The following is a 71,569-nucleotide window of genomic DNA, read 5'->3' as shown; positions in this document are numbered from 1 at the left end:
TGGGCAAACACCAGGAAGCCCAGCCTTTGTGCCTACTTCTCAGTCAGTAAGGTCGGCGTGCTGGAAGCTGCTCCCCATGGCAGAGGATGAGGGCTGAGCGGGCCAGCTGTGCAGAGCTTCCGTACACTGTGCAAAAGCCCCAAAAGTCCCTTGCACGTGTTTCTTAATGAAATGAGTAGCTTCACGGCCAGCAGTGCGGTGTCTTCCAACCTCTCACAGACCGAGCCTCCTGCAGCTCCCTTATGTGGACCCTCGGTCACAGTGAGCTCGCCCAGCTAGCCCAGGTTACTGTCCCCTTCCTAGGATCCTTAACTTTATCACACACACAGTCACATCGACCATGCAAGGTGATGTATTCACTGGTTCTGGGGTCAGGGTATGGCTGTCACCGGGTGCGACGCTCTGCTGACCACATCTCCCAGTGACTGTGCCCCTCCATGGCAAGCCAAGAAGACCACCACATCTGGGTCCTGCCCCTCCCTTCACGAGAGCGCTTTGTCACTGGTGCAGCCGAGCAGCAGCCCTCTGGGCTAGCAGAGAAGTCTGCTATGGCCAGCCAAATTGTGTGCCTTCCTCTGTGTGCCCCATACGGGGAGCTTTCTTTGGGGGACCCAGACTCTTTTGCACACACTCCCAGCCTCAGCCTGCACCACACTCCAGGCCCTGAGGCTGCCCCTGCGTGGTCAGCCCCAGTCCTCCCCCAGGTCCGACCTCGAAGCCCGAGCTCTGGCACCCCGTCCCAGCCCACACCAGCTGGCTCACGCCTTGGGCCGGGGACCGTGTGGACCGGCTGTGCTGGCTTCTCTCAGCTCTGCCCACCAAGCGGCTGCTGCTCCCTCCTCCAGCCTCTGCAGCCCCTTCTGCCTGGCTGACCTCCCGGCTGGAGGGGGGCTCCCCAGGGTGAGGGTGCCTGTCTTCCTGCGGCTGTCTCCCCAGGGTGGGGGCAGGGGCAGGTCCTGGCCTGACGTCCTTGCTCTTTCCCTTTTCTCCTGCCTGGTTTTGTGAACGCTTCCCGTGGAGTTCCAGTGGCACAAGTTCTTCTGCCAAAGCTGAGCAGGTCTCCTGTGAGGACTGCGCCACACACAGATGCACTTTGACGTGTCCGTGGGTGCGGGTGGGCTCCGTGTGTTTGTTTCACCGTCTCGACGCCCCTCCTCACACTGGTGACTTATCTTCTGCTGAGCTGTACCTTTTAGCAGCATCAGCATGGCTTGTCCCCTGTGATAGCTGTTGCCACGTGTTTTTGGTGGCTGTCCGTCCTAGCATTTCAAGCACCTCAATGCCATTTTGTTCTTGAGAAACGCCTTGTCTACACCCTATAGTTCTGACATAGACTAAACCTCCTCTTCAGCAGGAGAATTATCGGTCACACTTACTGTGACTGTCGCTAAGTGTGGCTTCATGAAACAAAGCGTCCTTTCCCTGTGGCTTCCTGGACTTGCCCTGTTCTGTCCCTTCCTTTCCTCCTTGATCCTTTGGCGTCCCTCTGTCCTCTGGTTATTCTACTGGTGATCACTGTCAAGTCTGAAACTTAGACATGTTCGCTTACAGAGTTAATCAGTACCTCTTGCTCTGAATAAAAAGAGACCCTTCACATATTTATCTTCTCTACATCCATACAGTATACCACCCCACCCTAACTTCCAGGAATTTTAGTTTTATAATATTAGTTTTAAATTTGTTCAAAAATATTTTCCCCTATTTTTGTGAGTCTACCTTTGCGACTGCATTAATACTTAAACCCATCCTAATAGGTGATTATTTGCATTCAGATAAACCCTTTGCTGGTCTCTGCCTGTTAATCCAACATCGTATCTTACCTTCCTTGGATTCCTGCTTCTAAATGGGTAAAGTCTCCTACCCTCGTGGTGTCACAGGGAAAGGATGGGCCACATGTTTGGAATTCCCAGAGCCTTTTCCCCTCAAGACGCTAGCGGGGCTGTAGCACCGCACAGGCTCCGTGAGCCCCTCCACGGGGCCGAGCTCTCCTTTGTGGCCGGTTGTGTGACCACAGTGTTTCTGGTCAGGCTGCTTAGCGTGCTGACTCTCCCTTCCGTTCTACTCACAAGAAGGATTCATAAATCCCACAAGCTCCTTAAAAGGCAAGTTGGTAGCCATGACTCCTTGTACCAGATAAGTAACAAGTAGAAGAATATTACTTCTCGGGGCACCCGAAAGGCTGTGGATAAGCAAGGAGTGACTGGAGTAGAGATGGAGTTGAAATATGCTCAGAAGAGTTGACTTAAAGGAAGCCCATCTGGAAATTCCCCTACTTTATGGTAAAAGGTTTGAGAACACCCGAATAGATATGCAGGCAGATAAGTATGTAACCTTTAATGATCTCTGGGCCAAAAAGAAAGACCTTGACAAAAGCCAAAGTCTCTTCCAAGTAAAACAGCAGCAGAGAACACACAACCCTCCAGCGTCCAAAGGGCCAGCCAGCTTGGCCCAGGAACAAAGGTTTCACATCAAGGGGACTGGGGACCACACACATGTTCTCTTATCTGCCAGTTGGCTCTGCTCTTATCTCTGAGCTGCTGTTTCTCGGGGAGCAAGCAGCACTGCTTTCCTACATGCAAATGTGTCAGCCCTGCTGGGTGGAGGAAGGAGCCCTCCTAAATTCGGTGCAGGTGGCTTCGGCTTAGCAAGACTCCAAAAGAGATGCCAGCGTGCCGCGGTGGTGGGGGTGCTTGGAAGCGAGGCAGTGGTGCCTGCGGAGGATGGACGGACCCAGAGGGAGGACCGGCCTCTGTGGGGCCCACCAGAGGGTGCCAGAGAGGAAGAAAGAGGAAAAAGCCTAAAGCAATGTTGTCCCTTTTCATCTTCAGTATCGTATTTCATACGTTGAAAAGAAAGTATGAGAGTTCCATGTCTACATCATAAGGTCCAGCCCAACGCTGACCCAGGACTGCCACCTCCCCTTCGCCTGCGTCTGCCCATCTCCATCCTGCCCCGGCCACTGTCCCAAGTCTGCCTTCCATATTCACTGCAGTTTTCTTTCTTATGTTTTCATATTGTTTCATTTTTCTTATTTTCAAATTTCTGGAAGTGATTCTGTTGCTACCCCTCTGAGCCCTGTGGGCTGTGGCTGCCAGTCGCTGACTTCACGGCTTGTCCACCACCCATCAGATGAGTCCCATGGTTTTGCTGCTCAGAGGCTTTTCTCACAAGTGCTGCCTGGAGCACCATGCAGAACACCTCCACGCAGGTGCATGCAGGGGCGACGGGATCCATGACAACACTTCACTTCTTACCTTTGAACCCATTTAACTCTCACCAGCCTGTCCACCTGGTCCTGTTGAGTCATAACGCTTACTACTAGTGGGTTTCTAAATCTTTGCCCACCGAATGGGCGTAAAATGGTATTTAATTCTGGTGCCAATTTGCATTTCTCTGATCCTGAAAGTAGAGAATTATTCATCAAAACTGTGTCCTACTCATGAAAGGCAGGTTGTGAGAGGCCTAGGATGATGGTCACAGGCTGTATGAGGCCAGGTGGAATGTGGACAGGTCGCGTGAGGTCCAGGCAGATCAGGAGACAGGCCATGTGACGCCAGCCAACCAGCTGCAGGAGGCAGAGGGAGGGGTCTTTTGGGTCAAGATGAAGGAAGCTGAGGAAAGTGGCAGGTTAGCTGGCTTGAAGACCAGGACCCAGCCATGTAATGATAGAGGGCCTGTGCACAGACCACAGAAGGTGAAGGCAGTGGTGGGGGCAGTGAGACAGATCCAGTCAGTGTATGCCAGGTTGGGACACTAGACAGAGCTGAGTTGAGAGAGGCCTCAAGGCAGTCTTAGGGTCAGGTTCCTGGGGGTCAGCAGGGGTGGTGAGTCATTTACCTGGAAGCAGGAAGAGCCCCTCCCAGGACCTGGGACCACCGTTCTGCAGCTGAGGCCTTATCGGGTACACAGGGCCCCAGCCCCAGGGTAACTGCTCCACAAGGAGATAGTCAGCTCTCCCTCCTCCAAGCTGGTCTCAGGGCAAAGCTGGGGACTGCAGGCTGAGCAGGGTTTGCACGTCACCATTAACGTCTAGAAAGGGGGATGAGTCTCCCCAGGGCGTGCTTGACCTCTGTGTTCCTCAGAGAGCACATTCGGGGGTTCAGGGTGGGGCTCTGCGCCGTGCAGAGCACTCCTGGCACTTTGCTTCTCTTGGGGTCGCCGCTGGAGGCCAGGCTGATGCAGGTGCAGAGCACGGCCGAGTAGTGCATGGGGACCACCAGGGGGTGGGTGGAACAGGTGGAGAACGCCTGCTGCCTGCCTGCGGCCGAGCGGATGTGCAGGGCGCTGGCGGTGATGCAGCCGCAGGACGCCAGGGTGAGCAGGCAGCTCGCGACTCTGTAGAAGGCGTCGGCCATGACACTGTTCATAAGTGTGGGGCTGCAGGAGAGCAGCAGGAGCAGGGGATCTCGCAGAAGAAGTGCGTGAGGACGTCGGGGCCTCAGACGGACAGCCGCGCCATCAGCCCGGTGTGCACAGAGGCACTGAGGGCGCAGACGACCCACGTGCCGTGGCCAGCGTCCGGCACAGCTGCGGGCTCACCCTGGAGCCGTGGTGCAGTGGGTGGCAGGCGGCCACAAAGCGGTCATAGGCCATGGCCGACAGCAGCAGCAGCTCGGAAGTCGTGGACCAGACCAGGAAGAAGAGCTGAGTCACGCAGCCCGGGAAGGAGATGGTGTCTTCCTCGGAAGCTAGGCTCGCCTGTGCCTTGGGCAGCACAGACGAGATGCAGACAAAGTCCATGGTGGCCAGATTGCACAGGAAAAAGTACATGGGGCAGCGGAGGCTGGCACTGTAGCCGACCACAGTGATGGTCACAGCGTTGCCCGCGAGCGCCACGGCATACAGGGAAAAGCAGCCGAAAAGGAGCAGCCGCAGCCCTGGATGCACCGAGAAGCCCTGAAGCACAAGCTCTGTCACCAGCGTCTGACTGGACTCTGCGGCCTGGCTGGGAGCAGCTCCCAGGCCCTTCTCCATGTGTGCACAGCCCTCAGACAAGAGATTATGTGAAGCTGGCATCAGACTTCTCCCAGGTGACCTAGTGGAACACAGCCTGCTCTTGGATGGGGAAGGAGGGACCCGACTCCACACGGGAGCCCGAGTTTTTCCTTCCCCTCCACCCCAGCACTCTACTGAAAGCCACGTATCTTCATTTACTTCTTTTATTTCCCACCTTGAGAAGCTCTACCCTCTAGATGTGTGCTGTGGGGACCAGCCCCATCCTTGCCTTCCCTACAGGTGAGCCACGTGGAGCCAGCTCCAGTTACCATGGCGACGTGGCTGTGCCTCTCCCCCACCCAAAGTGCTCCCCCCTCCAGCCCCATCTCTGGTGGACACACTGCTCCTTTTCAGCTGTTCCAAGTGGGCCCCATTCTCCTCTCCCCTCCAATGTGTGCGATTCCTTGTGGCTGGTCGTTCGGCACCTTTTCTGCACCCACTCTCCCTGTGCTCCAGGGTTACTCCTGTGGTTGATACTGCCCTCTGCCTGACATCACTCATATCTACCACTCCAGAGACCCCCTCCAAACCCCAGACCTGTGAACCCCAAGCTCTGCCTCGAGCTACAGTCCTTTCAAACTCAACACCCAAACCTGAACCATAGGCCCTTGCCCCAAACCTGTCTGTCTTGTGGTTTTTACATCAGCACAGGGTAACTCACCCACCCTCCCAGTCACCCAGCTACCCAGAGTCCTGAGTTTAGGCTCTGTGGCTGTGGGGCCTCCCTGGGCCAAGTCAAGCTTTAGCTCCTGGCCATAGGAGGCTGTGAGAATACATTTGTTCAGTGAACCAGCGATGGTCTTCTTACCTTTCATCCACTGGTCCCCGAGGCCTGCTGGCAAAGCTGTCTGCACAGTGCTCACAGACGTTCCCGCCTCCCATCCTCAGTTATGTATTTACCTCAAGCTTTTGTCACCTCCTGGATGGCCAGTTTTCTCCTCCCATATGCTCCCCACTGATGCCACGGTGATGCCCTAGGGAGAAAACCTGATCCTGGCGCTTCATTGCCCTCCCTGAAGCTGGCTGATATGTACCAGAGCCCCGAAGTGAGGCTGGTGCTCATCGTCTAGAGACAGCCCCAGGGGCCCCCTCGCAGGGTTTCTCATGAGTCATCGGGACCCCGCTAATCCAGGCCCCTGGGACCCTGGCATGTGCTGGCTCTTCACTTGGCTCCTTCCATGGAAATGCCTTTTGGTTTCCACCTCATCCACTGCTCAAGGCAAAAGGGGAGCTCAGCCTTCAAGGTGTATCACAGCAGGACCCGCTCGGGGAAGCCCACCTCCTCCCCACTTGCCGCACAGGAGTTTTGCTGCTCAGTTTCCATCACAGCCCTTGAAATGCTCCAGTGTGCTTCCACGGACTGACTCTCTTCTCGAAAGGATTCTCCACAGTAGGGGCCACAGCCTGTTTTTCTTCCTACCTCAGTGCCGACCTGAGTTCAACCAACAAAGAGTGCTTCTCACTCAAGGTTTGAATAATGAATGAACGAGTGACTTTCCTGACCAGCCTGGGCTCTTCACTGACCCCAAATGCCATCCTTACTAGTCAGGGGATTTAACTAGAGAGTTTCAACCAAGGGCGTCAGGAGCTATGAAATCATTGGAACCGATGGAGGCAGATCCCTGGCACCTCTGGAGACCACACCATGGTGGCTTCAACGCAGAAGGCAGGGTTCTGCCGCTGCTGCCACCTCACTGCCACGCCCCGCCCCCTCTGCGCTGAAGGTGCGTGGATGCCGGCTCTGGCCCACGCAGGCAGTATGCCCATCTGACCGTGCTTCCTTGCCGTCACAGAAGTAGAAAGATGCTTCCATCTTGTCACTACTGGGAACTCTCACAGCAGCACCTCTCACCAGCAAAATCTAAGTCACAACAAGAACCCTAACCAAAGGAAATCTAGGAACACCAGTGTCTGCATCACAGTCCATGGGGTGCAGGCACAGAAGTGGGCGGGCAGGTTCTGCCTCCAGCAGCGACAGCGCAGTGGTCACACTGGCCATTCTGCAGCTAACAATCATAATCCTTAGTCAAAATGTTCAAACAGCCATTTGAAGGCACCGAAGAGCACTTAAACGGAGGCGGATGTCAGGCAGGGGTCTGCCTTGGGAGGGGGTCTTTCTGGACATTTTTGTTTTACAGCTTCTCACCTGAGGCTACTCCCAAGCCCGTAAAGATGTGGGTCCTGTAGAAGGCAAGCTGAAGTCTGAGCTGCACAGGGACCTCAGGAACCCCAACCTGGCTGGAAATGAGGTGAGAAGTCTGGAAAGGAGGGAGCCACAAAGTGTAGTGCCCCAAATCTGCACATAAAGATCCTGGCCCTGAAATGTGTGTGTGTGTGTGTGTAAGACTCCAGGAAAGCAACAGCTGGGAAACAGAAAGAAGGGAACAGAGACTCCAGCTGCAGCCGAGAGCAGAACGAGCATGGGTTTCATTCCAACCAAGTGTGTAGAACAAGAGTCAGCCATCGGAACTCATGGTCTCTACAATGTACTGTCCATGACATCGAATACACTGAAAATAATACTGCTACATGCTGGGGGGAAAAACCAAACCAGGAAAATGTAGTCTATACACAAGTTAAAAGTAATCAATATAAACTGACCCCAGGATTTTGCACTTAGTTGATAAGAACTTTAAAACTGCTTTTATAAGTATATACAATGACTAAAGAAAAATATAATTGTAATGAATGAAGAGATACATTAACTAAGATGCCAGTTTCCCTTTAGGTGATCTACAGGTTTAACATAATCTCAATCATAATCTCGGCAGCCTTTTTTTAAACAGAAATTGACAAGCTAATTCTAAAATTTATATGGAAACAAAAAGGACATAGAACAGCCAAAATAGTCTTGAAAAGACCAGATTTGGAGGACTTACACTTTCTAACCTCAGCACTTAACAAGCTACTCTCATTAAAATAGTTTGACTTTCGCATTAGGATAGACAAATCAATGAAACAAATCAATAGAATGAGTATCAAAAAGTAGACACACACACATACGTGCAGTCAAATGATGTTTTAATTAGTTGCTAAAGGTGTAATGGCAAAAGGAAAGGCTTTTCAACAAATGATGCTGGGAGTACTGGAATTGCAAATTAAAAAGACAGACAGCAACTCCTCCTTACACTGTACACAACAGTGGATCCAAGATTACTCACAGGCCTAAGAAAAGGCAAAATTATAAAGTTTTCATACGTAAACCTTGGATAAAAGTTTTGCCGCCTGGGACTAGGCAAAATGTCTCACACAAGACACAGAAAACACTAACAATAAACAGTTCATTGATAAACTGGACTTCATCAGAGTCAACGCCTTCTGCTCATCAAAAAGCACTACTAAAAAGTGTAGAGAAAACCACAGCTGGAAGGAAACATATAGCCGACTTAAAACTTCTGTGTAGACTATTGAAACCTCCTACAACTGAAAAATAAAGTCACAAGCTCAATACACAAAACAAGACATGTGGATGGCGGATGGTACCTAAACGTGTTCTCAACAGCATCAGTCATCAGGGGAATGCAAATTAAAGTCACAGTGCGATTCAGAGACCCCCAACACGGACGAAGGCTGGTGAGGACCCGAAACGATCAGGATTCGTGTTGCTAGGAACGATGTAACATTATACATCACTTTGGGAAACAGTTTCTCAGGAACTAAATGTACACGAACCTTATGCCACAGTGATGTTGTTCCCAGGTATCTACCAGAGAAAAATGAAAAGCTATGCGCTTGAGAACTTTTGATTGAGAATATTCAAGACACCTTTATTCATAATAGCCCAAATCTGGAACATCAACAAGAAAATGAATTGACAAACCGAGGTATATTTGTAAATTTGAACATTGCCACAGAAAGGATTGAACTAAATACACAACACTGTTGAATCTCAAAACCAAAGGGAACGAAGCACAGGCTGGTCTCAAAGAAAATATAATATGTAACTCTATTTGTAAGACATTCTAGAACAGGCAAAGTTGATCTATGACAGAAAAAATGAGGTCTGTGCTTGCCCTTGAGGGCCTGGATGGGGCTGACCACGAAGGAGCAGTGCAGAACTCCTGGGTCAAGGAAAGTCCTGCGTTTGACAGAGTTGGGTTACGTAGCACAAGCAATCGTCAAAACAGTGAAAAGGTTAATGTGGACGCATGCATTTCACTCTATGTAAATTTGCCTTAACAACTGCAAAGAAAGTCTAAATTCAGTTATTACCTTTGCTTTGAACAATGACATAGGTTATCCACCCTGAAACTACTTTCTGTGTGTCCCAGGCCTCAGCAAATGTGTAAGTCTATTGAGTGTGACGGGAGCCACTGTTGGGAAAAGTCGTCCATCTGGGAAGGGGAAGACTAGGAGGCCTTGAGCATGTGCTGTTAGAGTTGGAAACATCACAGTGAACTCATGTTTAAGAAGTAGCTCTTTGACGTATAATTTGAGAAGTTTTCACCTGTGTTTATACCTGTGAAACCATCACCACTGTCATGTGAATTCACATTTTACTGGATAGACAAGTATAGGAGTAAGTGTGACTGTTTATATGTGACACCCACACACACCTTTCTACCTGCGTCCACTGAGAAAACTTGAGACAAGCGCAGCAGAGGAGCCGTGAGCACCCAAACATCTGTTCCTAAAGAACAGTCCCCAGTTAAAGGGCCAGGGCCGATTCCAGGACTAGGGCGAAGAAAGTACAAGATGGGCTCAGCATAGCTTTTTTGGGGGCCAAAAACTAGGCAACTGCTTAAGGAATTGCTCACAATATATCACAAGAAGGCAGAACCAGCCTGGCAGGGTTCCAGCTGATAAAATATGAGCCAATTTGAGAATGATAGTAAAGGACTAAACTCCACTGAGTGAATTCCATGAATCTGTATCTGCATTAATAAAGTTGGGGCAAGAGAAATGCAGCTAGTGTGTATCAGGGGAAAGGGACACACGCATCACCAGTCACTGCTGAAAATCGGTGGGTGAGGAAAAGCTGGCCCAGACAAAGGGCTTTTGCAAAGTCTCTAAGTCTTCCGCATGGATTACTTGCTAATTGCAAAGGGAAAAACAGTGACTTTCCTCTGATTATCTGCACCGAGTGGTCATGGCTGAGTCCGCTGATGTGGGGGAAGCTTCCAGCCCTGATGCGTACTAAGGAGTGTGTCCCAGTTTTCTCTAGGGTCGCTGTGGAAGCTGCATCACAGGTTGTAAGGGATCTACCGGGAACTTCACCCCAGTGGACACTGGCCACCCCTGCCTGAACCTGGCCTGTGAGGCTGCCTTGCTCTGGTCGACCCACCTGCTGAAATCCATGTGTTCTCTGTGTGATACTTCATATACCCTGTAGGGAAGATTAGAATGGCTCTTTTAAAAAAAATTCAATAATCGGTCAGATTCCTGTCCACTGGCCTGAACAAAGACTACTTTGATGCCTTTCTTGCCTGCTGGCCCGAGGGGTAAGTATTGTATCCCTTTATTTCAGATATGGGAACTGACATCCAGAGGGGATAAGTCATGTGCTCCCCCCACCACAGCACACGCAGGACCAGGCAAAGCGTTCTCTGGCTCCACACTGAGGGCCCTTCCCACGCCCCCAGGCTGTTCTCCGGGAGCAGGGCCAGGGCTCTGAAATGCCCATTCAGAGAAGGGCAAAGTTGGGCTTGTGAGGCTGCCCCACGTAAGAGAGGATGCTGAAGGTCCAGAAATGAAGAGACAAGAAGGGGCAGGGCACAGCCATTCAAGGAGTGCTACAGCAATTAACACAACATGGTGAAAAATTCAACCCCCAGCAGGCCTTGAGGCTCAGGATGGTGGGAGATTTGACTTCCAGCAGATCTCGAGCTTCATTACACGCCCACTGTAATATAAGCATGGTGAATAACACGCCCACAGGCACCATGGCAGTCCCAAGGCTAGTGCAAAAGGTCAAAGAGTGGGAAATGGCCAACCTTCTGGGAACCCCAGCCCCCTCCCCAGACCGCTTAGACTGGTCCTTCCACTTATTTGCATATGAAGCTTCTAAAGCCCATAAAAAAGGGCAACACTGCCCCTCAGGGCCACCCCTCGCTCTCTCCACCCCGCACCACCATTTGGAGCCGGCCCGCACTCTGTTCTTGGGGTGTGCACCTACTTTTAATCTGAGCACCCACCCCCACACCTCGTGGCCTTTCTCTTGCCTTTCAGTGTATCTCTCTGAATAAATCTACCTTCACTCAACTGTGGCTCGCTCTTGAATTCTTTCCTGAGCGAAGCCAAGGACCCACACTTGGCAGGGCACGTCCCAGAGACTCAACCAAAGCCTGGGACATGGCCCTTCTCATGCCCCACGTCCGTTTTTCCTGCATCAATGAGGCAGTGTTTTCATGAGGGCTTGGAGTAGCCTCACAACAGCCCACAGGCAGTGAGAAGGAAAATGATTTTGGCAGGCCCGACTTCCACACCCGTGAGAGCTGAGATCCAGCCAGAATTTGCTGCCTTCGAGCTGCGTTGTGTCCCAGGCTGAGATGCCTCCAGGACATCATCAGCCCCAGTGTGGAAGCTCCATGCCCCACTCTACAACCATGGCCCTATTAGCACACGTCTAGCCCCTCTGAACTTTCTCTCTTGACTGATTTTAAGGTCAAAGGGCAGCGATACTTTATTTAGGTGGCTTTCAGTCATCCAAGTGCTGACTCTGCTGCAGGGGCTTGGCCAGCACTGGTGTGACTGGGTCAATATTTTCCCCTAATTGGGAGGCCTCAAATTCTGGTCTGTTGATGCAGGGGCAGGGGCTGCTGTCTGTGACAGTTTCTCATGGTTCTCTCTGGAGGCTGTGGCTGAATGAGAGGACGCCGAAGGCTTGTCTAGTCATGGATTTGGATGTTAGATTCTTCAAAGTTTCTTTGTTTCATTTCAAAAGCAGTATTATCAGCAAAGCAGGCAAGTGAGAAAATCAGGTTTTGGACATAGGGTGAAAATAACATATACAAATAAATTCACTAGTCATGAAGATAAAGATTGACTTATGCTTTTTACATAATGAACATAACACCAGACTTTTCCAATGTATCTGAAGGAGAATTAATAAACCGGCACACTTAGGCTAACAGATTGCTTATTCTCACGCTTGCCCTTAAAACGGTGGTCAACTAACCTGACTGACGGTTGCTACTCACAGATCCAGGCCCACTGTTAAAATAAAGCTATTAATTTTACTGTTTCTATTTTATTCCAATAATCAAAAGTAATAATCATGCTTGGTCTCTGAATCGTTCTCCAGGGAGAAGGTCATGGGACTGTAACCTTACAAAATTGCCTGAATTACCAAGACCCTGCCTTGGGCGCTTGTAAGATAAAGAGTGACAACCACTGGCCGCTACAGAATCGGCCACCTGGAGACACCGTGACGCCACTCTGAGTCTTAGAAGAAGAAAATAATTCTGTTGATGATTGTGGATGCTTTACTGTTTGAGCTGTGGCTACATAGCCACCCTGCCCCATCCCCAAGGTGGGCTCACAGTCTTGAAGGCACTAGCCAGCCATCAGTCCCCTCTGCCTGGCAAAGCAGTAAAGCTGCCTCTTTCTTCTAAGCTCCAAGATCTTATCTCTGACTTTCAGCTCCTCTCATCAGGCACGGGGGCTGATCTTTCTGCAACATATCCTTATCTTTGATTAATCACTTCCAAAAACACTTGAAGAAGTAGTAACTCATTTAGAATGTGGTTCCATAACTCCACACTATGTTTCAAGAACTGTGGCAAAACTCCATTTTCATTGTGAAATAAATATTTGTTCTCCTAACGATTCAGAGGGTGGAATGGCTGTGCTTAACTCACCTTTGTCTGCTCACAGCAGCCTTGGTGGATACTTGGAAGGCAGCTTGAGACAAAAGAAGCACTGCAGTGACCACAGATGCCCTCTGCCCTGCATGAGGTGAGTCTCCTGACTACACCTCTGGGCTGAGGTTCAACTGACCTTCAAGTAAACCTCTGTGCTTCCAAGATCAAGGGCAGGTGTTCGTCCTGGGGACGCTAGGGAGGCAAACTCAAAGAGAAAGCCCTCAGGGACAATTAAATGTGGCTCAAGGGCTCATGGACAAAGCTTCCTACCAATTACATGTTGCAGAGATACTCAAGCAACAAGAGCTTCCCACCGTAAGGGCAAGGTCAGCCATTCCCTGAAGACCGTCTCTCCAGCAGCACCCCCACCACCACATTCTCCTTCAATGCAAAGCCATTACAGCCTCACACCTGTGTGGAAGTTTTCCTATGTTCAGACCAATTCAATTGAGGTTCTTTTGTCTTAATTATGCTAATCTACTGATCAAATAATCTACAAATAATCTACTAATCTACTAATCTAATCTACTAATAATACATCATATTAAACTTATTCGTGATAATATGGATCTTTTCCTAAAGTATTTTTGTATCCTTTTACATGTATTATTACTTTTTCCACATTTGAGCAAGTTAATAAGTTGCTTAAATTTCCTATAAAACGTTCCTTTTACACTTCCATTTTATCTTCTAGTTTTGAAAATCTGTAGATAAGATTTGCTGTTTATCCTTACTGGATTTTAGCCCAAATCCCATAATTGTCTTCAATATGTTTGTGTTTCAGCCAAATGTGCATATTATTCAGCATTCTTTCCTGTTTGGTGAGGATTTTAAACCAACCTTCTTGAGATATACAGTTGATTCTTGAACAACGCAGGGACAATTCTATGCCCGGCACCAGTTTCAGCACCACGGCCAGCACAGCTCTCAGCACCACCGCCAGTACCAAAGGCCACCACCACATCCATGGCTACTCTGCAGGGGGTCCTGAGTAAATCGTTGGTGACTAATTGACTCGTCTTCAAAGAATGACGCCTGTAGCATCTTATGCTGACCTTGCAAGTCCTGCCCTTTCATATCTGTTCAAGTTGTCTGACACCTCTTGAGGAATTGCTTTGGTCACCGAGCAGAAGTTCTCCTGTGGATCTTGCTGTCAACTCCCTGTCTGCAGTGTTTGGGAGCCTTCATCTTGGGGAGGCAGGCCCATTCCCTTTGTTAGATTTTTCTCTTCTCCTTTGTCAATTATCTTTGTCTCACAGATAATCTCCCTGACTTGGTAACAACTAGAGTATTTCCCCTCTGATCTAGGCACGTCTCAAAAGCTGTGAACTTGATTCTGTGTACACTTTTTGGGATTAAGAATTATTTTCTTTGGCCTTTAAGATCTCCATTTGTCCTCTTTGTTTTTTCCTGATACCTCCTCAGACCTCTGACAGCCATTTCTAAAGCAAAGTCTGTCTCCTGGATTATAGTTCTCAGAGAATAAGTTCCCACAACTACCTTGAGCTCAGGTACAGTTAAAGTTGGAATAAAAAAAAAACAATTTGGGGAAGCCAATAGTGTTACTACCCCTGTTTGGCACTTAGAATCTAGAGTGCAAAGAGTCACTCAAGACATCTCTTCTTATTTGGCTACCGTGGAGCTGACATTGCAAACCAGCCTCCTCTGCCTCTTAAAGAGCCTGTTTCCATGGATAGAGAATCCTGCTGCTACAGGCATGAGGTCATGCACCAAACCTGCTTGCAGCCTTCTTTTGTTACGGAAATGACAGGCCAGCCAAGAAACAAGCACCACTTGGAGGGTTGGAGTACTCAGATGTATTACGCCGCTGGCAGGCTCAGACAGGGCTTCTGCTCCAAAGCTCTGAGCACCTCCAAGACGTGAGCATGAGGTTTTATAGGGTAAAGTACAAGCTTGGGGTATTCGGCCAATAGGCATGGAACAGCTTCAGCAGCATCATTATCACAAAAGTGGAGGCAGGGAGGCAGCAAACCAACATTCCAAAGCCAGATATAGCTCTTTGAAAATCCAGCTGGCTAGCAAAAAACAAACATGAACAGGGAATCAGGAAACCAACACTAATTAACTTAGATTTACGAGTTAGCCCTGTAGAACTCAGATCAGTGATCCAAGACTTGTTACACTTGGATTTTGTGAGTTAGCTTGTTAGCCCAGCCCGGCTTTTCCTTCACACTTTGTTTCTCTTGCAGTGACTTTTTGTTTTTATTGAGGTATAACTGACATACAACATTATATTAGTTTCAAGTATGCAACATAATGATTCGATATTTGTATATATTGTGAAACGATCACCACAATTAGTCTCCTAAGCATCCATTACCACACACAGTTACACAGGGTTTTTTTCTTGTGATGAGAACTTCTAAGGTTTTCCTCTATTAGCAACTTTAAAATATGCAGGACAGTATTATTAGTTCTAGTCGCCATGCTGTATGTTGCATCCCCATGGTTTATTTATCTTATAACAGGGAGTCTGAACCTTGTGGCCACTTTCAGCCATCTTGCCCACCTGCCACACCCCACCTCTGGTCGCCTGATTTCTAAACAATCAATCTTTCTACAGGAGGTATAGAACTGCACCCAAATCCAAGCTTCTGTACATCTTCAGGACAATTCTCATGTCTTGGAAATTAGGGTGAGAAAATGAGGGTGTGGCCAGAGATTCAGGAAAGCCTGAATCTGGCCCCAGGTGCTCACCATCTCTCCCCATGATCTTGCAAGAGAACCGTGCATGGGACCCATGAAACTCATAATAAAGTAGCACTTTGTTAGTTGGTGAAAGGTGGACTGCGGGCTTCCTTTCTCCTCATCGGTAAAGCCGTATATGAGGCCAGCTCCATTTCCTCTCCCTGGTAGTTCTCTCATGAAATATGGATATTTTAAAATAAAAAGGTATAGTGTAAGGGACCAGTAATTAGGTCTTAAAATTATACTGTCAGTGCCTGACATTAAGTTTCTGATTGCTGAGGGATCAATGTCAAAGACATCTATCTTGAATAAACACATGGCCAACTACACACCTACATAAAGAGCCAGGCATCACACTCGCGAAGTTACCCTGTGGACCTAGGTAACTATTCACTTGAGTGACCTGCTTTTCCCTTCTTGTACTTTAATTCTCACTCTTATATTTTAAATTCACCAATAAAGAGTGAACCTGTGAAACACATCACCCTCCCAGCCCCTATAAAGGCAGAACCCAAGATATGTGCCTATGAACTACCTATGAACTCACTACAGTCCAGACTTGCTGTGCACTTCTGGGATCTGAGAGTAATAAACCTTGTTTTCTCGAAGTTCTCTAATGGTATTGTGGAGGTGCATCTTGGATCATAGTAAGAAGCACAAGGGCTGGTCCAGCCACAACATTGGCCCTGGTCAGGGAAATGCCTTGTGGGTCTGCCACAATTAGTACGTGCCCAGGTGAGTGCCCCAGGCACTCCTAGCTGACAGAGTCACTATCCATAGACTGAGACTGACACAAAACAAAGGGTATTGATGGATTCTCTGATAGACTGCTCCCTCCAGCCTCAGTTCCTCCAGCATCAGCCGCACCCAAGAAGCTATGTGGAACACGGTGAAAATGAATAATGCATGTGTAATTAGAATCCCAAAAGAAGAGGAGAGGAAAACAGAGGGGGAATGGGACATAAGCAAAGACATAATCAAGAATTTTTCAAGACCAAGGAAAACATCAATTAAAGAAACTAGATTTCTTTTGGGGATGAGATTTCTGGAATGATGATGTTAGGAAAATTTAATTGGTGGAAGTTAGAAAAACAAACATTTAAAGTCTCTGGAAATTGTCTTAAGGGCACATGGAAATGGAGAAAAATTTACTCAGGAAAATCAATTAAATCTTGATAAGAACAGTGAAAGTGTGTGGCATTTGAGTCATGACCCTCTCCCCTCCCCAACGAGCTCAGTGTGATGGAAGGTCTACTCTGGGCAGGTATGGCCAAGAACATGGGCTTCCTCTCCCCCTACATCCAGCTCACCCTCCTATAGCCATGGATTTATCCAAGGAAGAGAAACCCTTTATCATTTTCCATCCTCCTCCAGCTCTATGTTGCAGAAGCTCTATTCCAAGCAGGCACAGATGAGCAGACTAACCAGCCTCTATTCACAGCCCCCTTCCACAGAGAGGAAGCTCTAGTCATGCTATAGCAGGGCAGAAGTACTAGTGCCCAATTGCTTCCAGACCAGCTCACTCATAGGGTAGGAGTTCCATGCTAGGAAAAGCCAGAAAAAGAAAACAAAAACAAAAAAACAGGGGCTACCATTCCTACCCAGTGCCACTTATAGAGAAGGGGTGTCACTCCAGAAGACATGAGCCACTGTATCCACTCCTAGCTCCAGTGCACTGGTGCAGATTCTGCCCAGGGGACAGAGTAGGACAAGAACGGAAAGCTCCATAGCTCTCCATAAGGCAACTGATTCTGTTTGGAAAAGATTGTGGAAAAGTTCATGCCTAAGGATATTGTCAAAAATAATGGAGATTTTAATGGTGGGCAATTAAAAGGAGGCTGTTAGGTCCTGGCACTAGTAGCAGCAAGCAAAATGGGAGATCAGCCAGAAATCTAATAGGGGAAGCCAGGCAAAGAGACAGATAACAAGAGCTGCACTGGGGTTAGAGCAAGCCTCGAAGACTGACAGCCTTATTCCTTTGCAAAGAAAGGGGCCTGACTTAAATTGAATCATACTGGTATTGTCAACAACAGTAGAGCACAATGAGTACAGAGTTTCAGTTTGGAAAAAACAAAAATTATGGAGATGGAGTGTGGAGATAGTTGCACAACAATGTGAGTGTACTTAATGCCACTGCGTTGCATGCTTAAAAATTGTTAAAATAGAAACTTTTATGTAATGTGTATTTTACCTCAATAACAAGTAACAACAGAGCAATCACTCATCAACTAGGTGAGGCTAAGAGCTGGGTGTGACACCGGTAAAGGCAGATCAGCCAGGAGAGCAACCAAAGAGCATCCAGCTAAAACCAGAATTACACCTGGTGGGCAGGAGGCCGTGTACAGGCCTGAGCCTTATGCCCTCCAAGGACTGACATCAGAGGCCACATGGTGTAGGTGAGACAGATCTTCCTAAACTAGCATATACAAGTCATCAAACAGCAGGCAAAGGAAAACAACAGCCCCAGGGAGGGGTCAGGATCCAGAGTCACTACAACATACTATGAGAAATGTCATTTTCAACAAAAATGTTTGAGATGTGAAAGAAATAGAACTCTTGACCCATACACGGAAAAACAAGAACATGTTAGAAACTGACTGTGGGATCTAGCTTGGCAGACAAAGACTTCAAAGCAACAGCTATAAATACATTCAAAGAACTAAGGGAAACCATGTTGGAATAAAGGAGGCTTGACAATGTCACATCAGACACAGAATATAAATAGGAAGATAGAAATTATTTTTAAAATAATCAAATGGAAATATTTTAGTTAAAAAGTACAATAACTGAAATATAAAATGCACAAGAAATGACTCAACAATGGATATGAGCTGGCAGCAGAAGCAATTTGTGAACTGGCAGATAGACTGATTCAGGTTATGCAATCTGGAGCAGAGAGTAAAAAGAATGACAAAAAGTGAACAGAGCCACAGGGGAACATGGAACAGCCCTTAGCACGCCAGGATGTCCATAATAGGAATACCAGAAGAAGAAGAGGGAGAGAGAGGCCATACAAATATTTTGAAGAACCAATTCCAAAACAACTCAAATTTGATTAAAAAATGAAAACCATTCATCTACATATCTGAGAAGCTCAACAAAATCCAAGTAGGATAAGCATGAAGAGAGCTATACCCAGATGCCTCGTAGTCAAACTACTGAAAGCCAAAAACACAGAGAAAATCTTGGGAGAAGCAAGACAAAAACAGCTCATCATGCAGGAGGCACCACAGTAAGATCAACAGCTGACATTTTACCAGAAACAACAGATGCCAGAATACAGTGAGGAGATGTTTTGAAGGTACTGGGGGAAAAACCCAAAAAAAACCCTGTCAACTAAAATACTATACCCACCAAAACTATCTTTCAGAACTGAAGGAGAAATAAAAATATTCCTGGGTAAACTAAAACAGAGAATTCAATGCTGGCAAATTTGCCTTGCAGGAAATACTAAAGGAAGTTGATCAGGCTGAAAGCTAGCGATACTAAATCCACACACAAAGGGAAATTACTGGTAAAGGTAACTAGGTAGGCAGTTGCAAAAGACCATATAGGTGCATGTTTCTTTTCCTTTTTCTCTTAACTGATTTTAAAAGCAGTAGCATAAAACAGGTAAATACTTCTATTGTTAGGCACGCAATATATTTGACAGTAACAGCACAAAGCGGTGTGTGACAACACACCTGCACTGCAGTCAGAAAGTGAAACCAGATGGTAATTCAGATCCACAGGAGGAACTGAGGAGAGTCAGAAATGATAAACACCACAGCTAATATTTTAAAGATCTATAAATATGTACTTGCTTCCTTTTCTCTCCACAGATTCTTTAAAAACATAAAATTATATAAAATAAATATGACAATGTATGGTTGAGGTTTTAAAACAAAAGGATGTATTAGGTATAAGAATAAAGAAGAAAAAGGAGAAAGTATATATATATAAAAGTAAAGTTTCTGTATCTCACTGTAATTGTCAGTATATATGACGTAGATTCTGATAAGATGCATGTTATAAGCTCTAAAGCAGTCACCAAGAAAGTAACCACAAAATTAAGTAAAAAACATTAAAGGAATTAAAATACTACACTAGGAAACGTTCACTTCATGAAAAGGGGTGATGAAGGAGGGATAAAGGAGTGAAGAGCAATTCCATGAAACATACAGAAAACACAACACAAAACAGCAGATAAAAACCCAACCACGTCTATAGCAACATTAAATCTGAATGGATTAAACAAAATAATCAAAAGGCAGAGGCAGTCAGACTAGATTAAAAACAGTAACAGCAATCGATTTCAGCATCAAACACAAATGCATCAGGAGTGGGATTGCTGATCAGGTGGTAAGTCTACTTTTGGTCTTTTGAGGAATTCTTCTGTAGAGCACAGGGAACTATATTCTATGTCTTGTAATAACCTTTAGTGAAAAAGAATATGAAAATGAATATCTGTTTGTACATGCATGACTGGGACATTGTGCTGCATACCAGAAACAGACACACTGTAACTGGCTGTGCTTCAATTTTTAAAAATGTAACAAAACCAAAAATAAACAAATGGGACTATATCAACTAAAAAGTTCTGGACAGCAAATGAAACCATCAACAAAATGAAAACCTATGGAGTGGGAGAAAATATGTGCAAGTCATATATCTGATAAGGGGTTAATCCCCAAAACATATAAAGAACTCATATGATTCAAAAGCAAAAAAAAAAAATCTGATTGAAAAATGGGCAGAAGAACTGAACAGACATTTTCCCAGAAATAAACATCCAAATGCTCAACAGGCACATGAGAAGGTGATCAACATCACCAGTCACCAGAGAAACACAGGTCAAAGCCACAGTGAGATGGCAGCTCACACCTGTTGGCTTGACTATTATCAAAAAGACAAGCGGTCACAACTGTTGGTGATGACGAGGAGAAAAAGGACCCTTGTGCACTCTTGGTGGGAATGTAAATTGGTGCATCTACTATGGGAAACAGTACGGAGGGTCCTCAAAAAATTATAACTGGAACTACAATAAGATCCAATAACCACACTACTGGGTATATATCCAAAGAAAATAAAGTTAGTATTTCAGAGAGACAGTGGCATTCCCTTGTCCATTGCAGCCTTGTTGACCATAGCCAAGATACAGAAGCAACCTGAGTATCCACCAGTGGATGATGGATAAAGGAAATGTGAGGAATTTCTATGATATATAAAATGATACATACAACATAATTATTCATACATAATCGAATATTATTCAGCCATAAAAAAGAAGGAAATCCTGCCACTTGTGACAACATAGATGGACCGTAACGGTATTATTCTAAGTGAAATAAGTCAGAGAGAGAACAAATACTGCATGATCTCGCTTACACGTGGGACCTAAAAATACCTGAACTCATGGAAACAGAGAACAGGTTGGTGTTTGCTAGAAGCAGGGAGTGTAGGCAGGGGGAATGAGCAAAGGTGGTCAAATGGTACAAACTTCCAGTCGTAGGATGAGTGCGTTCTGCGGATGTAAAGTATAGCATGGTGACTATAGTTAACAACACTGTGTTGTGTATTTGAAGGCTTCTGAGACAGTGGGTCTTAAGGGTTCTCACTAAAAGAAAAAAATTATAACTATGACGTGATGGATGTTAATTAAACTTATTGTGATAATCATTTCACAACATATAGACATCAAATCATTATGTGGTACACCTTTAACTAACAGAATGTCATACAATTGTATCTCAATAAAACTGGAGAAATTTCTAAAAACTTAATGTAGAAACAGAAAAAAGACTCCAAGATCCAACAACTTATATGCTGTCTAGGAAACAAACTTCAGATTCAAAGATGCAAACAGGTTGAAAATAAAAGGATGGGAAAATAATACACCATCCAAATAGCCACCAAAGGAGAGCTCGAGGGCTTACACTTGTACCAGAAAGCACAGACGTAAGACAGGAAGTTACCGGAAACAAACGGGGACCTCTTATGATAAGAAAGGGGACAATTTATCAGGAAAACTTAACAATTATAAACATAAATGTACCTAACCAGACACCTTCAAAATACATGAAAAAAACAAAAGACAGAATTGAAGTAATAAGAAAGCCAACAAATGATTTTATAATGACTTGATGCAGGAGAATAAATTTGAACTCCTTCCTCACACCAAATACAGAAATTGACCTAAATGAAAGAGCTAAAACTATAAAACTCTTAGAATGAGGAGGCAGAGGAGGAGTAGAAGCCATAGGAATAAGCCTCCGTGGCCTTGGCACAGGAAGTGGTGCAGAGACCATTCAGCGGAAGAAGGAGGGTGTTTTCTACAGGTGATGCCGGAACAACCGGCCATCTTGTCTGCCCCCCCGCCTCATTCATCTAGTTAATTCTCCAAATCTCAGTGCAAACGCCTCCCCCACAGAGAGGACCTCCAGTCCTCCTCCTAATGTAACTCAGATCCGCTAACTTGTTGCCACATCCCCACTTTGCTTGTTTCCTTTCATACCAGTCACCTCATCTTGTAGTCATGTCTGTGTGACATTTCTTTTACATCAATGCCCAACTATAATGCAAGCTTCAAAGACTGTTCTGCTCAGCTCTGTGCACCCAGCACCAAGCACAGCGCCTGAAATGCACATACACACCACACCTGCACACACCACACACATGTGCACATGCCACACACATGCATACACACCACACACACGCACCTGAGGTCTTGGTCCTTCTTTGGGTGGGGAGCATGAGGACTGGGGGGACAGCCATGGCAACAAGGTGTTTCAGCCTCTGAAACCCAGGGAAGAACCTCCAACTGAACTAAATTCACTTAATGGGAATGGCAGAGCAGATGTCTTTCAATGATGACATGGTTACAGTAGACACAGCAACGCGTATCTCATTAGAATCTGTTACCTAGAATTTTGCCAGTTTTCACTGCTCCATGCCCAGCAACTGGAATAGTCCACCTAGCCCATGATATCAATATGTGTGTGCACACACAATGGAATACACAAGCATACGGACTCACACAGAGGCACATGCTCACCCACACATGACGGCACACATGTCCTTGCACACACGTGCATTACAGCACACAACATGCCACTTGGACCAGTGACCAATAAACTGTGTAATGAGAGGGGAGTGGGAGCTCTGGCCTAAGCACAGCCTGGCCCCTTCATAACCACCCACCTCACACAGTGAGAATTCCTACATCTTCCTTGCAACATCCTTTTATACCACTTCTTCCATAAGAAGAAGAAGGAGGAGGAGGAAAAGGAGGAGGAGGAGGAGGAAGAGGCGAAGGAGGAGGAGGAGGAGGAGAAGGAGGAGAAGGAGGAGGAGGAAGAGGAGAAGGAGGAGGAAGAGGAGAAGGAGGAAGAGGAGAAGAAGGAAGAGGAAGAGGAGAAGGAGGAGGAGGAGGAGGAAGAGGAGAAGGAGGAGGAGGAGAAGGAGGAGAAGGAGGAGAAGGAGGAGGAGGAGGAGGAAGAGGAGAAGGAGGAGGAGGAGAAGGAGGAGAAGGAGGAGAAGGAGGAGAAGGAGGAGAAGGAGGAGGAAGAGGAAGAGGCGAAGGAGGAGGAGAAGGAGGAGAAGGAGGAGAAGGAGGAGGAAGAGAAGGAGGAGGAAGAGGAGAAGGAGGAAGAGGAGAAGAAGGAGGAGGAGAAGGAGGAGAAGGAGGAGGAGGAAGAGGAGAAGGAGGAGGAAGAGGAGAAGGAGGAAGAGGAGAAGAAGGAAGAGGAAGAGGAGGAGAAGGAGGAGGAAGAGGAGAAGGAGGAGGAAGAGGAGAAGAGGAGGAGGAGGAGGAAGAGGAGAAGGAGGAGGAGGAGGAGAAGGAGGAGAAGGAGGAGGAAGAGGAAGAAGAGAAGGAGGAGAAGGAGGAGAATAGAAGGGATTTAGCTGAATTATCAGTTTTTGAGCCATTTTGTCCCTATTTAACTTGGGGGGGAAACCTCAAAGGAAATCCTTTCAAAACTGAAGTTAAAAGTATCAGGAGATGTGCTGACCGTGGACACATGTGTCAGGGAACAGCGGAGGTGCTGCTGGCACCTTCCCCTGTTACTGGTCGGATCACTACCATGTAGGAGATTTCAGGACACCGAAACGTGTCGGGGTTCACTTTTTCTCAGCAATGACCTTCAGTTCATTGAGACTGGTGAGCTATGCAAACATAAATCTGACATGAAAACTCAAAAAGGAAAAAATGAAAGTAAACCACCCTCCAGAAACTCGATAGTGCATGTAGGACGTCTGGAATAATGACTGAATAAGTTCCCAAGGTTCCGTCAGGTCACGACACGTTTGAAAAATAATGCCATGTTCATATCAAAACAAAAAATTGTTACATCGTAATTATGCCTTGACCAAAGAGTGAAGTATTTTATTTTTTATCCAAAGACTCCAAGTAAAAGCATCATCACCTTCTTTGAAAAAAAGGTATTAATCCGAAAAGGGAGTTTGAGCTGGAGTCCGCCCTTCCTGGGGTTACCACTCAAAGCCCACTTTCGCTGCCGGATGACACTTACACCAAGTGCCTACCATGTGCTAATGGCTACGTGTATCACAGCGCCTAATTCTCCCAGCAGCTCCCTGAGGGGGGCAGCATGCTCAGCATGACTCCACCATGAAGTGACTCCTCTTACGTATGCTTATATGCCCAAAGAAGAGAAATGATCTTCCTAAAGTCACGACTAGTGAGCAGTAGAAACGAGAGCTGGGCCTGGTCTCCTGGCTCCAAAGTTCACACGGGAAGACAGCATCCTTTTCTGTCACCCTTCTGGATCTGCCATTTAAACTCAGTGTGATGGACTTGGGTGCCTTGTAATGTAGCTGCAGAGAAATGCAGGCAGCCCTGGGTTCTTGAGGAGGCAGAGGACCCACCTAACCCCAAGAGGGAAAAAGAAACCGGGCGGGGTTTGGGTGGAATGAGCACGGCTTTCCTGACGGCTCTAAGCCCAGAGCATTCAGGCTGGCTGCAGGGCTGTGTCTGAGCGAGCGTTGTGCACAGCGCGGGAGACGGGCCGAGACCAGGAGAGCACAAATGGGAGGCAGGGTCATGAAGGGGGCAGCGGGCAGGAGCCGCCTGGAGCAGGACGCAGACGTGAGGAGGGGGTGTTTGGGCCCCTCGGTTGGAACAGTTTGCTCCCCCGAGTGCCTGACGAGGACTAAGTGGACAAATGTTTCACTGATTCCATTAACTGGCTGACTTTTTTAGTGAAACAACAATGAAGACGCTATAAATACCCCTATGGGTACTAAGAAATAGACTTACCCAGAGGCTTAAACAACAAAAAATTGACAATATACATGAAAAAGGGTTTCCAAGGCCCTGGACACCAGCCAGTAAAGGACAGTGAGACCGGGAGGCGGAGGGTGAGGGCGGAGCCCCGTGGCTGCCCCAGCTCGATGCCTGCAGGCCTCCAGGCTGAAACATAGGAGAAGGAACGTCAGTATTTGAACAGAACGAAAATGAAAATACAACATATCAAAACTCGTGGAATGTTGATGAAAGAGAATTTATGAGAAATTTACGGTATTAAAAGAGTATTACTAAAGGATAATTTAAAAATCTCAACTTGAGGACCACAGCCTCTGCCTAAAGAACCCGGTGAGTAAAAAGGCAAAGTGAGCCAGGAAAGGCGACAAAGAGCAGAGCAGAGACCAGAGCTGGAAGAGCGACCGAGGACCGGGCAAAACCAAAGCTGCTTGTCTGAGAGGACCGCCCCCCACAGGTGACCAGGAAGAAGGCAGGAGACACTGACAACAGCGCCGGGGAGAAGAGAGGTGACGCCACCTCAGATCCTGCTGACGCCGACATGGTGAGTGAATGTGACAGGCAATTTCACGCCAAGGATTCAGCAATTAGGTGAAACGACAAAATTCCTCAAAAGACACAAGCGACCAAATCCCAAACAAGATGAAACAGGTAAACTGAACTGGCCTGTATTTAATGATGAAATTGGATCTGTAGTTTAAAACCTTCCCACAAAGAAAACTCCAGGCCAGGATGACTTCACTGGTGCATCCAACCAGTTTAAGGAGAAAACACACTAATTCCACATAAACTCTTTCATAAAATTTAAGAGGAGTGAATATCTCCCAACTAATTTTATGAGGCCAACATAACCGTGATAAAAAACAAAGCCATTACTAGAAAAGTAAACCGCAGAGCAGTCCCTCTTGAAGAGAGGGAAACCCTAAACCCAGTTTTCATAAACTGAACGTAGTAACAGGATAAACACGATGACCGGGGGGGTTTATCCCAGGAATGGAAGATTAGTTTAACATTTGAAAATCAATAAGCTTATTTCATACTAAAAACATCAATAAAGACAAAATATGATCATCTAAACACAGAGGAAGGATTTGACAACACTCAACATCCATTGCCAGTAAGAGCTCAGCAAACTAGGGAACAGGGGACACCCTCAGCCACTTCAGGGTACCTCTGAAACGCAGCAGCTCCCGTCCCACTTAGCGTGAAACGCCCGGTGGTTGCCTAAGAGCTAGGAAGGGCCAACAGAGCCCTTCTCACCGTTTGTGTCCCTCGTTGTCCTAGGGACCTCGGCCAGGATGGCAGGGCGAGAGGGAGACGCAGACCCACCTGGAGAGCAGGGAGCAGGCCTGTCCTCACGTGGAACGTCCTGTGGGAACGATGACAGCGGAGACCAGGAGAAGCGAGCTCAGCGAAGCGGCAGATGAGGTCAGTTCACATAGACCGGCGGCATTTCCACAACCAGCAACAAGCAACTGGAAAGTGAAATTTAAAAAGCAGTGTCATTTACAACAGCATCAAAAACACATAACGTGATAACCATTGCTGCAACAGCAATCACACTGCACTACACAAATGCGTCAGAGTAACATTGCACACCTTAAATGCACACGCTGTCACATGCCGAATGTACTCAGTGAAAGTTTTTAAGAATACGAAACACCAGCTTAGGGATATTTCTGACAAAAGCTGTAAAACCACTAAAACCTACAAAATACTGTGAAAAGATTAAAGAACATCTAAATAAATGGAGAGGTGCATTGTGTTCATGTGTCAGGAGACTCAGTGTTGTCAAGACACCAATTCTCCCCAAGTCAGTTTATAGACTCAGTGCGATTCTGATGAACCCAGCAAGCTTTTTGGTAGAAACTGACCAACTGATTGTAAAATTCATGTGAAAAAGTCCACTACTGTGCTCAATTTGCCGACCAAATTGTAACCATCTGAGTATCCAAAAGTCAATTCTGGTTGATCGGAACAAGCTGAGTCTGTGGAAATACTGACTGACCCAGCATTTCATTTGTCAGGAGGCTCAAAAAGGAAAACATTATACTAGGTGCACAGAGGATAATTACAGTAGAAACGGCGACACAAGTGAGACGTGATAAATTAGCCTCATTTCATAAGGATTTTCATAAAATGGGTTTCTATTCATAAATGTATTAAGAAGAGAGACCCCATGAGTTAGAGTGGCCCCCTCACCTGCTTATGTTAGCAGTGATGCAAGACATCAGCCGGCCCTGGTAGGAGCGAGACACGCCAGACCCACACAACATCACACAGGACAGAGGGACACTCCAGGACCCCCATAGCATCACTCAGAATGGCGGGACATGCCAGGACCCATGTAACATCACAGAACACGCAGCGGTGCATGTGGACAGCACTACATGGGGTGGTCACGAGACACAAAACACATCACGCCCAGGGAAGTCAGGGAGCCCAAGCCAGAGTGAGATCGGGAAGCCTTGGTGCCGAGAGGCCTCCTGCCGTCGGAAGCTCCCGGTGCTGCCACCAGGCTGAGTCTCTGGGAATCGAGCGGGACAGCTCGGACCTGTGGTCTTCTAATCTCAGATGGTACCCCTTCCCTTTCAGGCCTAGTCAATGAGTGAAGCCCAGGAAAATAGGAAATAAAAGTCAAAAAGATGAAAACACGGCCAAACCTATGACCTGAAGGACTTTGCAGTTGGCCCAGGTGTGGTGTGACATGTTCTTCACCACTGTGACCATTTGGCCAAGTCCGATGACCCACAGGGTTTGAGGCATTTAAAAGAGTAGACATTTAAATAAACCTATATTTGTGATTTAGCTCAATGGGATTTGATTGAGTCTAAGAAAAGTTTTCATGTTTAAGAGAATTGAATGTACAAAATGTATGTTTTACTAGTTGTGTAAGCAATGCTTAAGGGCTTAGTAAATCTTTTAAGATTAAAAAGTCAGGTATTAAATAAAGTACAGTGACTTTCACTACCTACAGAGCCCTGTGGACAGAGCTCAGGGCGGTTTCTCAGGGTGTGCGTCCAGTGAGCCCTGAAGGGCCCCTCCCGGGAGATCTCCCTGGGTTTCCAAAGATCAGACCTATTGTCTCCTTTACTCAAATAATGAGTTACTACTTTGCAATGAAAAGAGAATGAACCATTGGATCAGGGGCAGCACAGATGGACCTCAGAAACGTTACACAGCAAGGAAGTCAGACACCAAGTGTGCCGCTTTGTGATGCCACGTACATGCAGCTCAAGAACAGGCAAAGCCGAGCCGTGTTTCAGGAATCAAGAGCTGCTTACACGTGGGGTGAGAAAGTTGACAGGAAGATGGCAGAGGGAGGTGTTGGGTGATCAAAGTGCCCTTTGTACTGGAGTGGGTGTGGTCGTGTGGAGACACGTGTGCCCAGAAGTACGTATAAAGTGCTGGGCTCTCTGGATAAGACTTCTGTTCCAACTTATGGCATGTAAAACACCATTCAATAAAATAATGTAAAAAAACAGAAAACACTGGCTACACCTCAAAAGAGAAGCAGTAAACTGAAGACAGTTCAGAGGTTAGTGTCCAAACTGAAAAAAACGAAAGACAGCAGGATGGAAACAGTGAGATGACCATGAAATTAAGTGTGGGACATAATCCAACAGGCATCCAAAAAGGATAATGGAGGAAGGGTAATACTTGAAGAGTTAAGATTAGGAAATTTCAAAGCTTGTCAAAAATGCAGATCATGGAGGCACCGCCGACGTCCTAGTGAAACAGCGGCAGCGCGGAGGAAGTCCGAGGGCCAGCTGTAAGACAAAAGGCTTGCTATCTTTTAAGGAAATGAAATAATGAAGCATACTTATTGATTTAAATGAAAGCAAAAGAGACAAAAAAGGAAGTTAGAGAGTGCATTGTAAACCATCAGGATAAACACATCGCAATTCTATAAATACAAACACACTAAATGCAAGAGCCTACGTCTCTGTATTAAGAAAAATCAGCTGTGTGATGGTAATAGGAGACATAAATGTAAGGACTACAAAAAGGAAGGGAACGTTATGCTACATAAATTTAACCCAAAGAAAGCTGGTGGGCTACACTCAAAACTTCAGACTTTAGGGCAAGAATCATTATATGAGACAAAGAAAAAATTAATCATGACAAAAGGCTTGATCCACCAGGAAAATGAAACCATTTTCAATTTGAACATGCTTGATAACATAACCTCAAAATATACAAATTAAAAAGATATAATTTACAACAGAAATAATGAATCAACAGTAATAGTGAGAGATTTGTAACACGTTCTCAGCAGCTAGCAAAAGAAACAGATTAAAAAAACAAACTATCTAGAGAAGATTTGAACGTCAAAATTTTAAGTGAACATACGTGTTGTAAAAAGAACAGTACAACCCTCAACTATAGAGTACACATAGTTTTCAAGTGTGCGGGATTTATCAAAGTTGACCAGATGTTGAGTTATCAAACAAATCCAACATCCTTCAGAATACTGACAACACAAAACATAGTGTCTCTAATCACATTGGAATATAGCTGGAATCAGTACAAAAAGAGAACTGAAAATCTCCACCAGTTTGGAAATTGAAGAAAACACATATGAATAATCCACAGATCAAATAAGAAATCTCCATGAGAATCAGAAAATGCTTGGAACTAAATTATACTGTAAATGACCTGAGTTATAATTAAATTATAAGATGAAGTGAACTTCAATGAAATTTTCATCAAAATTAGTGGGAAGCAGCTAAAACCATGTTTAAGGTGGAAACTTAAAACCATTAACGCACATATTAGGAAAAAAGAGAAGGCAGAAAATCAGTGATCAAAAGAACACAACAAGCTATAAAAAGAAGAGCAGATTAAACACAAAAAAGGTAGAGAAGGAAAATAACATACATAAAAGAAGAAATTAATGAAATTTAAAAACATGAAAAGAAAAGATCAACAAAGTCAAACTCTGGTTCTCTGTTAAGACTAATCTGGGGGGTGGGAGACAGAGAGAGAGAGAGATTACCTGTCTGCTCTAAGGCTTCCTCTCCTTCAGGATGATGACGCTGACGGCCCAGAGGGTTCTCCTCTTTGACCCCCAAGGCCCTCAAGACTGAGCACTCAGTATACAAGTGACAGATGATTCTCTATCTCGTGTGTGTAGGGGAACTTTCACTGTTGACACTTCACCCTGTTCCTCATAGTCAAGAGTCTGGCATGTAGAGACATTTGTGCAGGAGCTCAGGGACACATAGGCTGACAGAAATGAGGTCATCATTTGGGGAACAGGATCAGAGAGATGCCTTTACAATTCAGGTACAGATTTTGATACAATTGAACATTATGCTTCTTTTCAAGGAAGCTGATCTCTTGCAATCCCATGGACTCAAGAAGACTGGGAAAGCCATGAAGAGGGTCCCAGGGACCCCTTTCCCAGAGGAATGCTGCCAGTCAGAAGGGCAGCCTAGTTCACAGGTGACATGACCTTGCGTGACCCTCACGAGATCTGTTGTTTCTGCCCTTGTGGCATGTTTAGTGAAGCTACATAACCTGTCTTGTTTTGATTATTTTCAACTAAAACTCCAGTTTTCCCAAGCCCAAACTGAAGAAACTGCTTGGAACATGCTGAGAAGAAACATGGGGACCCTCTTTAGGTGACCCCCCTCACTGGAGCTGCAAATTTGCCTGAACAAATTATGTCTCAGGTGGGGCTGGGTGAAGCAATGCTTTACAGTTGCTAGTGCTGGAAAGATGGGTCTGTTCACGGTGGGGCTTGAAGACTGGCCGGGAAACCACTGAAATGTCTAGGCAGCAGCAGAAATTGAACCACAGCTACCCAAGTGCTAGGTGAGTGCCAGGGACAGGACGGCAAGCTCCGAAAAGTTGCCTTCAACTACTTATTTCTTTTCCCTCTTTCTTGTTAAAAACAACCTTAGTGAGTATAATTTATTTACCACAAAAGCACCCATTTTAAGTGTCTGATTCCACAATTTCAAACAAGCCCCACCTTAGAGAGATCTGCGCTGGGCCGCCCCTCCAGGCGGGAGCTGAGGGGCAGAGCGTGGGTCGCGGCCTCAGCGGCAGGAGAGCAGCCTCCTGAGCGCAGCTTTGACCTCTGTGTTTCTCAGCGAGTAGATGAGGGGGTTCAAGGATGGCGCCACAAACGTGTAGGTCACCGACACCAGCTTGTCCTTGTCCAGCGAGTAGCTGGACGTGGGGCGGATGTAGGTGTGGATGATGGTGGAGTAGTATGTGGAGACAACCAGGGGGTGGGCGGAGCAGGTGGAGAAGGCCCGCCGCCTGCCCGCGGCCGAGCGGATGCGCAGGATGCAGGCGATGATGCAGCTGTAGGAGAGCAGGATCACGGAGAAGTTCCCTACGGCCAGGACCACATCTGCTGTGAAGGCCATGGCCTCGTTCAGGCCGGTGGGGGCGCAGGAGAGCTTCAGCAGAGGTGGGATCTCGCAGAAGTGCTCGACCACGTTGGAGTGGCAGAAGGGCAGGCTCAGGGTGAGGCCCGTGTTCACACTGGTGTTGGTCAGGCTGACCACCCACACTGCCGCCACCAGGAGCGCACACGCCCGGGGGCCCATCAGGGCACCGTAGTGCAGGGGCCGGCAGATGGCCATGTAGCGGTCATAGGCCATGGCGGAGAAGAGCAGCAGCTCGGCCCCCATGGACCACGTGAAGAAGAAGAGTTGGGCCATGCAGCCCCTGTAGGAGATGGTCTTGCTGGCCACCATGCCGGCCGGCAGCTTAGGTAGGATCGTGGAGGTGCAGAGAATGTCCACCACGGCCAGGTTGAACAGGAAGAAGTACATGGGTGTGTGCAGGGCTGGGCTGGAGTTGATGAGCACCACGATGAGCAGGCTTCCCAAGAGGGCCGCTGTGTACAGGAGAAGGAAGGCGGGGAAGAACAGCGTTCGCAGCCCAGGTGTTTCTGAGAGCCCCTGAATGAGGAACTCAGTGACCAGAGTCTCGTTCATCACAGCCCCAGTGGGGACCAGGCCAGGTCCCTCCAGGAGCACAGGGGCGGCTCTGACACTGGCTGTAGAGAAAGAGGGCTCACGGTTTGAACTTGTTCTGAACACTGCCTCTTGCAAACATGTGTGTGACCCACTAGAAAGAATTTCAAATGCTATTTCGGTGATAAAAATGGGGCTTTGTGCCCCTGATAATTTTGGACACCTGGGAAATTGCCATGAGCTGCTGCCTGGAGATGTGGAGGAGCTCCAAGTCCCACCCCGTCTCTGCCAGTGACTGCGATGGCCACTCAGAGGTCTCCAGACTGAGTCCTGGTCAGTGTGCATAGCATGTCCTTCCCCAGCCCTCCTGGAGCACCGAGCACACGTCGGGTGGGGTTGGGGTGGGCTTCCTGGGAGCCCCAGGAAGGAAGGTCCTGAGCTCTGTCTCCTATTTGAAAATCTGTGTTTACAGCTCACTCACACACTCCGACAGTGTCAGGGATCAGAGGAGGAACCAGGGGAAAAGGTAACATACTAAATGCGAAAGAACCTGTTTCCAAAATCTCAGTGTCTCCTCCTACACTGACCATATCCTGCCAGCACTGACTGAGGTGAGCCAAGGGTCCTCACACCCCTGGTCTCTGGACAGCCAGGGGCCAGGATGGGACTGAACCCTGACTCAGCTTCAGATCCTGCTGCTGCCTGCCTCCAACACAGCCCACAACAGGGCCCCCCCATCCTGCTGCTGCCTGCCCCCCCACAGCCCACAGCAGGGCCCCCCAATCCTGCTGCTGCCTGCACCCCAGCACAGCCCACAGCAAGCCCTCAAAATCTGGGACAAATCACCACAAAACTCTTCAGCTGAATCAAAAAGACCCCCCCAAGACAAACCTGAAATAGGGGTACTCGGGCTCAAGCATGCCAGCTTCCAGATAGAGATGCAAGTGCGCATGTCTGGGCTTGTTACAAACTGTGACCCTGTGTGGGGCACTGTGCTGATTTCCATGAATGCTTCCTGAAAGCATTTCACCACTTAGATCATAGCACCTTAATTAACCAAGAAGATTGTCGCATGTCTGCATAAAGCTGGGGGCCAGCAAACTACTTCATGATGTTGACTTAGACCTGGTCTCTGTGCCCAGAGCCTTTAGAAGCAGCATCTCAGACATTAGGACTTTGACTAAATATTACAGAGACGTGTTCCTGTGAAGGGTGCTCCATGACTGACACCCAGACCACCAACTGGAATGTGCTCACTGGTGTGGAAAGTGCTGACACTTTTCAACCAACAGTCTCTTACACTGGGAGAGAAACAGAGAGACACAGAGACACACAAAGAGAGATGGAGACAGTGATTTCATAGCACATTTTGTGCACATTACTCATTTTCCATTTTTAAATATAACTACAGAACTTCCATTCTTAAACATGACAGCCAAAGTGGGTTCATGGCTCTTAGTCACAGGGCAGAATATAATCATCTACTCAAATCTAAGTATTGTTTTCATACATAAAACACACACAGTACACAGAACGCACATTCAGTTATAGCAGGTGCTTACAAAAGATGGAAAACTCTGTCTGGAATTCCTGGTATCTTCTCAAGAAACTTCCTTCTCAGTCCAAAGGAAAAACTCTGGAGAATTATCAGCAGCCATTAGGATATAGTGTTGATTTTTTTTGAAGTATAGTGAGTGCACCTACTGTCGAGAGGAGGTCAGCCGGAGACCCATGACCAGGGCCAGAGAAGCTCTATACCACCTGAAGTCAGCAGAGACACGGCTCACAGTTGGTGCTCAGGGCCCTCAGGGACCAATTAGCACAGAACCTGCTCTCCCTAATTAAGCAGAACCAGCCCATGAGTTCAGGACTCTCTGGAGAAGATGACCAGAATCTAGGGGACAGATTTAAACACGACCAAGTAAGAACTGAGGACGTCCTTGGCACCTGCTGGAATAGGGGCTGGTGCTTAGAAGTGACCGCCATGGACTGGCTGACCAGCAGCAGCAGCACAGACCACTGCGGGATGTGCAGAGCTGACATGTAAGACAATGAGGTTGTCATGGCACCCAGCCAGTGAACAAACTCACCCATCATCTCTGCTCAGGGCAGACACTGCCTTTCCTTCCCAAAAGGAAGCACACACAAGTCAAGGGTAACCCCTATTAGTTGGTCGTTGGCCAAAGGCTGTTACTGGACATCACCAGATTTCAGCACCTTGGAGTGCTAATGGCCTGGTGTCCGTGGCCCCTGGCAACATCGCTCTCTTTCACTGTTACCTTCCTCACACAGCAAGCAAGTGCAGACTTCATCCGATCATCACAACTCCTCTTAACAAGTGCTTAACAAATGGGGAGAAATGGAAGTCACCCTGCCCTGGGCAAACCACACACCCAGGCCAGTGCTAACCAATGGCTGCAGGCTGCCCCGCTCCTGGAAAGCATTAATCTTACAGCTGGGGACTTTTCAGTCCTCTGGGACATTAAATGTGGAATCAATGTGGGCTGGTCGCCAGGTCTTCTGAGAACCATCCTGCTGATCTTGCCTGGACATCTTCCATTCCTGGTCAGGGCACCTACCAGTTTGCGTCTAAGCAAGGGTCCACTCACCCTGACTCAGCATAGGGGTTTTATGTCTTAATCCTCCACCCCTTGTTGTCAGAAAAGGGGTCAGCTTCTCACTTGGGGTGCTTATTGAGAGTTGAGATGGAGCCAGGTGTTTTCACCCACTTTATTTAGGAAATTGATAAATGTAAGTATATATACTTTGTTTGCACAACAAAGGTTTTTTAGGGTGTACAACATGATGATTTGATATATGCACACACTGTAAAATAGTTACCACAAGAAAGTTGAAAAACACATTCTTCGTCTCACAAAGTTACTTTTTATTGGTGAGAATGCTTAATACTTACTCTCTTAGCAAATACCAAGCACACAATACAGTGTCATTAACTCCAGTCTCCAGGCAGTGTCTTCCATCCTCAGAATCTACTCACCTTGTAACTGTGTGTTTGTACCCTTAGATCAGCATCTCTCGATTTCCCACACCCCAAGCTCCTGGCAGGCACCATTCCGCTCTGTTTCTGTGTGATGAAACATCTGTTTAGATGCCACGTATTAGTCATAATGTGCAGTGCTGGCCATTTTTGTCTGGCGTATCTCACTTGTCATGTGTTCTCCAGGTTCACCTGTGCTGCAGCAAATGCCAGGGTGATTTTTGTAGAGCTGATTAATGGAGTCTTTACTGCTTTCTCGATACAAGATCATGCCATCTGCAAACATAGCCGGTTTTACTTTTTCCTTTCCAATTTAGTTGCCTTTTCTTTCTTTTTCTTGCCTGCTTGCCCTGGCTAGGACCTGCAGTACTGTGTTGAATAGAAGTGGTGAGAGTGGGCATCCTTGTCTTGTTCCTCTCTTAGAGGAAACGCTTTCAGCTCATCACCACTGAGGGTGATGCTACCTGCGGGCTTGTCATGTGTGGTGCTCATGTGGAGGTGCCTCTCCTCTGTATCTAACAGCTGAGAGCTTTCACTGTGAAAGGATACTTTATTTTGTCACATTCTTTTCTGCATCTATTGAGATGGTCATATGGTTTTATCCTTTATTCTGTTAACATGGTATGCCACATTGACTGATTTGTATGTGTTGGACTAGCCTTGCATCAAAGGATAAATATCACTTGATCATGGTGTATGAACCTTTTAATGTGCTGTCAAGTTTGGTTTATTAGTATTTTGTTGAGATTTTTGCCTTTAGGTTCATCAAGGATATTAGCCTGGAATTTTCTTTCTTTCTCTTTTAACATTTTTTATTGAGTTATAGTCATTTTACAATGTTGTGTCAAATTCCAGTGTAGAGCACAATTTTTCAGTTATACATGAACATATATATATTCGTTGTCACATTTTTTTTCACTGTGAGCTACCATAAGATCTTGTATCTATTTCCCTGTGCTATACAGTTTAATCTTGTTTATCTATTCTACATTTTGAAATCCCAGTCTGTCCCTTCCCACCCCCTGCCCCCCTGGCAACCACAAGTTTGTATTCTGTGTCAATGAGTCTGTTTCTGTTTTGTATTTATGTTCTTTTTTTTTTTTTTAATTCCACATATGAGTGATCTCATATGGTATTTTTCTTTCTCTTTCTGGCTTACTTCACTTAGAATGACATTCTCCAGGAACATCCATGTTGCTGCAAATGGAGTTATGTTGTCCTTTTATGGCTGAATAGTATTCCATTGTATAAATATACCACAACATACCTTGGACCCAGCAATTCCACTCCTAGTTATTCAGTCAAGAGAAACAAAAACAAGTCGAAAACACACTTGTACACAAATCTTCATACAAGCTCTATTCCTAATAGCCAAAGTTATAAATGATGTTACTGAAGCACATGCAAAGGAATGAAATTGGATGACTCTCAAAAAGTTAACTCAAAGTAGGCTGAAGATTTACATGTAAGACCTGAACCATAAAACTGCTAGATGGAACACAGGAAACACGCTCCTGGACATAGGTCTTGGCAATGAGTTTTGGATATGACACCTAAAGCACAACAAAAAAATCAAAAACAAACAAGCTGGACTACATCAAACTAAAGTCAAATCATATATCTGATAATGAGTTAATGTCCAAAGTATATAAAGAACTCATACAATTCAATAGCCAACCAACAAACAATCCAGTTAAAAAATGGTTAAAGGATCTCAAAAGACATTTTTCCAAAGATATTCAAATGGACAACAGGTATGTGAAAAGGTGCTCAATGCTACTGATCATCAGAGAAGTCAAAATCAAAACCACAGTAAGTTACCATCTCATACCGGTTAGAATGGCCATCATCAAAAAGATAAGAAAGGACAAATGCTGCTGAGGATGTAGAGAAAAGGAAATCCAGGTGCACTGTTGGTGGAAATATAAACTGACGCAGCCACTGTGGGAAACAGTACGCAGGCTCCTCAAAAAATTAAAAACAGCAATATGACCCAGCAATCCCACTGCTAGGTATTTATCCACAGGAAATAAGATCACCATGGCAAAGAGACATCTGCACCCCCATGTTTGCTGTGGCATTATTTACAATAGTCAAGACATGGAAACTACTGTAGTGTTCATGAATGAATAAAGAAAACGTGATGTATACATTATCCAACCCTAAAATAGAAGAAATCCTACCACTTGCAACAGCATGGTTGGACCTTGAGGACATTATGCTAAGTGAAATAAGTCAGACAAAGATACATACTGTATGATCTTAATTAAATGTGGAATGTTAGAAAGAAAGAAGAAAGAAAGGAAAGAAAGAAAGAAGAAAAGAAAGGAAGGAAGGAAGGAAAAGGAAGGAAGGAAGGAAGGAAGGAAGGAAGGAAGGAAGGAAGGAAGGAAGGAAGGAAGGAAGGAACCCAAACTCAGAAAAAGAGATCAGATTTTAGGTTACCAGAGCCAGAGGGTTGGGGAATAGGAAGAAGTGGTCAAAAGTGACAAACTTCCAGTTATAAGATGATTAGTCCTGGGGATGTAACCTACAATGTGGTAACTACAGTTAACACTGGTGTGTGGTAGATTTGAAAGATGCTAAGAGAGTGGATCCTTAAAGTTTTCATTCCAAGGAAAATTTTTTTCTTAATTTTTTGTATTTTCTGTATCTGTATGAAATGATGGATAGTAACTAAACTTACTATGGTAATTAATTCACAAATTGTGTAAGCCAAGTCATTATTCTGTACACCTTAAACTTGAACAGTGCTATGTGTCAATTATATCTCAATAAAACTGAAAGAAAAAATTAATAAACACACCCTTAAATCAGCGGTGGCTCTTGCACATGGATGAGGCTGAGGGGCTGCAGGTGGTGCCTTTTACCTCTGAGCAAGGCCCTTGGAGGACCTCCAGGCCAATCAGGGGCTTCTCTGTCAGCTCAGTGCCAGGGAAGCAGTTACAGCACCAGGTCTGAGGTTCAGAGGTGAGGCCCTAACTGCAGCTCTACACCTGGACATCACTGGCAGACACTGAGGATAGCCGCGTTTATCACGGGCGTAAAGAAGACCAGGGCCTGGATGAGCCGGGAAGAGCAGCAGCACCTGGAGGCCAGCACAGAGGGTGAGGCAGACATAACGAGGAGATTGAGAAGGAAATGGGCCCCTAAAAATAACAGTGCAGTACTTTGTGCGAAGAACCCAAAACAACTCTTTCCTGCCATGGCAAAGTCTCTTGGTTAAAGGATGAATGTGCTCTTTCTTGAAGGGGAAAAATAAACAAAAGCACACCTCCTTCTGCAGGTCATTAGGTAGAAGGCTGGACTTCGCCGTCTGTCACCGTCTCTGTAGTGCCAGGGCCCGGGACACTTGCAGACCAGGTGAGGAGTGAGGAGCAGCAAACCCTGTGCTTTCCCGGACCTCACACCTACAGGGCTCTGGTGGGAGAGTCTGGATCTGGGAGATGTGGTCCAGACCAGGATATTGGGAGACCCCCCAGGCAGAATGTACCAGGCCATGTGCACCCTGGGCGAGTCTGACTCTGGGAAGACCCCACACCTGGACCCCCAGCTCGGATCAGGAAGAGGCCAGCAGTATCTCACAGGTAAAGTGCCAGGTGCCAGGTGCTGGGGAAACTGGTCAGCCGGGTGCCGTTGGAGGGAGTCAGGTGGGCTCTGCCAGGCTTCCTGCTCTGCCTCCTCACCCCTGCTGGCTCTCCCCTTCTCCCCAACCCCCCACAGCCCTGACGGCCTGCACCCTTGTGAGCTGGAAGACTTAGTCAAGAGCCACCTGGAACCCTGGGTGTGCCCCCAGGACAGCATGTGTTAAGTCTATCACATTAATTACCTTGCTCTTCGTCCCTTACAACAGATTTCAATGTCCTATTTTGAAATCAACTGGTTAGCCCATAGCCCACCTGAGCCATTCCCTTCTTCACCGGATGCAGGAAAACACCTTCCTGAGGGGCCTTGTTCTGCAGAGAGTAGACGAGGGCGTCGGTGTGGGGCTGGCCGCTGCGCACAGCAGGGCCGCCACCCCGCCAGTTTCCACGGAGGAGCGGGAGCCGGGAGGGTGTGTGTAGAAGACGGCGGAGTGGCGCAAGGAGACCGCCGGGGGTGGGCACGGCAGGTGGACGGCGGAGCAGGTGGAGGAGGCCCGCCGCCTGCCCGTGGCCGCGCAGATGAGCAGGATGCTGGCGGTGCTGCAGCCGCAGGAAGCCAAGGTGAGCAGGAGGCTGACCACCCCGAAGTCCCTACCCTCCATGGCGATCGACCATAATGTTGTTCCGGGTGCGGGGCTGCAGGAGGGCAGCGGCGGGGAGGGGCTTCACGGAGGAAGTGCTGGATCTGACGGAGCTGCAGGACGTCAGCCTCATCACCAGGCCTGCGTGCGCAGACGCGCTGCCGCACTGACCGCCCACACGCCGCCCGCCAGCAGGCCGCAGCCAGGCCAGCTCAGCAGCGAGCCGCGGTGCAGCGGGCGGCAGAGGCCTCGTGGCCGTCACAGGCCGTGGCCGTGAGCAGCAGCAGCTCGGCCCCCAGAAGCCAGGTCAGGAAGAAGAGCGGGTCATGCAGCCCCCGCAGGAGATGGTGCCACCCTTGACCACCAGGGTCTCCAGCAACATGGGGAGGACAGTAGATGTGCAGACTATGTCTACAACTGCTGTGTGAGAAAGAAGTACACTGGGGTCTGGAGGCCTGGGTGCAGGCTGGTGGCCGTGACGATGAGGGTGTCCCTGCAAGAGCCCCAGGCAGAGGAGGAGGAATAAGGCCCCCGAGTGCCCGCTTCTCCGAGAAACTGCAGGGCACACTCCTCCAGGGCTGTGTGGTTGTTTGTGGCCATCTGGGAGTGAGCCCCTGCAGCCCCTGGGATGCAGCCCCTGGGACAATGTGGGTACACGGAGGCATAGGATGGTGGGGCACGCTGTGCGAATGTTTGCTGTCGTCAACTTTGCTGCAGAGAGCACATAATTAAGATATCAGCAAAGGTCTCTGCACCCAGGGAGACATTCTGAGAAATACTCCACCCTGGACCCCCTGGTGGCCCCTGGAAGCCCCCGAAACACCCCGTCCCCGTGACAGCCGGCATCATGCCGAGTCACACCGAAGTGCAGCGTGAGTCTTCCTCACTTTGAGTTTGAGGGTTTTCTATAGAATCCAGAGACGAGGAAGCTCGCTGTTGCATGTGTGCTGGGCCTGCCACAGTGTGAGGAAGGCCCCCCGCAGCAAGGTGGACCCAGGATCCAGGTTCCCAAAAGGAAAACCCAGTCAGCGGGGGTCAAGCCTCAAGAACAAGAGGGAAATTTTGCCCACGGCAGCTGCAGAGTGTGCACTCAGCGGGGAGTGCATGGTCTTGGAGGGGAGTGAGTGACAAGGCACAGCCTGGACGTGGCTGGGGGAAGGTCACCCTCAGCTGTCAGAGTCAGCTGTGGACTGACCTGGCCAAGCCCTTTAGTTGAAACCACAGTTGCCCAGCTCTGCCTGGGTCACTCCAGGCTGCGCCCTGGGGGAGGGCAGACCCGTGAGACAGAGGAGGGTGGGTCATCTGGGCTCCTGGTCCTAACCCCACCCCTTGCTCCCGGCTGAATGGGAAGCTCTTCCCGCACTGAGGATCAGGCTGGGCCGGGGGCCGGGATACAGGGAAGGAGGCACACACCCAGCTCAGCGTGGCCCCACAACACCCAGCCTATACACCCATCCACCTCCCAGGCCTCCCCACACAGCCTCGCATACCCATCCCCAACCCTGCTGGGACCACCAGGTCTCCCTGGGCGGGACAGGGTCCAGCTTAGTTGAGGAGACCATCTTCCTTGTGCCCATGGAACAGTCTCATCAAAGCACTCGGGTGGGTGGGGGAAGGAGGCCAGCCCCACCCCCTCCCTGGTACCAGCCCCAGGCAGCCCTGGGGGACGGCAGGTCAGAGGGTCCACGACCTGCCCAGGGGGTTCACAAGGGCTGTGGGCCACCTGGGAGCAAGTGTCCACATGGGAAGGCTTGTCCTTTCCTGCTGGAATATGAGCAAGACACGTGATTTACAGGAGTAAATCATCAGCTGTGACGGCCGGCGGAGCCCCAGGGTGGGCAGGCTTGGGCTCCCCACCAGCCCCTGCCCCTTGTCTAATCCACTCACCCTCCTCACTCCCACCCGCAGAGCCGAGGTGCCAGTGAGTTGGCAGGACGGCTCCCCCTTGCTGGTCACTGCTGGCCCTGTCCAGGGCCACACGCCACACACGCCCCTCCTCAGCAATCACCCAAGACCTACTACGTGCAGCCTGAATTCCCAAAGCCCCTCCAGCTGCACATCTGAGCCACCTGAGCCCCCCAGGCACCTGTCCGCCTGTGCTGGCTGGCTGCCCCTGAGCCTCATACCTGAGTCCCAGGAACCACAGCTGGGTCAGGGGCCTTGGGCTCTGGTTTCCCTCAAGGATCCTGACCTGCTTAGAAACAAGCCATACTGCTGGGTTCCTTCCTTCTGCTGATCTGGGGCGCAGACAGGTCACAGACGGGCAGCTGTGCCGGAGGTCCCTGGGGACTTCCCAGTTTCAAGTGGAACTGGAAAAAGACACAAGCAAAGCACATGTGGTGCCGTCTTCCCACAATAACATCGGTCAGGGCAAAACAAATCTGTCTTTTCAGAAACAGTAAAAGGAAAATGAGGGAAGATAGTCCAAAGGCAAGAAGGCATAAGGACAGGAAGTTACTTGCCGTGCGTGTGGAGGACGGACCCCTCTCTGCCTCCCGCCTAAACCCACGTGACCTGCGCACCTTCATGGGACGATGCAGGGACTCCTCCCTCTGGTGGAAAACGAGATGCAGCGTGAGGCTGAAGCCCTGTCTCCCAGTGCAGGGACTCCTTGTCTGCTGTTGCCCTTTGAGGGGAGAGCATCCCCTCGGGTGGACGGCGAGGCTCTGGGGAGCTCAGGGCACCGCCAGGCACGGCTCCTAGGGAGCAGTTACCCCACCTGCAGGTAAACAGGGGCCCCATGGGCACAGCCCACAGGCTGAGCAGAACCAGGACCCTGACAGACACAGAGAAGGGCCAGGGCACCTGGTGCCACAGGGGATGGGGCTCCGGACGGCAGAGCCCAGGGTGAATTCAGCGTGAGCTGGCGGCCTCCCTGCCGAGAGTCTCTCCCGTGGACACATCTCAGACAAGAGCTGTGTCCAGCCGATCCCTGCAGGAATGACAGGTTTGAGTTCAAATAGAGTTTATTTTTAGAACAGTTTTTAGATTCACATAAAAGTTGAGAAGGCAGTACAGAGAGTTCCGGGAAGCCCCACGCCCAGTCTCCCTTGATAGTAGGACCTCACTGGACTGTGGGGCACTTGTGACCATTGGTGAACCGGTGTTGGTATTACCAGCTGGAGCCCATTAATTCAGACTGCGTTAGTTTTCACCCAGTGTCCTTTTACTGTCCCAGGATCCCATCCAGGGCACCACACGATATCAGGGTCCTCTTGGCTGACAGTGTTTCAGGCTTCCCTTGGTTTTGGCGACCGTGGCGGTTGTGAGGAGTGCTGGTCAGGTGTTTTTTGAGTGTTCCGCTGAGGACCTGTCTGCTGCTTCTCTCATGATCAGACGAGGGCGTGGGTTGGGGTGAAGATCCCAGAATGGAGCTGCCATCCCCACCTCTCCACGCAGGAGACGCACCATCAACCAGCCCTTCCCTGTTGGCTTCGGCCTTGACAGGGTGAGTACTGGCATCACAGCTGTCGAGGCGACACCGTCCTGCCCCTGAGGCCAGAGCGTCTGGGGAGAGACCCTGCTACGGGTCTGACCCCAGCACTGAGCCTCAGCAGGGCTGGGCAGTGGGGGACGAGGGGCAGCGAGAGGAAGGGGCAGCAGGAACCAAACCTGCCGCTTCCCTGCGGTGGGGCAGCCGGTCGCGAAGCAGCCTCTGCCATCCTCTCCTTACTTCCGCTGCTTGTGGGACCCTTGGACAGGTCTCCTGATCACCCTCTGCCTCAGTTGGCACGTCTGTGAGGTGGGGTTGTCAGCAGGACAGAGCATTGTTGTTGGGCTGACAAGTTTACAGTGACTGCAGACGCGTAAGCACCACGTAAGGGGCCTTATTTTGTTGCCACCGTCACTGTTATTCATAGATTATGGCTTTTATTACCTGCAGGTGATCCCGAGTGAGGTGGAGAATGGCCTCTCGCCAGCGTCTCGGCCCAGTAACTGCCCACAGGCCACCATCAGCTCCCTCTCCCCACCTGAGCTCTCCACAGTCTTGGCAAACCGACACCGGGCACAGAACACCTGGGAGACGTCTCGGGCCTCGCTCTGCTGCCCGGGGCCCAGGAGGACCTGCATCTGCTCGGGGGGCTGGAGCGAGGGTCCCACCTCCCTCGTGGGCCCGGGCTCCAGGCAGGGCTGATTTCTCCCACACCCTCACTTGTGAGAGGGGGAAGCCAGTCTCAGAGAATGTTAGGGGCTACAAACAACAACTAATAGCTCAGTTCCTGAAGGACAAAGGGGACGTCCTTTCTCTGTGAGGCCGGGTGAGCCGCCTGGGACCTGCCTGGAGCACTGTTCTCACCCCAGAAAACAAGCAGTGCTGAGAACGGGCCCTCACCTCCTGTTGTCACTGATTTCAGCCAAGTGTGGTTTTAGGGAAAAGAAAAAAGAATGTTTAAAACATGTTGTAAGTTTGCACATTTCATGAAGCTTGTCTCTAGGATATTGGAATATGTAATAGCCTATAATGAAAAAACATGAAAAAGAATATATGTATATGGACAACTGAATCACTATACTGTATGCCAGAGTTTGATGCAATATTGTAAACTGGCTATACTTCAATTTTTAAAATGTATACATATACATAAAGTTAAGCTTCTCCCTGCAGTGTGCATCAGTTAGGTTGGTGGCTCTTGGAAAGATATAAACCCAGTGGCATTTCAAGGAGTCACTTAAAAAGGCTGAGGACGTCACCTGGAGCACAGCACGTGCTGGAAGCAGGTGTTTCCCGAGCCTGGGTGACAGAGTCAAGACGGAAGCAGAGAAGGAAGTTGTGACCTCCGCCCGCCGCTGTCCCCCAGCACCAGGACCCACGCTGCTGGCAGAGCCCAGGGTGGGGGTGGGGGCTACACTCCTCCCCGAGCCAAAGCCCCTCACTCACCCCTTTGTAGTGCCTCCTTCACCACCTTCCCCTTGGACAGGAAACAGTTGGCCCAGAAATTCTCCTCTGTTAGCTCAGCCTAACCCCCAGAGAGCCCTGACCCCCCAGCTCACCCCATCAGCCCATCACTCACTGGCCTGGAGCTCTGGCCCCACCAGCCACAAAGGGCAGGACTGGGGGGCCTACCCTGCCGGCTCACCGAGGTTCCCCTTCGCCCCACTGCTCGCAGGGTCTGTGCTGAGTCAGACGCTGCGCCGCGCGTTTTGCAGCTATCTTCTAACAGTCATTTTCAGTTAAACCTGATTAGTCTGAGTAGACTCAGGCTTTTCAAACATTCTACGGACATTTAAGAAGAATGTTAACTCAGAGATGTGAAGATATGAGGAAACACGACATACATTTTACCAAACTCCCGTGTGTCACCATTTCTTGACCTGAAAATCAGAGGCAGTAATCAACATCTTACAGAGTTTGGGGGAGAATTACATTTTATAAAACCCAAAGTTCCTTTTTCTCTTTTATTTGATTTTATGTTTTAGCTGAAGTATAGTGATTTTACAATATTGTGTCAGTTTCTGGTGTACAGCATCGTGTTTCAGTCATGCACACACATATTTTCATTTTCATATTCTTGGTCATTACAGGTTACTACAAAATATTGACTATAGCTCCCTGTGCTGTACAGTAGAAATTTGTTGTTTACCTATTTTATAAACAGTACTTAGTATCTGCAAACCTTGAATTCCCAATTTATCCCTTCCCATCGCCTTTCCCTCTGGGAACCATAAGTTTGTTTACTATGTCCATGAGTCTATTTCTGTTCTGTAAATTTCATTTGTGTCTTTTTTTTTAGATTCCACATATGGATGATATCAAATGGTATTTTTCTTTCTCTTTCTGGCTTACTTCACTTCGTATGACAATCTCCAGGCCCATCCATGTTGCTGCCAATGGCAACATTTTATTATTTTTTATGGCTGAGTAGCATTCCATTGTATAAATATACCATAACTTCTTTATCTAGTCATCTGTCGATGTTCATTTAGGTTGTTTCCATGCCTTGGCTATCATAAATAATGCTGCTGTGAACATTGGGGTGCCTGTATCTATAAAACCTAAAGTTCTTAGATCAGTCTTTGACACATTATCACACTCAAATTTTAGATTTTCTTTTTATTATTACTAATAGTTGAATTCTGAGAAAGTTGTGGCAAAAGCATTTCATTCTGTGGCCCATTCACCTTAAGTTTTACATAGCTCTTGATTTACATTGTTTAATACCTGGAACACATCCAAACACCAGTCTCAGAGGTTTTAGCCATTTATTGTTAAGATATTATTTTCACAGAAATATGACAGATAATATTAAAATATGTATGGGCCAAAAAAGACCTAGAATAGCCAAAGCAATCTTGAGAAAGAAGAACAGAGCTGGAGGCATCACACTTCCTGGCTTCAATCTATATTACAAAGCTGTAGTAATCAAAACAGCATTATATTGTCATAAAAGCAGACATACAGATCAATGGAACAGAATAGACAGCCTAGAGATAAACACCTACATTTATGGTCAATTAACTTATGACTGAAGATCCAAGAATACACAATGAGGAAAAGACAGTCTGGTCTCTTTGATCCATGGTGTTGAGAAAACTGGACAGCCACATGCAAAAGAACAAAACACTGCCTTATACCACACACAAAAACTTATTCAAAGTGGATTAAAGACGAACATAAGACCTGAAGCCATTGAGCTCCTAGAAGAAAACATAGGCTGGCAGCTCCTTGACATTAGTGTTGGCAAGAGTTTTTTGGATTTGACACCAAAAGTCAACAAAAGCAAAAATAAACAAGTTAGACTACATCAAACTAAAAAGTTTCTGCACAGTGAAAGAAACAATCAACAAAAGGAAAAAGCAACCTATGGAACGAGACAGAATATCTGCAAATCATGTATCTAATCAGATGTTAATATTGAAAACATATAAAGAATTCCTGCAACACAATAGCGAACAAATAAACAATCCAATAGGCGGAGGACCTGAATAGACACTTTTTCCAAAGGAGACATACAGTGACCAACAGGTCCATGGATCATAATCATCAGGGAAGTGCAAATCAGAGCCACAGTGAATTGTCACCACATAGCTGTTAGAATGGCCATCATCAAGAAGACAAGAAATAACAAGTGTTGGCAAGGATATGGAGAAAAAAGAACCTTCATACACTGTTGGTAGAAATGTAAATTGGTGCAGCCACTGTGGAAAACAGTATGGCGGTTCCTCAAAACATTCAAAATAGAACTACCACATGATCCAGTAATTCCACTGCTAGGTATTTATCTGAAGAAAATGAAAACAGTAATTCAAAAAGATACGTGCACTCCAGTGTTCATAGCTGCATTATTTGTAACAGCCAAGATGTGGAAACAAATTGTGTCCATCAGTAGATGAATGGATAAAGAAGGTATGACATATATATACATACATATATATATATATATTATTCTGCCATAAAAAGAAGAAAATCTTTCCATTTGTGACAGCACTGATGGACTTTGCAGGCATGATGCTCAGTGAAATAAGACAGTGAAAGACAAATAAATACCTCATGATCTCACATGCGCAGTCTGTTAAAAAATGAATTTTTAGATACAGAGAACAGAATGGTGGTTGCCAGAGGTGGGGCAGAGGTGGACAGTGAGCAAAATGAGTGAAAGGGATCAAAAGGTACAAAGTTCTAGTTATAAAATAAATGGGTCATGAATGTAATGCAGAGCATGGCAATTACAGTTAATAATACTGAACTGCATATTTGAAAGTTGCTAAGAGTATAAACCTTAAAAGTTCTCATCACAAGAAAAAGATTTGTAACTATATGTGGTGATGAATGTTAACTAGACTTACTGTGGTGATCATTTTTCAGTGTATACAAATATCAAATCATGTTATACACCTGAAACTAATATAATGTTATATGCCAATTATTCCTCAATTTAAAAATTAATGTATAAAGTTCACAAATAAAAAAGATGAAATACATAGACACTAATGTAGACTATGGACTGTGGGTGATAATGATGTGTCAGTAAAGTTTCATAAGTTGTAATGAGTGTACCATTCTGGAGGGGTGTCAATAGTGGGGGGGTTGAGCAGGGCAGGGGGTATATGGGAAATCTCTGTACTACTTGATCAATTCCGTTGTGACCTGAAATTGCTTTGAAAAAATTGTTTTGAAAAAATAGTCTATTTTTTTAAATGATAGGTAGATAGATATGTAAATAAAATAAAATTTAACTTAAGAAAGGAAAAATATCAAAAAGGGAAACCAAAAGGAAATAGGAGAAAGGATTTGATGGAGACTTGAAAGAAGGAAAGAAAGAAAAAGAAAAAGAAAGGAAGGAAGGAAGGAAAGGAGGGTGAGCCAGAACAATGATCACAACCAGGCTTGATTTCCACCATCATCTCTCTGAGAAACCATCCTATTGCTCACTTTCCTCCAGGGAAACACAAATTTAAAAAACCACAATAAGATACCACTACACATCCTAGAAGAGCTAACACTGACAAGACTGACAACAACAAGTGTTGGAAAGGATGTGGAGCAACTGGAACTCTCCTCCGTTGTTGGTGGGGATGAAATCTGGTGGAGGTGCTTTGGGAATAAGGTCTGGGAGTTTCCTATAAAACTAAATATGCATCAACCCTGTGATCCAGCATGTCCTCAGCTAAGACAATTAAAACATATGCCCACAAAAAGACGAGTGCAGGAAATTTGAAGCAGCTTTATTCATTCACCCAAAAAACAAAAACAGCCCAGGTGCTCATCGGTGAGAAACGGGAGAAACCAGCTGTGGCAGAGTCGTGCAGTAGAAGATTGCTCAGCACCATGAAGATACAGACTTTCGACACAGCAGCGTGGATGGACCTCAGAAGCACTACGCTGAGCAAGAGAAGCCTGACGCAAGAGCACGTGTTGTACGATACCATCTTACGTGAAAGTCTAGAACATACAAAACTACCTTACAGTAGGAAAAATTAGAACTGTGGTTACATCGGGGAAGGGATGGGACCTGACTGGGAAGGAACCTTCTGGAAGTGGCGGTAATGTTCTATAACTTAGTAGGTATTTGGGTTACACGGCTTTATGCATTTATCAAAACTCAATGAACATACACTTAAGATCTGTGCATTTCATTATATGTAAGTTATGCAACAAAAGAAAAAATAGAACTCTAGTCAATGCATGCTGAAATACTTAGGTGAGGTGTATTGAAATCTGCAAGCACACTGAAATGAATCAAAAAATATAAGTTCATGGGTGACAAGATGCATGCAGAAGGCAGACACGCTAAAGTAAGCAAGCAAACGTTGCAGGGAAACCTAAACAGTGGGTAGACAGCTGTTTGGTGCAAATGCTTTTAACTCTGCTGTGTGTTTGAAGTTTTCCACAATAAAATTTTGGAGAAAGACAAGTAAAAGTTCTGATATATTCAGATATTTGAAAATACACGCCTAACTAACCCATGTGTCAAGGAAGAACACCTAGCGGAGTCTTCAGAACACTTAGAACTGAGTGACAATGCAGAGCTGCACATCGAAACACGTGCAGACTCCGCAAAAACAGTATTTAGCATGAAATGTGTTGCTTACATGCCAATACAGAAATACTAAAAACAAATGAGCTGTGATTTTAAGTGAGAAAAAGAACTACAATAAAACCAAGAAAAATGAAAGTTGTGGGAGGTAAGAGTAGAATTTAATGAAACAGAACATATAAAAGCCAGAATTTCATGTTTAAAGAGACACAAAATAAATACCTTACAAGACTGATAAAAAGAAAAAAGACCCAAACCAATACCATCAAGAATTTAAAAGGAGGCATGAGAATGAGTCCAACACGAGGATGCTACAAACAACTTTAAGCTGATAAGTTTGAAAACTTACATCAAATGAATAAACATCTAGACAAATATAACTTATAAGTAAACAAAACTAATTCGAGAAAAAATAGTTACACACTGAATTAATTACTGAGTACTGAAATTGAGTAAGTTCTTTAAAGTTTTTCCTTCAAAATAATTAATAGTCCCACATTAAGGTGAAGTCATTCCAACCATATATAATTTCTTCCATAGAAAAAAGAGGCAAAATCTTCCACATCTCAGTCTAAGAGGCCATTATTATTTTGAAATCAAAGGAAGAAAAAAAAGAACATGACAGGACAATTTCCAACATGAACATACATGCACAAGTCCTTCATGCACAAGAGAATCCCAAATCATGTAATGTGTTAAAAGGACTATCGTAGCTAGTAGCATGTAAAAACCACAGTGAGGTCAGTTTGGCACGACTTAACCTCATGCCTGGGTCCGTTTAAAGGAACCAGGGCTCTGCAGAGAGGCCAACAGAAGTCCCGGGGCTGTGGGAACGACGCCAGGAGACACACCAGCAAGTGCTGAGAAGTAAGGATTCTTCGAGAAGGTGGGGAGGACCCAGAGGAGATGTCTGAGGACCCGCACTGCCAGGCTGCCACAGAGGTGGGGAAGCTAAACAAAAAGGAAACCACAGCTGTTGGAACAACCTGTGCCTGTAATGAGCCATTAGTCTGAGGACACCGAGGAGAAAATGGGTGAAATGAAGCAGGAAACAGTACACGTGACACAAGCGAAACGCTGCTTCCGTTACTAGGTGGGCTCCGACCTCTGAGAGCTGTTGATGCAGCTCTCCCAGGCCAAGCACCCGCGCCTGGTTTTGTTCTCTGTAGAAAGGGGGGGCTACATTCAGGGACCTGCGCAGCCAGGCATGCACACACACACACCAGGAGCAGGCAGCAGTGTGGAGGCCACAGGGCCCCAATGAGAGCATTCTCTTCCCTGTCAGGGAGAAAAAGGAACTGAGATACGGAAACAGGACTAAAGCAAACAGAAACCAAAACCTTTACTGCAAAACTGCGGCGTGGAGGGGGTGAGTCCGCCGAGGGTCCGTCCCTGGCCACCAGCTGCCCCCCCCCCCCGGGAACTCCTGGTGCTCTGAGGCCTGGGGCTCGTGGGCACAGGGACCTGGCCAGGGAGGAGGTGGAGACAGAGCCCCGTGTGTGCAGGCCGCACACAGATGTGTGTGTGTGTGTGTGGTCTGTGCACGAGTGTGCATATGCATAGCTGCAAATATTCTGGATCCCTTCTCGTGTACCCCATGAAAAGTGTCCATCCTTTCCCAGGTTGAGCCCCACCCTCATCACCGCCTTCACGTCCTCCCCTTTTCTGCTAGTGCACTGCCTTTCAGTCGGCTGTCTCAGGCTGGTATAGGGACCGCAGGGAGGAGTGTGCCTCAGAGGTTTTCAAGTATGTTTTTAGGAGGGAAACAATTGCTACCAACTGCACTGTGAGCATTTCTTTCTTCTGGATAAGCCTCTCTCTCACGCTCTCTACAAAGCGCATCTCGTTCGTAAGAACAAAAATGTTGCCTGAAAACAGAAAAACATGACGGCCGTGGGAACAACGGACCCCTCACCCCAGATCACGTCTGTGGGGAGCGGGAAGCTCCAGCGCAGGGTCGGAATGGAGCGCGGCGGCGCACAAGGGCAGTGCGGGGCGCGGGCACCGGGCTTGGACCCAGCGGGACCCCGCGGCACCGGTGCCAGGAAGGGCTGAGGGTGCAGAGGGCCCACAGGGCCGGGCTGACGGGAAAGCGGGGGGGCACCTGGGGCAGGGTCTCCCGCCACACGTCCCAGGGTTCGGGAGCCTCTGGGCACCACCGGGTGGGAACCGGCATCGTCCAGCGTTGCAGGGTTTACCGACCCTGTTCCCACCAGCGCGAGGCCGGATAGAGGCTCTAACTTTATTAAATCGGGCGACCTTTATTAACATATCTGCATTGAGGGCGGCGGCAGGGGAGGGGGGGTTGTTAGTGAAAGTCCCAAAGATGAATCTGTCCAAACCAGGAAAACCCAAGTCCTTCCCGGAAGCCCCACAAGGGACAGGTGCCGGTGGAGGAGCAGTCGGCTCACCGCCCGGTGCCCGCCGCCGCGGCCACGTCGTCATAGCTGGAGGCGAGGACGCCAGTGAGGGGGGCTCCTCTCCCAGCGCCGAGGGGCCACCTCCCTGTGCATCACCTGCCGGCCTGAAGGTGCGCGGGTCACCTGGTCATCAGGTCGCAGGGGTGTCTCCAACCCCAAGCTGTCGGTGCAGATCTCCCCCTGGCCTACGGGGAACCCTGGGCAGGGCCCACCTGGGCTGCCAAGGGGGCTGCCCAGGACCCTGGTCCAGTGAGGCTACTACTTTGTCAGAGAGATGCACCCCCGCAGGAGTTCGGGCCACGTGCCTTGGGGGAGAGGAGAGGAAGGCCCACCCAGGGTCTATCTCGGCTGCGCTGCTGCCCACGCGTCCTCCGGGCCCCACCCCAGCACATAGCACGCCAGTGGGCAGTGTTGGGTGGACGTGACCAGCTCTGTGCTGGGGCCTCTCTGACCAGTCCCAGGAAGACCTGGCTCAGGTGCTTAACTCCCGGACTGGGCTCAAGGTGTGCCATGCTCCCCTCCCTTTAACCACCAGAGCAGAGTGTGGGGGTCCTAGGGATCAGGACAAGATTTATTGACTTGTAGGCGCCTTCTGTCACCCCTCCGCAAGGTCTCGGAGGCTGGGCTGCCTGCCTGGGGGTCTCAGGGAACCCAGAACAGCAGGAAAGGGTGGAGCCAGCACACCATAGGACGGTGAGAGGGATGCAGATATTAGTGGGTTTGGGAGCCCTGGGAACTGGCCCCACTGCCTCTCTGAGCACCCCTCACAGTCCTCTTTCCCTCCTGGGAGCACCAGGCTCCTCCCTGCTCCTTCCTCTGCACACCAGGTGCCCAATGGGGCCCGTGCTAAATGCCACAGTAGGGCTGAGACCCATGCCATCACATCCCCGCCCCTGAACTCTCAGCTCCAGGGCTGCCTCCTTGTCCTGATGTCAGAGTAGGAGTGGGGTACAGGAGCCCCCACAGTCACTGGTCAGTCCCCAGGCTTCAGGTTTGTACCACTCAGATCCATGCAGTCTTCAAGGATCTGCTCATAGATGACCTCAGAGGAGACTTCCCCATGTCCCTGGGATCTTGCAAAGGAGCACACTGAGAGAGACCCCTCCCTGGGACGTCCTGGAGAAAGAAAACTCTAAACATAGTGGGGGAGGGAGGCCGGCCTGCCAGGGCCACCTCGTGACTAAGGTGGGTGTTGTCAGGTGGCAGGTCTTCAAATTCCATTCCATGCTCAATGCCCTCGCCCTCGGCAGCCCTGGAGCTGTGGACACCCTTCCCTGGGCACCAGGGATTCAGAGTGTCCTCACTCTCCCTGGCACCTCTCACATCTGTCCCTGCCCCTTGAGGGTGCCACCTCTGCTTCCAAATGGACAGACACTTGGAGGCGCTGGAGTCCAGCTGAGTCCCCAGGCCATCAGCTCTCTCCACCTTTGAGTCTGTGAAGGCAGCTGGGAGCCCACACGAGGTGGGCAGGATGGGGGCTGGGCTCAGGGAGAGGGAATCCAGGTCAGGTCAGGGGCGGGGCCTTGAGCAATCAACCCAGCACCTACTGCTTTCCTTGGGGAGCAGCCTAAACCCAGAGGCAGCAGATGAAACTTCCTGCTCGGGGCTCAAAAGATTTGCAGCGGGAATTTAGCTAAACTCCATCCTTCTGTCCATAAATGTAAAAGGGTCCCCAGTATTGATGTTTATATTTTTACTAAACTGCTGAACAATTTGTGAGATCAGCAATTAAGAAACCACAACTTCCTTTCTAGGCACTGCCTCCTTCTTGGTAAAACTCTGCCGGTGTTCACTGCAGCATTTGCGCTAAGTTGCAAACACTCACACTCGGAGAATCTCTTTCTAGGGTTGCCGGATAACTGCAAAGGGTGGGGAACACTTGCATCACCAGCACCATATTGTAGTTACTGGCAGTCATGGTTAAAGGGCGCAATAATGATACCTGACTGTTGATCACTTGCACTCTCAAATCTTGTCTGACTTCTCTGTGATGGCGCCATATGCTGAAGTCCCTGCGGGCGCTCCAGGGTGAGGAAGTCGTGGGTCCCGAGGCTCCGACGTGGCTGGGCCAGGGTTCAACCCCACACCCTTAGTTGAATCTGCCTCTGGTTGAAGCCGGGGTGCTGTAATTATGCTAGTGCTACCAAATGAGGTCTGAGACACAGACCCCAACACCACAGCCACATGTCCCCTCCCAGGAGCACCTGAGACAGGGGTATACTGAGTGGCTGTGTCTGAGTGCACATCTCCAGCTGCAAACAGGGGCTTCACATTACCTCCACCCCCTCGGGCACCGCGGGCCATGGGTCAGGCAATGCTCTGTCTCTTTTCTGTAGTTCAGTCTGTATAATAAATACTGTTCCTTAAGTTATACTTAAATACTAACTCATCATGTGAACAAGGATAAACATAACAGATGAAAACATGAGAATTTCTATCACAAGAAGGCAAATATTCCAAATATAACAAGACTTCCTGAATCACCCCCCAGCTCCAATGCTGCTGCTAAGAGTCTCAAAAGCGAACGTTTTTAGGAGAGTAAACCGTCAACGAGTACTGAGTGCAAATGAAACCCCAGGAGACTTGCCACGGAGAGTCGAAACACCCACTCAAGCTCCAACTTAGCAAAACCTTCTCCACCTTATAATTTGGCTAAAATTTACATTTTTTCTATGTAATGTTCTTTTCAATGAAGATGATTCATTGTATGTGTAATTGCTAAGGAGTTAATATCTTTATATTTGAAGACTCTTTACACAAATAAACTCATAAATAAGAAAACCTCTTTTGCTGGATCCTACAGGCTCGTAGTGGTTTAGACACATGCCCAGCACCCCATCAAGCCTGCCTCCGGCCCAGGGGTTCCCAGCCCAGGCAGGTCTGCTGCTGGGAACATTTTGTGTCATGACCACGGGCGGGAGGGTACTGAACTGGCATCTGGTGGGTGGGGGCCAGGGTCCTGCTCAACACCCCACAGTGCCCAGGACACCCACAGAGAGTTACGCGGTCCAGACACTAGTGGTGAAGCTGGGTCTGCGGGCACGCAAACTCCTGGGCTGACTAAAGTAGCTCCACACCCTCCCTCCCCTCAGAGAGACCCTAAGGGCCCAGTGCCAGTGACGGCTGCAGCGGGCTGGCCAGACCCTGAGGGTAAACATTAAGGGGTAAGTGATAATCAGTGGCATCACTGGACAGACGCTGCAGAGGACAGACTCACAGGATAATTAAACCCCGTCTTTCCCCGGATTCTGAGATGGGAAAGTGGGAGTTCAGAAACATCTAGATATAGGTGGGTCTGGTCATCTGCAAACTGATACCAGACCCACACATGGAAGAAGAGGCAGGGAAACATTTTCCAGGGAGGGTGTGGTCAGGGAGGTGTGGCCAGGGAGGTGTGGTCAGGGAGGGTGTGGTCAGGGAGGGTGTGACCAGGGAGGGTGTGGTCAGGGAGGGTGTGGTCAGGGAGGTGTGGCCAGGGAGGGTGTGACCAGGGAGGTGTGGTCAGGGAGGTGTGGTCAGGGAGGGTGTGGTCATAAAGAGTTCAGTGGGGTCATCAGAGCAGGACAGCTGTGAGTGCTGGAGAATCTGGCACAACACTTGAACTAGATGGAGCCCTGTCTGCAGAAGAAAGGAGGGTGGCCATGAGCTGGTTCATCAGGGATCCCCACCCCACACCCTGGGAGAAGCGTGCGCACAAGAGGCCGTGGTGAGGACACCACTGAAAAACGTCAGAAGCCACAGCAGACCAGGGGGAGGCAGAAAAGAGGCCAAAATCAGAACCTGGGCCACGAGGGCATATGAGGGAAGTTTCTGAGATGAATTAAGGATGCATGATTTAATAAATCTCTTTAAGAAACAAGGAAAACGAAAGCCCCCAGGCACACTGGGCTCTCTCCCACCCTCTGGTCTCGCTGGTGTCCCCCACGGCCAGCTGACAGTCAGCACGTCCTGGGCCAGAGGCTGCTGTGGTCTTCGTTCCCAGCCTGAGCTTGGAGGAGGCCCAGGCTGTGCAGAGCACCACCTGTGTAAGGAGAGAAGTGCGCACTGGGGACCCTCAGCAATTCCTCAGAGCTCCCAGGGCTTCCGGGCCCTGGCCTCCTGCTGCTCTGTGAGGCCAGAGAGTGAGACAGGGCTGGACAGCGTGGTGGCGGGTGCGTTCCTGCTCAGCCCCTGCAGCCGACCGCAGACAAGGCACTGGGGGACTCTGCGCAGCCATGAAAAGAAGCCAGATAAAACTCAGGGCCTCCCTAAGCTCCCAGTCTACCCGCGAGAAGGTTTCAGTCTAAGGAGCAACTCTGAGGGGCGACCGAGCACCCTAACGCCAAGCCTGGGGCGGGAGCGAGGGTCACAGACACACACGAGAGGGGCTCTCAGCAGCTTTAGATGTAGGGGCTGGCCGGAGCGGAGCCCTGGGAGCAGGAGCAGTACAGCAGGACAAGTGCCACGGACGCCAGGGCACAGAGATGCACACCCACGGAGCTCAGGGGAGTGCCGTCCTCTGCTTCCTCCTCCTCGGAGCCGGGCTCGGGCTCCCCTGCGTCGTCATACTCCTCCTCCTGCGCTAGCACCCAGGACACGCCAGGCCCCTCGTCTTTCTCCCCGCCGGGAACAGCTCCGATGTCCTCATAAACACCTTCTGAGGGCAGAGTTCCCAACATTCCAGAACCTGCAGAGACCACACCAGAACCTTTTAGGAGAGACATTCCCCGTGGTTTGAGCCGGCCCATGGGGCCCCTGTGGGATGTCTCATGGGCGCAGGACTCCCTGGACCCCGGGGGCCTCTGCCACAGTTCCCCACCAGGGGCCACAGGCCTCACCAGGCACACCAGGCCATGGGCAGGATTTGTGGGCACAGACAGAGAAGCAGGACCTGGGGGCTCTGAGGAATTGCCGAGGGTCCTTGATGCACGTTTCTCTCCTTGGAGCCCTGTTCTCCCACAGAGCGAACCCCGAACTGCAGGTCTCATCCAGCCCCTCCAGAACCCAGAGAGGGCCCAGGCTCCCCTGTCACCAACTCATGGGTTCACGTCTTCGGAAGTTGCCAAGGCTGGGGATGGGGGGTGGTCCGAGGGGGACCCAGCACACAGGGAAGTGACCAGGACAGAGGACCTGCGATGGGCTAAGGTCTCAGAGTGCTGCCCCCACCAGCCTCCCCGTCCGCAAGGCCCAGTGTTAACCTCGATCACCACGCGCACCTACCCCTACAGGCTCCTCTGCCCCGGAACCACTGTATCCCCAGGACCAGTGAGATGACAAGCAGGAGGGAGCTGAGGACCAGGCAGAAGGTCATGGGCAGCGTCTGGGCCTTGAAGGCAGGTAGAGCTTTCAGAGGAGGGCCTGTAGGGACAGTGAGAGGCCGGCTCTTTCCTGTGTGCCTGCATTGCCCACGGTATTATGACCTAGGGCCTGGACCACCTGAGCAGGAGGGGGCGGGGCGCCCAGAGGAGCCATGGGCTTGTGCTGCTCCTCCCCCAGGGGCGGCCTGAGGTCACAGGGCTGAAGCCAACAGGGTGTCCAGGAGGGAGGAGGACACAGGAGAGAGGGGCTGGGGGACAGCTCTTAGGGTCCTGTCTGTGCTCTGAACACAGAGCTGCAGTGTCTAAGAGGCTACGACATACTGGGGCCAACCTCGCGCACCTCCCCACCTCACCCCCACGTCGGCAAGGGAAAGGCCCAGAGGAGTGGCCCGGCGGGGCCTGGGCTCATGGTCCCTCCCTCTGGCTCTCCACCCAGCCTGGCCCAGGGACACCCTCCGAGACGGACATCTCCAGCACCTGGTTCTGGTCTTCCTGACCTCTGCCCTCCTGCCTGGGGAGGGGCTGACTGAGGCATGGCCTCTGCAGGAGACACCAGGCACCCCCCCTAGGCAGAGCCCCCTGCAGGGCCCCTCTGGGTGGGGCTGCACAGGAGGGTGCGAGCTGCGGCTTGAGGAAGCACTCACCTACCTGATGCAGGGGGCAGGACCGTGGTCTCCCTGTCACCTGCAGGAGAGTGGGCGGGGTCTGAGAGCCAAACGCGGCTGAAGGCAGCCCAGACCTTCCCCCGGCCCCTCAACCCGAGATGGAGGTCGTAGAGGCAGCCTGTGCCCCAGCGCCCGGCAGCCTCAGGCCTGGGTTCTGGCGCACCCAGGGTAGAGGGATACTCCAAAGGAACCCTCGCGGAACCCTGCCGCGCCCCCGGCCACCCTCCCGCACGGAAAGGACAGAGGGCGCCTCAGGCCCCGCCCACTCACCGGAGCAGCGCACGCCCGCGTCCTCCTTGTGCCCGCAGTCTCCGCGGCCCCACGGCTCCGCCGGGCAGCCCCACAGGGACGCCTCGCTGCCCCCGCACCCCACCTCGTCCAGCCACACGGGCCCCGAGCCCGGCCCGAAGGCAGCCCCCACCAGGGCGCCCACGGCCCGGCCGCAGCCCAGCTGGCGGCACACGACCTCGGCGTCCGCCAGGTCCCAGGAGTCGTCGCACACGGTGCCCCAGGAGCCGGCGTGCCAGAGCTCCACGCGGCCGGAGCAGCGGTCCTCGCCCCCGAGCAGGCGCAGCGCGCCCTCCTCTGGAAAAGGGGGCTGTGGTCACCGCGGGGCCGAACCCGGATGGGGAGTGGACAGGAAGGCGGTGGGAGGGGTACCTGGGCAGCTGCGGGTGGAAGAGCAGTTCAGGGTCTCCCGGGGATCCTGTGTCATTTTCTCTGACAATCCTGTTGGATTAAACAGCGGCCCTCCCAGTGTGAATGCCCTGAAAATCTTCAGAATGAAGCCTGTGGAGCCCAAGTGATTCCCAGGCTCCGAGCCATGGGCCAACAGCAGCCCCTGCAGAGGACTTATCAAGACATTTAAGCTGCCTCCCGGCCCCTCAGAGACTGCCAGGGCCCACCTGCACAGGTGATCCAGACTTCCTCTCCAGGGACACAGGAGCGCGGGTGCCATGGAGCGGAGGGGCACTGCCATAGGGTGGAGTTTCGCAGCCTGCGGCACTGGATGTGGTCCACCCAGAAGATGCCCGAGCCAGTGTGGACGGGTCTGTTCTCCAGCCAGCCCTGCTCCCCACAGGCCAGCTGCTTGCAGATGATGGACAACGAGGTGTCCTTCAGGGCATTGCTGCACACGGAGCCCCATGTCCCATTGTAGAACACGTCTAGCCACCCAGCACAGCGGCCAGTGCCACCTTTCAGCCTCAGGGCCACTAACTCTGGAAGACAAACACAGTCAGCCCAGGGAAATCTCTGAAGGAGGAGGCGGAGACGAGGGGGTCCCAGCACCAAGACCAATGCCAAGCAAGGGCATCTGACCCAGTGAGCACCTGGCATCCACTTCATATCAACCCCACATCCCATCAGTTTCCACCCCAAAGATGGAAACTGTTGACCACAGATAACCAGATTTAATCTCCAGTTGTAACATCTTAGTCAGCAGGCATCAGCTGAATTGTCCAGAAATCTATCCTTGGAAATTACTTGAAATGCAGAATAATCCTTTGTACAAGATGATCGATTTAGCAGTGATCATAAAAAAATTTAATTAAAAAAAATCCAGGAATTAGCCCAGATCTCTGAGTTTGGAGATAGTATGGGGCCTGGTTGATCGGTGCTCAAGCACTGGCTCGTTCCCCTTGAGCAGTGCACGCCCAACGACAGTGCGATGCATTAGGTAGACGGCATAATATCACCGCGTGACGGGGTCTTAGACAGCCCCTTAAAATTATGTCACAAAAGCCCGTAATACATCAAAAATGCCCATCTGAGGATGAATCCAGGAACGTGGATAAGAATTGCATCTGAAAGCATCATAATGAATTGAAATAAGCTTAGGAAAAACACCAGAAGGAGACACATCTGTAATTACAGAAGTGGCCACCAAGACCTCCTGTCTGTATCCATGCTCTTTGAGTGAGTCTGTTTCCCAGCCCTGCATCTGTGCTGGCCTCGGGGCTCTGGCCAACCAAGGTAATGGGGTACAAGTCACCCATTCTTGTTCCATGCTGGGGCCTCAAGGGTGCACTGCCTGCCTCTGTTCTCGCCTTTAAAACCTGCTGCCAGGATGACTCGTAACAGAAACAGAGTGTCCCCAGCAGCAGAGTCCTACCAGCCAGCCAGTGCCTGCAGCTGCCCGAAGAGGCCACAGCACAGAGAAGGAAGAACTTCAAGGAAACTGAAAACACAACGCACATTCACACGTACATCCAAGAGCATGACGGCCAGCAGTGACAGAACAGCAAGTCGGTGATCTGGAAGCTCCAGAAAGCGTGAGGAAAGAGCGAGCACTCCAGCCCAGATAAAAAGGACGAGGAAGAGCCAAAACCAGGGGCCTGCTACTCACAAAGAAATACGAGATTGAAATAAACGCAGTTATCTAAGACCGCCAACAAAGTTGAAGAAAACTTTTCTAAAGCAAAAACAGGAACCAAAATCAGTGAGAAAGGGCCACCCTGGGATGCCCAGACCCACCCTGGAGGGCTGCCGGGAGATGCCCGGGGAGGCAGGACTTCCCAGGTGCCCCCAGCATACGGCAAAATTCGGTCATTAAGAATAATCACAGCCAGACGAGATCCACAGAGGAGTCTCAGATATATATGAGCTAAAAAACTTCATACTCTGCCTTAAAAATATCTGGAAAAAGTCATCCAGCACACTGAAACATGGATCAAAGTTAGGACTTCAAGACGGAAACCTCAAGCACAGATGTGAGATGAGCTCATGAGCAAGAGAGAAGGACCCTAGGCAGTGCAGCACCAGGACCAGGAGCAACAAGTAGCAGACGCAGCCCCACCCCGGCCTCCTCCCCACCCCCCAGCCCCAAAGGGAAGAACGTGCTTAGTCCCGCAGCATCTCTGTAGCAAGAGGACACTGACGCAGTGAGCTACGGAGTCCTCCAAACCAGGAAGAGCTGGGCGGGGAGACACTAGTGGAATCCGAGGAAAGCACGTGGGTGTTACTTTATGTGCTAAAACAACACGACCATTTCAAACCAAACTGCCCCAGTAGGGGACTCAGCTTAAGACACCCACCTGAGCAGACGACACTGGCGTCCTCCTTGTGCCCGCAGTCGTGCAGGCCCCAGCCCCGCGACGGGCACTGCCACAGCGCAGACTCCTGGCCCTCGCAGCCCAGCTCGTCCATCCAGATGCGCCCGGCCCCGGCCCCGAAGTGCGCCGCCCCCGGGGCGCTGAGCGCGTGGCCACAGCCCAGCTGCCGGCAGACCACTTGGGCATCCCGCAGGTCCCAGCCATCGTCACACACGGTGCCCCACGTGCCCCCGTGCAGCACCTCCACACGCCCCGCACAGCGGCCTGGCCCCGAGGCCAGCCGCACCCGATGGCTCCCTGCCGAGAGACCCAGTCAGGGCAGCCGCTCCCCGGGCCAGAGGGAGGGGGGGCGGCCGCCAGGCCCCTACTCACCGGAGCACACGACACCCGCGTCCCGCGACGTCCCCGCGGCCACCAGCAGGGACACGGACACGTTGCACTGGGCCAGGCGGGTCTCGGTGCCCAGACAGCGTGCGCTGCTCAGCCCCAGTGGGACAGCCCCGCGCCCAGGCGCCGGCGCCTCGTAGGTTTGCTCGGCCCCTCCGCACCCCAGCTGCCCGCACACCACGCCAGCGCTGCGCAGATCCCATGCGTCGTCCAGGACGCGGCCCCACACTCCGTCCAGGGACACCTCCACACGGCCATCACAGCGGCTCTGTCCGTTCCTCAGCCGCAGGGCGTGGGGGAGACCTGGGGAGGGACGTGGGGCACTGCAGGGGCCACCAGGGTGTCAGCGGGAAGGCCCCTTGGCCTGGAAGGGGAGAGGACCCCACCTCCCAGGAGAGCCCGGTCCACTCCCAGCCTCCATCTGTCCCGCAACCTCGCTGACCCACCTGAGCAGACGGCGGCGGCCGCATTGCCAGGGGCGCAGGCGGGGGCCCCCAGGGTGCTCACCGGGCAGTCCCACAAGTAGGGCTCTGTCCCCACGCAGTGAAATGCGTCAGGCCAGATGGCTGAGCCCCCATCCCCAAAATGGCCTCCTGGGGGTATGGACACTGTGTTGCCACAGTTGAGCTGGTGGCAGAGGACCGTGGCATCTTCTAAGTCCCAGTGGGCGGCACAGAGGGGCGCCCAGGCCCCCTGAACCTGGAGCTCCACTCGGCCCTCGCAGCCGCTGCTGCCGTTCACCAGCCGGAACTCTGTGCGGGGGGTGGGGTGGGGCAGGGGGGGTGGGGATCAGTGTCCTTCCACTCACAGGCCAAGCAGGTGGCAATTTCTTTCCTTCACACCCAGTGTGGGGGCACCAGAGCCCTTGCTCCCACCAGCTCCCCACCCAACTCAGCCTCAGCACCCGACTCACATCTCTGCAGAGGAGTCCGGGCTCTGTGGTGCGGCTGTGGGGGTCACATCCCTCTGTGACCAGGAGTCTTGCCTCCCTCTCCTCCCTCCCCTCAACCCACAGAAGCAGCATTTCCTTCAACAGGACCATGCACACCCTCCTGGCCTCACCTGAGCACCTGAGCCCCACATCCTGGCCATGCCCGCACTGGTTCCCGGGCCCCCGAGGGCAGTGGAACAGTAGGGACTCGTGGCCCTCACAGTGGAAGGCCTCCGTCCACACGGGCCCCGAGCCCCGGCCGAAGCGGGCGTCCCCAGATGTGGACACGGCCACACCACACTGCAGCTCCCGGCACACCACGTGGGCGGTGGCTAGGTCCAGGTCAGCGTCACAGACAGTGCCCCAGGTCAGGCCACGCCTCACCTCCAGGCGCCCAGCGCAGGGGTGCTCTCCACCCACCAGCCGTGCTTCTATGTGTCCTGGAGGAAGAGACAAACTCAGCTGGGACAGGTGCTCTCAGATGACCAGCTCAGCCTGGGCCCACCATCCTTGGGCCCGGGAGGCTCCAGCACAGCCCTGGTCACTTCCCCAAGGTCAGAGGTCAGGGACACCTCCTGCAGGTGCTCACATGTGGTACACAGCCTCTGCCTGCCAGGGGCGGTGGCATCCAGGCCCCCCACAGTCTCAGTGGCAAGGTCAAAGCACCCTTCATGCCGCAGACCCCTACACCCTTGGGCACACCAAGAGAGTGGACAGTTTGCCTCATTTCACCTTCCGTAAACCCCAGAGCACAGCTCTCAGAGGGCCAGCTCACTCTCACAGACCAGAGACAGGGCAGGAGGGGTGACTCACTACCAACTCTGACTCGTGTTGGACACGCAACAGTTGCAGCTAGAACAGCACAGATGCCGCAGACAGCCAGGACCCGCAACTCGCCCGGGGGTTCTGAGCAGACACCCCTGCCGGGATGCAGAACCCCGGCTCTGTGCCGCTCTGTTCCTGCACTCACTTTCCCCAGCCGGCTCTTACTCCCTCTACAGTGGGGACAGCTGTGCGGGTGTCCAGGGGAGAGCCAGCTCCTCCCACACCTGCACCTCACGCCTCAGGCAGGACTGAGTTTGTGGGGACCCACCCTTCCTGCAGTCACTCCCCTGCTCCCTGCTGTCCCCCAGGGGGTCCCCCAGGAGCGCGAGGGGTCGGCCTCACCTGAGCAGACCACCTGGGCGTCTTGCTGGAAGTCACAGCCGCTGCGAAGGTTGTTGTTCAGTCTGCAGTTCCGGATGGTTGGCTCGGTGCCCTTGCAGGTCATGTACTTCCTGGCGCTGTCCCCACCTTGGCGGGGGGCCTGGAGCGCGGGGCCACACTCTAGCTCCTGGCAGAACACCGTGGCCTCCTCCTGGTGCAGACCACAGAGGCGATCCACCGAGTTCATGTTCCTGATCTCAGGGAGTCCCGCACAGGGGCTTCGGCCCTGCACCAGCCGGACCGCCCGGAAAGTACCGTCTGCAAAGGACACGCAACACTGCACTTGGAGCCAGCGGCCTCGGTGCCCAGACATCCCCACCAGGCACCCCATCCTGGGCCCAGACCCACCCTGCACCTCCCTCTGGGGGATAAGCACTGGGCCAGCACAAAGGGCCTGCTCAGAGGCCCTGCCTGGTTCAGTGTTCTGTGTTGCTCTCTGGGGAATCCTTCTCATTGAGTTTTCAACACAGGCACCTGCATTCTCACTCTGCTCCGGGCCCCACAACCCATGCAGGGGGTCAGCTCAGAGATGGCACATCATGAGGGCCTCACAAGCTCTCAGCACATAAAGCGTCCAGACAGCGCTGTGGACCCTCCAGACAGACCTCCAGGGAAAGCGTTTGCAGAAGCAGCAGTGATCCCGAGGACAAGGCATCGAGGCCCCCACACATCCCAGCACTGCCCTTCTGCCTGCGTAGTCATGTGCTCTCAGTCCCTCCCAGGGACAGCGTGGCCCAGGCAGCAGGCCTTCATGCGGTTCATCCACAGCTGTGCCCCCAGGACCCAGAGCAGTGCCTGGTCAGTAAGCGCTTGTTGAACGAAAAACAAACAACTCCGAACACAGGAGGAATGAGGAGAGATGAGAGGCCAGCCGATCCTACGGGGACCAAGGACTCTGGAGGCCCCCACGAGGGAGCCCTGGACCCTCCCTCCTCCTCCCATGGCCCCTGGCCCATGACTTACTGGAGCACAGAGCGACCACCACCCACTCGTAAGGGCACTGGCTCCGCGTCCATGCCCCAAGGCTGCACCCCCAGAGGGAGGACTCGTCGCCCCTGCAGGACACGTTGTGGAGCCAGGGCTGCACCACCTCTCCAGGCAGCGGGACGTACTTGGGGGCGCCCACGGCATGGCCACAGCCCAGCTGCCTGCAGACCACGGATGCTTCCTTCAGTGTCCACTCCTGGTTGCACACATGTCCCCACTCCCCCTTATGTTGGACCAACACGACCCCATCACATGGGCTGTGTCTGTACGCCAGCCGCAGGTCACTGGGTCCACCTGCAGATGGAACAGGCCGGATGGGGGTCAGTGACAGCAGCAAGTGGGCAGAGAAGATGCCCGCATTAGACTGGGGCCACCTCCAAGGCTTCAGCAGAGAGCCAGGTCCTCCCACCCACCACAGAGCAGTCCAGAGAGGTGATGGATGGAGCAAGGGTCCTTGCACACCCTGTGCAGCCCACATCCTCATCCCCACAGCCCCCCTCAGCCTGCTAGAGCCCCCACATCATGGGTGACCCCACCCCTAGGCATAGAAGTGCCCTGTCCTCCTCTGCCTGGAGGTGGGGGGCTCCTCCCACCATCCCACCCAAGCCTCCAGCCAAAGGTCATTTCCCAGCTTCCACCAGAGGCCCTGCAGCCCACCCCTCCACCCCCCATATCCTCACTCACTCCTGCCCGACCTACCTGGCCGCCCACCACCCATCCAGCTCACTCTCCTCGAGGCTGCCTCCTAGGGCTCTGAGTGTCTCAGCCACCCCCTGACCTTTCCATTTCACTGGGACCAGGGACCCATCCCCTAACCACACCCTCTCTAGGCCTCTGCACCCTGGTCTTTCCTGCACAGCCCTGGGGAAGCCCCATCTCATCACAGCCTCTTGACCCGCTGTCCTCACTTCCCCTCCTGGGCTGGTGCTGGGGACATGTATGTGGGTGCGGCCAGGAAGTCCTGGCCTGGGCCACCCCAGACCAGCTCCAGGGCCTGTCCTGGATTCATGTTGGGGAAAGATACCCCCACCCAGGGCAGAGGAAGGCACGTTGCTCCCACCTCCCACCCAGGGTCTTCATCTATCACTGCCACCCACTCAGTCCCCACCTATTCTTTTTCAGGCATCAATGTGCACTGTGTCTATCATTTTCACACAAAACAGGACCCTTCGGCCAGAACCGCATCCCACCCCTGTCCTGAGGGGCACCTGCATCCAGCTCCTGGTCACCTCCTGGCTGGACCCCAGGATCAGCTTCCAGGGCACTGCACACTGCTACCCTTGCCCACCCTCAGCCCTGACACATACTCACACGTGTACGCACACAGTTGCTCACACTTGATGTTCACACTCATACACTCATCATAGCTCCCATGTCCCCACGTGCCGTCCCCCAGGGACTCGCTCTCATCTCCAGCTTCTCCATGTTATTCTGGCAGGACTACCTCCTTACAGCTCCCTGTCCATGACTTAGCCTCTTGGCTTCTGTAACAGCAGCCCCCCCACCCCTCACCCTGGTGTGGCATCTCTCTGGGACTATGGCTCTCCTCCATGGCCCAGCACCAAGCTCCATGCTCACCTGGTGGCCCAGTGTGGCCAGCTTTCCCATTCCCTTACCCACTCCCCTACCCTGTCCCAGGGGAAGGAGATGGGGCCGTCTCCCTGAAGAACCCACCAGCACCCCTGTTGATATGGGTAGCTGGCCGTGTCCCCCCAGTCTATCTGGGCTCTGACCCAGCCCTGCACTCGACTCCAAGCAGTAGGGCTGGGGGCTCTGGTCTCTCCCTGGGACTGAACCTGCTCAGTCAGTGTTGGGACAAGCATCTCCAGGGGCTGCACTTTGGAGCCCATGTGCCCTCCTCCTCTAAGACATCCCACCCTCTTTGGCTGAGTAGGGCCCAAGCAGACAGCTGGTCACAGCAGGGATCCCCTCAGCTCAGCATCTACAGAGCCTCCAGAAGTTTCCGTGGGTGAGAGAAGAAGGACCTTACCAGTGGGCACTGCCATGACACTGAGGAGAAGCGCGCTGAGTCCCACAGCCCGGAGAGCTGCCCACATGGTCCCGCGGCCCCAGGGCCCTGGCCAGCACCTGCTGCTCAGCTGGGCAAAGGCAGGGATCACTGTTCAGAGCCAAACACACAGAAGTGGAGCCACCAGTGGCCTCCTGGGACCAGTGGAACAGCGAGGGCCTTTCCAGATCAAGTCAGTGGCTCTGTCTCTCCACCTGTGAGCAGAGCAGCCAGTAGCCTCAGCCTGAGCATTGCCAGGCATGAGCGAGGGGCCCAGGCTGTGGGTTTCCTCTCAGGCTGATAACTGCTGACAGGGTAGCTTCACTCAGACCTCACAGTCAGGCAGGTGGTCTGGTCTGCCCACAGCCACAGCAGCAGCCAAGCCCTGTCCTCCAGCCAGGCAAGTGGCTTTGACTCCCACTGTGGATGGTGACACAGTGACACTGGGCATTGGGAGCCAGAATTGGGGGAACCAAGTGTGGGGTCACCAGAGCCCTTGCTCCCACCAAGCTCCCCACCCAAAGCACAGAAGAACAAGACAGGCCTGGACAGCTTTGCAAGAGCTCTGAGATCTAAATTATCATTGGAACTAAAGCCACAAAAGACCAGAACCTACACCCTGAACCTAAACAGGGTGAGCACCTGCTGAAATAGAAGATTTAAAAAGAATCAAGAGTGTCTTGACATCACAACCAGTATGTCCAGGACACAACCGAAAATCACTCACCATGTGAAGAACCAGGGAAACCACACTTTGATGGTAAAAGACAATTAGGCAATACCAATACCAAGAATTGGATGTCAAAATTGTCTGAAAAGGATTTTAAAACAGTCTTCATAAAAATGCTTCCATAATAAATTGCAAATTCTTTTTAAACAAATGGAAAAAAATCTCAGCAAAGAAATAAAAGAATACAAAAATGAACCAATGGTGAAGATGTGGAGAAATTGGAACACTCGTACTTTCCTGGGAGGATTGAAAAATAGTGCAACCACTTTGGAAAACAGCCTGGCAGCTCTTCAAAATGTTAAACATAGAGGTACCCTATGGCCCAGCAATTCTGTACATCAAAGAGAAACAAAAAATTATGTCCAAGATAAGCAACAAAGATATACTACACAGCACAGGGAATTATAGCCTTATCTTATAATAATTTCTGAGGAGTATAATCTGCAAAAATACTGAATAACTATGCTGTACACCTGAAACTAATACACTGTAAATCAACTATATTTCAATTTGTAAAAATTATGTCCACATTAAAACCTGTACATAAATGTTCATAGTAGCATTATTCATAATAGAAAAAGTAGAAACAACCTAAATGTACATAAATAGATGAATGGATAAACAAAATGTGATACATTCATACCATGAAATATCATTCAGCCATTAAAAGTCATAAAGTACTGACAAATACTTCAGTGGGATTAACCTGCAAAACAATATGCTGAGTGAAAGAAGTCAGACACAAAAGACCACATATATGATTCAATTATGTGAAATGTTCAGAATAAGCAAATCCATAGAATAGAAAGTGGATTGGTGGTTGCCAGGGACTAGAAAGAGGAAATGGGAAATGACTGCTGATGGGGACACACAGACTGAAAAGTGAGAGGAAAGAAACAGATATTTCATGAAAATGGAAATGACAAGAAACAGGGGTGGAAGTACTCACATTAGACAAAGTAGACTTTAAACCAAAGGCTACCCAAAAGACAAAGAAGGGCAATATATAAAGATCAAAGGATCAGTACAAGAGAGGCCATCATACTAGTTAACATATATGCACCCAATGCAGGAGCACCTAAATACATAAAGCAAATAGCAGCAGACATAAAGGGAGAAACTGATAATGATACAATAATAGTAGAGGACTTTAACACTCCACTTACAACAATACAGATCATAAAAACAGAAAGTCAATAAGACAGCAATGGTCTTAAATGACAAACTAGACCAGTTGGATTTAGTAGATATCTGTAAGACATTACATCCAAAAATAGTGGAATACACATTCAAGTGCACATGGAACATTCTCAAGATAGATCACATGCTAGGTCACAAAATAATCTCAACAAATTTAAGAGGATAGAAGTTTTATCAAGCATTTTTCTGACCACAACAGTATAAACTAGAAGTCAACTACAGAAAGAACATGAAAAAAAAAAAAACATGGAGAGTAAACAACATGCTATTAAAAAACCAATGGGTCAATGAAGAAATCAAAGAAGAAATCAGAAAATACCTTTAGACAAGTGAAAATGGAAACACAACATTCCAAAATATATGGGATGCAGCAAAGCAGTTCCGAGAGAGGAGGTTATAGCAATACAGGCCTTCCTCAAGACACGAAAATACTCTCAGATAAGTAACCTAACTTACAGCCTAAAAGAGTTAGCAAAAGAAGAACAGATAAACCCCAAAGTTAGCAAAAGGAGGAAAATAATAAAGATGAGAGAAGAAATAAATAAAATAGATACCAAAAAATAGAAAAGATCAATGAAAACAAGAACTGGTTGTTTGAAAAGATTTTTTTTAATAGATAAACCTTTAGCCAGGCTCACCAAGAAGAAAAGAGAGAGGACTCAAGTAAACAAATAAGAAATTAAAGAAGAGAAATAACAACCAATACCACAGAGATACAAAAAATCATAAGAGAATACTACAGTTATATGGCAACAAATCGGACAACCTAGAAGAAACAGACAGATTTCTAGAAACATACAACCTGTCAAAACTGAATCAAGCAGAAACAATTTGAACAGACTGATCATCAATAGTGAAACTGAATTTGTGATTTAAAATCTCTGAGAAAATAAAAGTCCAGGACCAGATGGCTTCAAAGGGGAATTCTAGCAAACGTATAAAAAAAAACTAATACCTACACTTCTCAAACTATTCTAAAAAACTTAAGAGACTGGGACATCCCCAAATTCATTCTACAAGGCCACCATTACCCTGATACCAAAACTAGACAAAGATACTACAAAAAAAATTAAGTTACAGGCCAATATCTTTGATGAATACAGGTGCAAAAAGTCCTCAATAAAATATCAGCAAACTGAATCTAATAATATATTTTTAAAAAGATTATACACCACAGTAAAGTTGGATTTATCGCAGGGTTACAAGGATGGTTCAACATTTGCAAATCAATGTGATACACCACACAACAAAAGGGAGGACAAAAATCACATGATCATCTCAATAGACACAGAAAAAGCATTTGACAAATTCAATGCTCATTCATGATAAAAAAAAAAACTCTCATCAAAGTGGGTAGAAGGAACATGCCTCAACATAATAAAGGCCATTTATAATAAACCCACAGCCAACATCATACTCAAAAATTAAAAGCTGAAAACCTTTCCTCTAAATTCAGAAAAGAGACAAGCATGCCCACGATTGCCACTTCTATTTGACATAGTATTGGAAGTCCTAGCCACAGCAGTCAGACAAGAAAAAGAAATAAAAGGAATCTAATTTGGAGGGAAGGGATAGAACTGTCACTATTTGCAGATAGCATGATACATTCTATAGAAGACACTAAATACTCCACCCAAAAACTATTAGAAGTAATAAATGAATTCAGCAAAGTTGCCAGATATGAGATTAACATACAGAAAACTGCTGCATTTCTACACACTGATAATTAAATTATCAGAAAAACAAAGTTTACAAATCCCATTTAAAATCTCATCAGAAAGAACAAAATACTCAGGAATAAACTTAACCAAAGAGGTGAAAGACCTATACTCTGAAAACTATAAAACATTGATAAATGAAATTGAAGATGGTATAAAGAAATAAAAAGATACCCCGTGCTCTTGGATTGGAAGAATTCCTATTGTTAAAATGGCCATACTACCCAAAGAAATCTACAGATTTAATGCAATTCTGATCAAAATACCCAAGATGTTTTTCACAGAACTAAAACAAATAATTCTTAAATTTGTATGTAATCACAAAAGATCCTGAATTGCCAAAGCAATTTGAGAAAAAGAACAAAGCTGGAGGTATCACCCTCCGAGATCAAAGACTATACTACAAAGCTAAAGTAATCAAAACAGCATGGCACCTGTGCAAAAACAGACACATAGATCAACAAAACAGAGTAGAAAGCTCAGAAATAAATCTATGCACCTGTGGTCAATTATCTACAACAAAGGAGGCAAGAATACACAGTGGAGAAAAGAGTATCTTCAGCACATGGTGCTGGGAAACTCGGTCAGCTACACGTAAAACAGTAAGATTAGGGTACTTCCTCATACCAGTTACAAAAAGTAAACTCAAAATGGATTAAAGATCTAAATGTGAGACCTGAAATCATAAAACTCCTAGAAGAGAAAAAGGGCAGAGCACTCTTTGACATGAATCAGCAATATTTTGAGGGGTCTGTCTCCTAAAGCTAGAGAAATAAAAGCAAAAATAAACAAATGGGACCTAAAGCTAAAGGCTTTTGCACAGCAAAATGAAAAGACAACCTATGGAATGACAGAAAATATTTGCAAATGATGTGACCAACAAGGGGTTAATTATATATATGTGTGTGTGTGTGTAGACACAAACACAGCTCATACAACTCAATATTAAAAAAAAAAATAAGCAACCCACTTCAAAAATGGGCACAGGATCTGAATAGACATTTTTCCAAAGAAGACATACAGATGACTAACAGGCACGTGAAAAAGATGCTCAGCATCACTAATTATTAGATAAATGCAAATCAAAACAATGAGGTATCATCCCCCACTTGTCAGAACGGCTCTGATCACAAAGTCTACAAGTAGCAATGTTGGAGAAGATGTGTGGAAAAGAGAATCCTTGTACACTGCTGGTAGGAATGTAAATTGGTGCCACCCCTGTGGAAAGCAGTATGGAGTTTCCTCAAAAAAGTAAAAGTAAGACTACCGTACAATCCAGCAGTTCCACTCCTGGGTATATATCTAGAAAAAATAAAATACTAATTGAAAAAGATACATACACCCCAATATTCATAGTAGCACTATTTATAATAGCCAAGATATGTAAGCAGCCCAGTGCCCATCAACAGACTCATGGATAAAAGAGATACAGTATATATTACTCAGCCATATAAAAGAACAAAATTCTTCCATTTGCAGCCACATGGATAGACCTAGAGAATATTATGCTCAGTGAAATAAGTTAGACAGAGAAAGACAAATACTGTATGATTTCACTTATACGTGGAAATAAAAAGTAATACAAGTGAATGTATATACAAAAGATAAACAGACTCACAGATACCGAAAACAAACCAAAAGGCAGAGGGAAGGGGGAGGGGCAAATTCGGGGTGTGAGATACGAACTACTACGTATAAAAAAGATAAGCAACAAGGATAGCTTGTAGAGCACAGGGAATTGTAGCCATTATCTTGTAATAACTTCTAATGTGATATAATCCATAAAAGTACTGAATCATTATTCTGTACATCTGAAACTAACACAATATTGTAAATCAACTATACTTCAATAAAAAAGGAAAAAAAGAAAATTATACAAAACTCAGAAACATTATAAATACATCAAAAATGTAGCTCTAGTTAAAAAAAAATGTAGCTCTAAAAATGTTCACATAACTCACAAGGAGACAACAAAGAAAAAGAAATAGAAGCATGAGAAACAGTGGGGACAAACAGGAAACAAAAATAAGATGGCAGACTTAAGCCCTAACTTATCAATAATACTTTAAATGCAAATGGTATAAATTCACAAATTAAAAGACATATATTGACAGACAAAACGAAACAAACAAAGAAACCAAACCAAAAAAAAGTGACTTCAATATGTGCTGTTTACAAGAAACTCTCTTCAAAAGACAAACAAAAGTAAAAGGACAGAAAAAGATACCCCACCTAAACATTAATCAGAAAAGTAGAAGTGGCAAAAATAATGTCAGAGGAACATTTTAGACAAAAGATAATTACTAGGGAGAAAGGGGGACATTATGTAATGATAAAAAGACCAACCTGCCAAAAAGGTAGAGCAGTCCTACATGTGTATGCACCAAACCACAGAGCTTCAAAGTATGTGAAACAAAAACGGGAGAGCCAAAACGAGGAATGGACAAATCCACACTTCTTACTGGAGACTTCAACACCCCATTCACAGCAACTGGTAAAATTACTAGACAGAAAATCAGCAGTGGTCTAGAAGAACTGAAAAATACCATCAGCCAACAGGATCTA

At 49.0% G+C, this 71,569-nt stretch overlaps 2 protein-coding genes and 1 pseudogene across 2 annotated transcripts; all 3 read right to left on the bottom strand.

The window, feature by feature from the left end:
* Positions 1-4,022: 4,022 nt before the first annotated feature.
* On the bottom strand, positions 4,023-4,974 carry LOC102525944 (olfactory receptor 13A1-like; annotated as a pseudogene).
* A 25,838-nt stretch (positions 4,975-30,812) lies between these two features.
* LOC102525697 (olfactory receptor 13G1-like) lies at positions 30,813-33,393 on the bottom strand. Its single transcript, XM_006207480.2, has 2 exons — positions 33,243-33,393; positions 30,813-31,786 (listed from the first exon to the last, which is right to left on the bottom strand). The coding sequence occupies exon 2, from the start codon at positions 31,722-31,724 to the stop codon at positions 30,813-30,815; it is 912 nt and encodes a 303-aa protein (XP_006207542.2). The 5' UTR covers positions 31,725-31,786; positions 33,243-33,393.
* Positions 33,394-54,642: 21,249 nt separating this feature from the next.
* Positions 54,643-65,371, bottom strand: SCART1 (scavenger receptor family member expressed on T cells 1). Its single transcript, XM_072972194.1, has 14 exons — positions 65,339-65,371; positions 63,325-63,642; positions 62,323-62,619; positions 61,273-61,595; positions 60,671-60,974; positions 60,210-60,527; positions 59,820-60,134; positions 57,690-58,004; positions 57,445-57,504; positions 57,055-57,369; positions 56,768-56,803; positions 56,022-56,159; positions 55,294-55,488; positions 54,643-54,843 (listed from the first exon to the last, which is right to left on the bottom strand). Exons 1-14 carry the CDS (start codon positions 65,352-65,354, stop codon positions 54,761-54,763), a joined length of 3,033 nt encoding a protein of 1,010 aa, XP_072828295.1. The 5' UTR covers positions 65,355-65,371; the 3' UTR covers positions 54,643-54,760.
* Positions 65,372-71,569: the final 6,198 nt, after the last annotated feature.

Source organism: Vicugna pacos, chromosome 11 (genome assembly GCF_048564905.1).
Source record: "Vicugna pacos chromosome 11, VicPac4, whole genome shotgun sequence".
NCBI lineage: Eukaryota > Metazoa > Chordata > Mammalia > Artiodactyla > Camelidae > Vicugna > Vicugna pacos.
The sequence above is the reverse complement of the archived record's forward strand: the minus strand, read 5'-3'. Positions and strand labels throughout refer to the sequence as shown.

What these genes read in the sequence shown, in the direction of transcription:
- SCART1 (XM_072972194.1), bottom strand. An exon ending in GGTGGTCGCTCTGTGCTCCA is followed by an intron (nt 62,620 to 63,324) that starts GTAAGTCATGGG and finishes TGTCCTTTGCAG; the next exon opens with ACGGTACTTTCCGGGCGGTC. An exon ending in TTCCACCCGCAGCTGCCCAG is followed by an intron (nt 57,370 to 57,444) that starts GTACCCCTCCCA and finishes CCCCTTTTCCAG; the next exon opens with AGGAGGGCGCGCTGCGCCTG.
- LOC102525697 (XM_006207480.2), bottom strand. Translation starts at nt 31,724, where the DNA reads ATGAACGAGACTCTGGTCACTGAGTTCCTCATTCAGGGGCTCTCAGAA.